This window comes from Harpegnathos saltator, unplaced genomic scaffold (assembly GCF_003227715.2).
Source record: "Harpegnathos saltator strain DR-91 unplaced genomic scaffold, Hsal_v8.6 scaffold780, whole genome shotgun sequence".
NCBI lineage: Eukaryota > Metazoa > Arthropoda > Insecta > Hymenoptera > Formicidae > Harpegnathos > Harpegnathos saltator.
In genome coordinates, this window is record NW_020230627.1 from 101869 (window position 1) to 173957 (window position 72089).

The window sequence follows — 72089 nt, forward strand, 5'->3', positions numbered from 1 at the left end:
GAGCCCCGTCGGGGGCTCGCCATCGCGTGCCGTATCGAGACTCGCGAGAGAGACCGAGTGAGAAGCAGGTGGATGGTCAGCGGCGTGGACGGCGGGCACAAGACCTTCCAGGTCTTCGTCGGGGAGGGGGGAGTTGTGACGTGGCAGCCGGAAAGGTGCCCGTCACAGGCCGACCTTTCGGCCCTTAGGCGAGACTCTCGGGGGGGGGGGTGTCGCCTTGCGCTCTCCCCCGTAATAATTAGCGTTAGTAGTCGGAGCGCGCAGGTGGAACGGTCCCGCGTCCCCGAGCTCTGTGCCCCTGGACCTCCTGCGCCGCACATCAGGAGAGGAAGGAAGAGGATGACACCCCCTCGGCAAGACCGCCACCCCAGGTGAATGCACTCCTTTAATAATGCTAGTATCGGTTTCGTATCGTCGTGAAAGGTTCTCGCTGTCGCTTCCGTTGTCCACAGGCCTGCAAGGATATCGTGCCGAACGGTCGGCGTTCCCGTGCTTGGCGCGTGAACGCCGGCTAAACAAAGCCAGCCTGAACACTGAGATCGGGCGAGTGTGAGCAAGAGAGAGAGAGAGTGAGCAAGAGACTGAGACCGAGCACCCGTCCCGCGGATCGAAAAACAAAGATCCGCGGAAGGATTCCCGTATCGGGAGATTTTACCGAGGAACGGGGAGAGGCGGGTAGCACGAGACAACACCGACGGACAAGGAAGTCTGTCCGGGGAGAAGGAGATAAAAAGAAGAGACTCCTGTTGTCGCTCTCGAATATCGCAGATCTGCTTCGATATAGTACCGGAGAACAATCAGTTACCGAAAAAGGGAGATATAAGCGAGGGGTTTAGTGGATGGAGTTGTTGGCGTCAGCAAGCGGAGGAGACGTCGGTGGCAGCGTGTGCCAGAGCGAGCGAGAGAGGGAGACGAGAGGAGGACCACGTCGCCGGGAGGTTCCCGATTGTGTAAGACCTTCCACCTGCATTATCGTTTCGGTGTCGTGAGAATAGAAAGTCTCGTTAAAGTTACCGGCGTAGCGGGCAATCTCGAATTCGCGAGAGCCCAAGCGGAGTGTATCGTACCGAGGGGGTCGGACCGTTCCGATTCCCGAAAGAATAAAGCTAACGATAGTCGAAACGCGCCTCGTTATTTTTGTGTTTTCCCGGTCGTTCCCGACTTCCGACGAACCCTTCCCGTCTACCGACTTAAATACCGCAGGGCTACCGGTCCCGTCGACTTCGCGTGTCTCGGCCCTTGGGTGAGGTGTCGCGTAGCCTTGGTGAACGGTGTAGCCCGCTGCACCTGGCGCCCAACCAATTTTGGTGAGAGCTAGGTTGGCCGAGGCGCGCGGACCGACGGCAGTTTGCCGACGGCGAGCGATAATCGCGTCGCAGTGTAGTAAAAAGAAATCATTATTTTTCCAATAGACGGCTTTAGTAATCTGTATCTCGCTTTGTATAAGTCCGATCGGGTTCCACTAGATGGCGTTAGAAAGATGAGATTTCGTACTAAAAAAACTTTTCTGACAGTTTTGTGATTAGTTGACTCAGTTTTGTTTGAGCGCGCGTCAAAGATGGACACTAGCAAAGAGAAAATACGCTATATTTTACAGTTTTTCTTTGATAAAGGCGAAAACGCAAGCCAGGCGGCTGAAAATGTGAATAGTGTTTATGGTCCTGATACTATAACAGCCAATCACGCGCAATTTTGGTTTCGTCGATTCCGTTCCGGTAATTTCGATGTCAAAGATACACCACGCACTGGAAGGCCAATTGTCGAAAATATCGATAAAATCATGGACATTGTCGAGTCCGACCATCATGTAAGCACTTTTTTTTTTTTTGGTCACGCAGGGGAAATCCATTATGGATACCCCCTCCCCTTGGGGGGGGGAAGGGGGTTATGTCGGACTCTTACCGACTAAAACCCCTGCGGGATGTCTACCTGTCGGACCGTGAGAAGGGGAGTCGGGGGAACTACTCCCGTATTCCCTCCCCAACCCCCCGGCCCCAGGGCTCCCTTCCTGGAGCCTCTCGCCATCTGTGTACCGCGCCCTGTTCCACGAAGGGAATCCAGGGCGCGGTCCCCGACGAGGGTTACCCCACGCCGGTTGACCATCTGGTGTCTCCTGTCAAGGAGGGAGAGGACATCCGCCCTCCCTCCTTACCCCCCCTCCCTGCTAGTCAGGGAGGGGGGTAAGGGAGCGGGCCCGGCCCCTACCGGGGCACCGCTCCCCCCTGTCCCTACTTGTCCGGCCGCTCGGGGGGGAAGGTAGGGAAGGCGTCTCGCCGCCCTACTCCCCCCCTTGCGACCGGTGGCGGGCCCGTGGCGGCCGAGGGGACTCCCTACCCTCGCGGGTCTGTGAGCCCCCCTCGGCCGGCGCTGCCCCGGGCCCGCTGTCGCTTCCCTCGTCCCCCTGGGAGCGTTGTCCGCCCGGGAGCTGCTCCCCGCAGCCTCCGTACTGTCTTCGCCCCCACTCGGCGGTCTCCTTCTGGGACATTACTGTCTCACAGAAGGAGACCGCCGCTGTCCACGCCTCCTCGCTCCCGCATATGGCTTCGACCATGTGCGGGAGCGAGAGCTCCCCCTCTCGGCATTCCACCGCCCCGCAGAGGACACGGCGCTCCCCGGCCCATGCTGGGCACGCGACCAGGGTGTGGTGCGCCGTGTCCTCCGCCGCGGGGCAGTGGTGGCATCGAGTGGTGAGCTCCTTCCTTATCCGGCACAGGTACCGACCGAAGCACCCGTGCCCGGTCAGCACCTGCGCCAGACGGAAGGATAGTCCACGTCCCCTCCTGCCTGTCAATTCGGACAGGCAGGGGCGGACAGCCGCTGCCGTCGCTGGCCCGGGACCCCGGGGGTCGGACAATAAGTCCTCTCACCTCTCCCGGGTCCGGGCCTCGGCTTGGAGCTTCAGACCCCTTAGGGCCCTGGCCGACATTCTTCCCTCCCTGTGAAGCTTCTTTACCCTCCAGTAAAGGAAATGCCGCTCCTCGGCTAGGAGCTCCACAGGGGGGACGCCGGCCAGGGTGGTCGCCGCCATGTACGACACGGTCCGGTACCCCCGAATCGTCCTGATGAGCACGGGCCTCAGGGCCTGCCGCAGTGCGCACTTGCCTCTGCGGCAGGCCCCCAGCTGTGGCGCCTAGATGGGCGCCCCGTACAGGGCGATCGAGAGCACCGCCGTGACGTACAGGCGGCGAGCTCTCCATCCTGGGCTCCCTTGGGTGCGCGTCAGGCTGGCCACCGCCAGTCCTGCCTTGTGCACCCTGGGGGCCAGTTCCCCAAAGTGGGGTCCGAAGCTCCACCGGCTGTCCAGCGTCAGGCCGAGATATCTCATCGTCGGCCCGACGCGGACGTGGACTCCATCTACGAGTACCTGGGTCCCTGGCGGCACCCTCCGACCTCGGCCGTGAAAGAACACGGCCTGGGTCTTTTGGGGCGCCATCTTGAGACCCAGGTCTCTGATGGTACTCACCACTGACACCAATGCCGTCTCCGCGCGGAGGCGGGCTTCCCCCCAGCTCTCCCCCCCGGCTACCACTAACGTGTCGTCTGCGTAGCAGACGACGTGGCAGCCGAGGGGAAGCGGAGTGCGCAGCACCCGGTCGAACGCGATGTTCCATAGCAGGGGGCCGAGAACCGACCCCTGCGGAACATCGCGCTCCATAGCGCGCCAGCCTTGAACCCCGCCCTCCACTGGGAAGGCGAGGTCCCTGCCCCCGAAGTAGGCCAATAGGATTCGCCGGAGATAGACGGGCACCCCGTGGTGTTCGAGGGCCCGTCCAATCTCCGGCCAGGGCAGGGTGTTGAAGGCGTTCGTTATATCTAACGACACTGCCAACAACACCCCGCCCTCCTCCTCCACGACCGCCCGGGTCAGGTCCCGGAAGCACTGGATAGCATCCAGCGTTGACCTTCCGGGCCTGAACCCGTACTGGCGGTCGTGGAGGTCCGGTCCCTCCGAGGACAGGTGCTGGACGAGGCGGTCGGCAACGATGCGCTCCAGCATCTTGCCCGCCTCGTCCAGCAGGCATATCGGCCTATAGGCCGACGCACTCCCGGGTGCTTTGCCCTCCTTGGGGAGGAGGACCAGTCTGGCCCTCCTCCACTCTGGGGGGAATACCCCCTCCCTTAGACACCTGCTGAAAACCCTGCGTGTGGCTTCGGACAGGTTTCCCTCGCCGAGGGCGAGGGCCCAGGCCCGGCCAGGAATTCCGTCGGGGCCAGGGGCTTTCCCCTTGGCCCCGAGCCTTTTCCTGGCCGCGGTGAGCTCCTCTGGACTCACCGCCAGACCCTCGTCCCAATCACCCTCCCCCAATGGGGGGTCGGGATCATGGGGGGGCCCCCTTCTGCCCTCGGAAAGAGGGCGTCCAGGAACCCTTCTAGGGTCTGGCGGTCTAACGTCTCCGTTGATGGGGGCGCCCATGGACGGATCTTTCCCATGACCCTTTTGTATGGGCGCCCCCACGGATCGTCGTCCAGGCAGCTCACCATCTGCTCCCAGGCCGCTCGCTTGGCCTCGACGATGGCGGCCTTGAGGGCTTTCCTGGCTTGCAGGTAGCCCTCTCTTGTCCTCGAGCATCCCCGCCTCGTCGCCGGGCCCGGTAATACAACCGTCTGGCTCGGACGGAGGAGTCCCGGAGTGTCTCCAGCTCCTCCATCCACCAGTACATGGCCCGGCGCCGGCGGGGGTGGGATTGGGGCATCGCGACGTCGCATGCCGACGCCACGATGCCCACTATTTCCCCAGCCCCGTCCGCGGGACTGGGGTCCCACTCACCTGGCCCCACATCTAGGTGCCAGGTAGCCGCAAGGACGGCCGCCCGAAACCTGTCCGAATCGAATCGATTAAGGGCCCATCTTTTGGGGAGGGGAAAGTTCCCCTCCCCTGGGCAGCGGGCCAGCACCTGTGTGGGTTTGGGGAGACGGAGGGCCCACGCTATATGTCTATGATCAGACAGCGATTCGCCATCCGCCTCCACCCTCCATTCGTGGAACATCCCAGCGGCCGAGGGGGTGGCCCAGGTCAAGTCTATGACTGAACTCCCCCTCGGCCGCACACAGGTGCTGGTTGAGCCCCTGTTCATTAACAGAAGGCCCAGCCCCGCTGCCCAGCCGATCACGGACTCGCCCCGAGGGTCCCTTTGCCGGGGACTGCAACCCCACCCTTCCGAGTGGGCGTTGAAGTCCCCGGCAATCACGACAGGTCGGGGATGGCACCTACGTACCAATTCCCCGATCCTGTCGAGGACCCTCTTCACTGGGGCGAGCTCCCCGAGACCGGCTTTATTCCTGCGGTAGGGGAGATACACCCCCACCACAGTGATGGGCCCCCAATTGACCGCCACGTACGAGGACCCGTTCTCCCTAAAAGTACAGGTAGGGGTCCCCGCCGCAGGGTTCGCCACCATGGCCACCGAGCCGTCCGGGCTGCCGAACCAGTTCGGACCTGGTACCGGCACCCAGTACGACTCAGCAATCACCCCCAGCCCGGCGCCCAGCTCAGCCATTCTCTGCAAGCAGAGATCCTGAACCCGGGCGCCGCGGCCGAGATTGGCCTGTAGGGCCCGGAGTAGCGTGAAAGCTAAGCCTTTCACGCCTCTTCCGGGCTGCCTACTTCCACCTCCTCCTGCGAGATCCCGGGCGGCAACGCCGTTCCGGTCTCACAGGAGGAGGCTTCGGCCTTGGTGGCCTCCGAAGCGGGTGTCTCCGCGGAGACACGGGGGGTCCCTACCTGTATGGCCTCCTCCTCTCGGGGGTACGAGGGGGGACCAACCTGAGAGGGAGTCGGGGGCAGCGCTCCCACCGACTCCCCTTTCTCTACTACCGTTGGGGGTGTGCCCGAGGGCTCCACCCTCCTCACCTTCGGGTCGTCTTCGTCCCTAATGGTTTCCTCTTCTTCCTCTCTCCTCTTCCTTTTGGGCTGAGGCTTCGGCTCCCCGGTGATTTCCGGCTCCCAGTCGAAGTCTATGAGGTTACCAATGGGAGCCTCACTCTCCTCCTGTGTTGCCGCCTGTGAGGGGGCTGGAACAGTTGCGGCTTTCTCCTCCTTCGGTGGGGGGGGAGGCCCTTCTCCTCCTCTCCTTAGGTCTGATGGGGTCCGGTTCTTCCCTGGCGGTGGTGGTTCGGGCTTCCCCCCCGCCAGTAGTTTCATCCCCTTTCTGCCTCTCTCCGTCTTTCTTTTTTCCCCCCTTTTCCTCCCGGGAGGGGGTTTGCAGGCAGGTCCTCCGATCTTATGACCGGAGGGCCTGCCTGCCTCAGCGCAAACCGGGCACCTTACCACCTCCTAGCATCCCTTGGCGCGGTGGCCGGGGTTACCGCAGCGGTAGCACATACCGCTGCGGTCGACGGCGCTTGTGCACCGCTCGCGCACGTGCCCCCGCTCTAAGCAGCGGAAGCACAATGTTGCGCGAGCGGGCAGCGCCGTCACCCCCCCTTGGGATTTCTTTTTACTGCACCTGATATGTTTGAAGAATATTTGTTAACTTAGAGGATATTGAAATAAAAGCAAGGAGGTTTCATTTCGTATTTCTTGATTCTGTTACAATATTCTTTTATATTTCATATTACATTCTTGTACAACTTAAAATTGTTCTTAAAATATCATTAAACAATTCAACAGTTAAAACTGTAAACCTACCCGCTTCCGCAAAATAATTAATAAAATATTTTTCATTTTCTTGGCGCCGAATATTATTATTACTATTAGAAATATTATAAATGATACAAATTTTATTTGTAAAAATTTGTGTTATTTGTAGCATTATTATACAATTACAAATAAAATTACAAATAATAAATATTACAAATAATAATATTAATAATAAAGTATTATGCATAATAATTTCGGCGCGAGTAGAGAAAACTTTTCAGTATTGTCATAGAGAGGAGAGGAGAGAGAGAGAGAGACAGTCGCGCCTGCGATTCAGATTATTGGCGAGAAAGAATTAGGCTCGCTCGCTGAGCGAGAACGAGAGCGAGAAGGAGGGAATGATATTCTCTCTCGCTCGGCGCGCCGACAATTGCCGATCGCGTGGCTCACACCGATAGACCGAGCCGGCTGTGTGTGCGTGCATAGCGAGGGAAATTCTCGTGCAAGCTCGTCACCAAATTCGCATCACTGTCCGACAGTTTTCTTAAAAAAAAATATATATGCAAAAGAACGGATATCTGGCGGCGGTATCAGGGGGGCAGGAACATATCCAGCCGGTGCGAGAACTTTTATTATCTGAGTCAATGCAGGACCATAATAACTTCTCCGCCGGTGCGAGGGAATGGTGGTCGTTCCCTTTAGAAAATTCGCAACTGCGACTTACGGAAATCGAGAACCCCAACCTGCCGGGTGATGGGTCCGTACACCGTCACCGCCGCCAGATATTCGTCTGCAAGCTCTAAAACTTATTATGTATTTAAAACTTATTATGCTAGAGAATTATGACATCAAAGATTTGAAAGTCTCTTTTGCGAAACTCCATCGCATTTCATTAATACGCAAATAGATTGAAATGACATAATTTTTAATTAAATTGATGTTTGTATTATATATTTACATTTGTATTATATATTTATTTATAAATTGTCCTATTTGTGTCGTGTTTGGTGTCCTTTTAATGGTAAAACATTTCATGAAGCCATTGCAATAATTTTCAAACGAATAAAACGCGAAACATAAAAGTTGTAATTTTCATGCTAGAAAGTATTTAAAGTCGTGAGTTCACTGCTACGGAGAGATTCCCGATATCGCGAAAGCGCGAGCGAGAACGAGTAAAGAGCAAGCGAGATGTCACTATGAAAAGCGATACGTAAACAGATCGCCGCGAGCTTCGGCATTTTTCGAGGAAGTGTCATCTCGCTTCCTCTTTACTCGTTCTCGCTCTCGCTTCCGCAACGTCGGGAATTTGTCCATAGTAAGGAACTCAGGCATTTAAATATTTTCTAACATGAAAATTACAACTTTTACGTTTCGCATTTTACCTGTTTTAAAATAATTGCAATTGCTTAATGAGATGTTTTATCATTAAAATAACATCAAACACGACAGAAATCGGGCAATTATTGAATAAATATATAATACTAATATTGAATATGTAGTCAGTTAAAAAGTATGCGATTTGTGTCGTGTTTAGTGTCATTTTAATGGTAAAGCATCTCTCTTAGCCATAGTTACAACTTTCCCACCGATAAGGTGTGAAATAAATGTTTATTGGCTGCTACAACTGTTAGATAAGAGTGTCAGTGACACTTACGAAACGAACTCATGACAGCGATTCTCCACTGTCTCTACACAAATGTATATTGTGCGAGTTGGTATATTCGGTGATATATATTACTGCTCCAGTGGTACAATGTGTCGCATAATGATGTCATTGACACAATGATACACAGGGTGATTCAAAACAACCTTCCATTATTAAAAGTATAAAATCCTGATTAAATTCTAAAACAACTTTTCCTCTTGCAAAATTTTGGCAAAATCTTAGATTCTAAATTATTAAAAAAAATAGTAGACCTATTACGGGTCGGGTACGGGAGGTAGACAGGTGCGGCGCAACTCACCGTCAGACGTGGGCGCTAACGCGGAGTACCCGCAGCAATCAGCTGATCACACTACACATGTTATACACTAGCTACGTTTCAATATTCATTGCCAGCATAAAAATCTGTATTTTCTGTGACGTTAGGTGATTGTTATAACTGGCAAAAATTTTGGAAAACAGCCAAGATTGTACGCGCACACTCATGCAAGCACGTTCTCGGTCTCTCCGAGTCTTTCTATCTCTTTCTCACTCATTCACTCGTATTCATTGCACGACCAATGCGAAGCGACGGTCGTGTGTGGTGGGGGATGGACCAATGGACATCCCGCGACGATCGTATAAATACATTGAAACAATCGATGCGTTAATCAATAATTCTGCGGTTATTGGAAGCGTTAACGTCAAGACGATATGGCAGCATACACGAACGAAGAATATTATGACATGCTATTGACACTCGGAGCCTGTCACGGCCAGGTTGCCGCTGCTGCTCGAAGATACGCCGAGCTGTACCCCAACCGAGCAAGACATCCGTCGCACCACGTTACAGATACAAAATACAGATTTTTATGCTGGCAATGAATATTGGAACGTAGCTAGTGTATAACATGTGTAGTGTGATCAGCTGATTGCTGCGGATACTCCGCGTTAGCGCCCACGTCTGACGGTAAGTTGCGCCGTACCTGTCTACCTCCCATACTCGACCCGCAATAGGTCTACTATTTTTTTTAATAATTTAAAATCTAAGCTTTTGCCAAAATTTTGCAAGAGGAAAAGTTGTTTTAGAATTTAATCAGGATTTTATACCTTTAATAATGGAAGGTTGTTTTGAATCACCCTGTATACGTATATGGATTTGGGAAACAGTGAAAAATCGGTGTTGTGCGCTGACTTCGTGCGTGCCGCAACATATTGGGAAAAAGTTCGTGGCGTTTTTCCCGATAGATTATATTTTTCCCGTGGCGTCAATTGTAAATAACTCAGGAAACACAGATCGCAGCGACACTATAAAACGCTCATTGGAAAGGCATCGACACTTCGAGCGTTACTTTGAGTGTATAAACATCGAAATTGGTGCGTGGCTGTAAAGTTGTTTGCGTTTGAAAATGGAGAAAAGTAATGAAAAATTGCGCTATATTTTGCAATATTATTACGACAAAGGGAAGAACGCTGCGCAGGCTTGTGAAAAAATTTGTGCTGTGTACGGTGAAGGTACTTTATTAAAATCTGCTGAGCGGAAATGGTTCGCTCGCTTTCGTTCTGGTAATTTTGATGTGAAAGATGAGTTATGCTCTGGTCGTCCAATCACTGAAAAAGCTGATGAAATTCTTGAAAAGCCCAGAAAGATAAGCATATCAGCAGTGTCGATATTGGTATGGAGCTAGGCATTGACCACAAAACTGTTTTGAACCATTTACACAAAGCTGGTTACAAAAAGAAGCTCGATGTATGGGTTCTTCATGAGTTGAGCGCGAAAAACATGATAGACCGAATTAACATCTGCGATGCGCTGCTGAAACGCAATGAAATCGAGCCGTTTCTGAAACGTGTTATAACCGGTGATGAAAAATGAATCATGTACGATAATCGGAAGCGTCAAAGATCGTGGACAAGGGTTGATGAGCCGTCACAAGCGTTCGCGAAGCCAGGATTGACGCCGAAAAAGGTGATGCTGTGTGTGTGGTGGAACTGGAAGGGAATTGTCCACCATGAACTACTTCCAGTTGATCAGACGATTGATTCTCAGCTCTACTGTGGACAACTAGAGAGATTACGCCAGGCAATTGAAAGAAAACGACCCGAATTGAATAATAGGAAAGGTGTTGTCTTCCATCATGACAACGCCCAACCACGCACTTCTTTTATGACCCGTCAAAAAAGAACTTGGTTGGGAAGTTTTGATGCATCCCCCGTATAGTCCAGACATAGCATCCTCTGGCTATCACTTGTTCCGATCTCTGCAGAACTCTCTCAATGGAATTAAGCAATGGTTTCAAAAGAAGCCTGTAAAAACCACATGATTCAGTTTTTCAACCAGAAACCACAGAAGTTCTTCACCGATGGCATCATGGCTCTATCCGAAAAATGGCGAAACATTGTCGATAATAATGGAGTATATTTGGTTTAAATAAATTCACTTTCACACTGTAAGAAAACCAGTTGAATTTTACTAAAAAAACGCCACGGACTTTTTCCCAGACTCAATATAAGCAGCTCGAAAAAAACGTTCGACGAAAGCGTTACGACGTTACGCATGATAACACGAATAATCAGCAAACAAATATAAATAATAATCCATATCGCGAGCAAAAGGTGATGGTAAAGGAAGTGGAATGCACAAATCACCTGCTTCGTAATCTGCGCAGGAAGCTGAGAATCGTATCACAAACGACTCAGCCGAAGATGCAAAGAAAACGTGGCTTTGTGCAAATACGAAATGTTGTAGAAAACAACATTGTAAATATGCGAAGAGAATTGAGAAAAGCAATCGCTGTACGAAATAAAAAAGGACGACCTCATTATTACAAGGTTATGGAATTACTAAAAGATATTTTAAATATTCCTAGCCGTATTTATGGTGAGCATAAACGATGTAAAGAACGCGGTCGTACATGCACAGATGACCGCGACGAAATGGAGAAAAATTATGTACCATTTTTAAAGTTGCACGATCTGTAAGCGAAAATAGAAGATGCTCTCAGATTTATAAGCGCTTATTCCGATAGCTTGTTGCGCAATGTAACAAATAATCGTGCAGACTCGTTCAATTCGATAATCTGCGAAGACATCGGTGGAAAGTGCATTCATTTTGGTGAACGAGGCTCTTACAATGCTAGAATTGCAGGGGCAGTATATACGCAACAAGTTCTAACGCAAGTGCATAAAGACATGTGCAAAAGTGTCCCTCCCGTTGTCAAGAAATTGGAAAAAGGACGACAGATAAAAGTTGTGAAAAACAGAGAATCTCGACTAGTAGATGGAAGATAAAAAAAGATAAAACGCGTGTCGGGAACAGATTGTTATTACGACCCGCAATCGCAAAAACCAGATCTTTCATTTGAAGTATACGAGCAATTTCGAAAAAAATCATTTGGAAAAGTTATTCGAAAACAGTAGAGGCAGAGAGAAAGTTGAATGCAATATGAGAGGTCAAAATGAATCCGAATTATGGCATTCATTGAGACGCGAAATGTTGACGGCATCCAATTTTAGAACCGTGTGCCGCATGAGACCAACAACGTCTTGCGCAGGGACTGTAAAAAATATTTTATTTCCTCCGTTTACCGACACCGTAGCCATGAAATATGGTCGTGAAAACGAAGAGAACGCGAAGAAAGAATTGAGCGCAAAGCTGAATAAAGAAATAAAAATTTGCGGATTATTCATTGATGATGAAAATCCATGTTTAGGTGCTTCTCCTGACGGACTCATTGAAAAAGATGGCCTCGTCGAAATCAAATGTCCTTTGTCAGCTGAGCATTTAACAGCAGACGAGGCTATAAAGACATTGCCTCAATTGAGAGGTATTTTTGACAGAAAAAATCCTGATGAAATGAATCGAAATCACCGATATTTTTATTAGGTTCTAGGGCATTGAATATAACGCAGCGAGATTACTGCATTTTTGTTATATGGACGCCAAAAGGTTGTAAAACGTTACGTATTAACAAAGACGTTACTTTTTGGAAAAATAAGATGCTGCCCTATTTGACACGCTTCTATAATGAATGCATGCTTCCGAAAATCTTGGACAGCCGCCATAATAGGCATATGCCAATTAGAGATCCAAGATATATAATCGAAGCTAAAGAACAAGCATGCAAAAAATTTATTAGTCGAAAAACTAACCGACGAGATATAGAAAGAGAAAGCATCCAAGAGAGCAAACGATTAAAATCAAATGTTTTGCAAACTACTGCTTCTCTAGATTTGGAGCAAGATGACGATTGTGTTATTGTTAGTTATTCAAATCACAAACGAGATCTAACAACAGATGATGTGGCGAGACAAAAAAATTCTGGATGACATGATTGCTCCTATTTCTTTTGTGAAAGAAAATGTCTTGCCTACATGCAGCAAGTTAAACGACGAATCGTTGGATCGATTTTTACGCGTCGTAAGAGAAACTTCTGCATTTGAAACACAAAGTGTACTATATTTAGAATTACCTCACATGATCGTAGCTAGTCAGAGCAATAGAAGCTTACAGATCATTGGAGGTAATTGCAGTGATCATTGGCGATGCATTTTCTTCGATGGCACCAAACTTCGCGTGTACGACAGTTTACCTAACTGTACGTACGATAAGTTGGTAGCTAAAGAAACAAATTATATTCATCGCTGTTATCCGCATATAAGCGAAAGTAACATCATTTTTGAAAATGTTAATACACAACCGGATTCCACGTCTTGCGGAATTTATGCTGCAGCTTTCGCTACAACTATAACATTAGGCGGAAATCCTTGCGATGAAAAATACTCCAAGGATGTATTATGCATGAGACAACACTTTTTCAAAATTATGGATGGCAATAGGCTGCTGCCTTTTCCAAGACGATAAGAAATTATTCTTAAAAGAAAACCTCGAAGAAATATCTTCGAGAGGAAAAATATCTTGATGCAATGTGTACAAAAATCGGGGAGACAACAAAAAATATATTGGTTACGTTCTCACGGGAATGGGCGATGGAGGAGACCATTCCATATTCTTTTTTATATAATACTGTCGTGGTATATTTTATAAATATTTGTAAATTTATATGTATCATTAAATTATACAAATATATAAATAATTGTGTAATATGGCTAAGAATTAGCCACTATACCATACTTTTTATTAGCCTTTTACTTATATCGATTCGAAAAACGAATCGTACCGAAGAACGAATACGTATAAATTATACGTATAATTTACATAAATCAAGTTTTGTAAATATATTATTTGCATGTTGGATACATGCAAATTCCTCTGAGAATGTACCGAAAAAAACAGCGAAAACAGCGTGAGCCATATTATGGAATTGTATTCTAAATATGTGTGTGACAAAAATAGATACCTATGTGCTGTAAAATCGTTTGTATACTTGTACAGGACGATAAAACAGTAAAACTTCAAGAGATCTTATGTCTCAACACATAGAATACAATGCAAAAGGCTTTCTATTTCTCACTACTATTTTTATGTGTGTTCTAAATGATTATTTTATATATAGACTATATTTCGATATGCATTGTGAATATTGAAGATCTATAATATATATTATGTATACTATATGTTTTCATAATGGGTGCGTTCAGTGGAGAAAACCGCTCAGTGAGCGGTTAGTGACTATTGGTCCTTACTGTTCCTTACACTCAGACCAATAACATTGACGAATTACTCAACAGTTGCGCAACTGTTGAGTGTTGTGAACGCACCCAATGTATATTTTCGCAATATACATCGGAACGTGTCTTTATGTGCATATCGATAAATGTCGATAACGGAACTGTAAGTGTCGGTATTATCGACATTATTAGTTCCGCTCAGATGAGGGCGCAATCGTGTTGGAGTTCGGTCGCCGCTCCACGATCCCCTTAATTGTGGAATTCGATTGCAGTAGCTCAATGTTATCAAGTTCAAACGGACCTAACTACCTCAGAAAAGTACCACGAAAACTGCGAAGATTTTGAAGTCGCCTCATTAGAACTCACATTACAAGATCGCCCGGACTACATTGTTCGCCATAACGAATCCGAAGTTTCAAGATTTGCACATTCTCATTTGTTGTTCCTTCCCGATTCTTCCCCCGGAACTCCTTTTATATCTTACTCCCCAACATCCCTGAGTCCCACCGAAGACCGATCTCCTATAGGTTCTCCTTTATTTTGGAGCCCATCCCCGACACCTTCCCCTCCAACCTCACCTCTACGAGGGGGTACGCGTGGCTTCCATGCGGCCTTACTCCGTGGCCTCATTCCTATTTATTCTCCCTCTCCCTCAGAGGCATCCTCGCGTCGATCTTCTCCCTCACCACGCGCTTCCCCGACACCTGATCTTCTCGTACCTGAATATCCCTCGGAATAATTAAAAGTAGCCTCTAGAACCGCGACCACATAAATATATATATATAATTACACAACGTATATATCTGAAAATCGATTTTCTTGCAACTTAAAATTAATACTTATATCAATAAATGCACAATTTGTAAGTAATACCCAACCACTCGTCACAAATAATTATTTAATGTAAAAATCCTCCCTTTCCTCAACCGTCGCTCACGGTCCTATCCCAGGTAAAAGTAAATTCAGTTCCCTGACCTAAATAAAGGACCACCGACGTACGTCCGCGCCAGGTAAAGGGATCATTCCGATCCTTGATCTATACCGCAGACTTGCAAGTACGTCGGAGCTTGCGAAAGCAAGCGTCAAGTTGCGTTCCTCTTCCAGGACGTAACATATATATATATAAATAATAAATTAAATTAATTATATATATATATATAGAGTTAATCTATATATATATATATATGTGTGTGTGTAGCTAATTTAATTTAAACTTTATTGAAGACACCACATGTGAGGTTGTGATTGGTACGTACGACATACGTGCGACATACGACAACGTCTTCCGACTGATTGTAAACGCGGCTTAATGAGTGTGCAATCGAGGGAACAAAGATACGAGAGGGTTTCAACCACTAATCTTTTTATTAGCTGCACTGATGGAAAAATCCTTTTGCATAATGAAAGTACTTATAATAACGAAGTCTGGAAAGTAGAGTTTTATGTAAAATTCGACAAAAAATTTAACAACTACAGTTTCATTGTCATAATATTACTCTACGCATGAAATAGACAAGGATAGTACGATTGTGTCTGCCTGCAGCTCCATCAATTACGATTATGCAGAACTAATTTACTGTTCTGTTTTATCCCAAAGTGTAGCAAAAATATTCCGCTTACACACACACATCCAAGCCATTTTCTCTCAAATACTATTCTTTTTACACTGATTTCTGAGCTCATTTCTGTTACTTTAGTATTATTCTTTCATATTATGGCTAGTATGGAAGCAAATGCTTTCGCACGGACAAACTACAGAACTGTTATAATTAATAAGTAAAGTTACGAGCTGATGCAGAACATGATAACGAAACTGTAATTTTTTAATTTTTCATTCAATTTTACATTATTTTACAAAACTCTGCTTTCCAGACTTCGTTGTTATAAGTACTTTCGTTGTACAAAAGGATTTTTCAATCTGTATAGCTAATAAAAGAATAGTGTTTGAGAAGATTGAATCAATATGTCGATAAAACAGACGACTCCAGGATCCCCTTAAGCGGTTTAAAAGCGGTAATTTCAGTCTAATCGACAAACAATGCCCTGGAGGCCCTCCGAAGTGCGATAATGATGATTTAGAACAACTGCTCGCTAAGAATTCAGCACAAACACAAAAAGAGCTTGCAGAACAGTTGGGAGTAACGCAGCAAACGATTCCCAAACGCCTACATGAGATGGGAAAGATCCAGAAAGAAGGAAAATGGGTTCCGCATGAACTCACTGAAACCAACAAAAATCAACGAGTGGCAGCGTATCTTTCTCTTCTCAATAAACAGCGTCGAAAGTCTTTCTTGTGGAAAATTGTTACGGGCGATGAGAAATGAATACTCTATGACAATCCGAAACGCAGAGAGTCATGGGTAAATTCCGACGAATCATCAAAATCGGTCGCAAAACCCAATCGCTTCGGAAAGAAGGTTCTTCTCTGCATTTGGTGGGATATCAAGGGCGTACTTTATTATGAGTTGTTGTAACCGGGTGAAATAGTTACTGCGGACTGCTACTAGCGTCAATTAATCGGCTTGAGTCAAGATTTGGAACGAAAACACCCATATACTGGCAAAGGAGAACGTCCAGTGAAATTGTTGCATGACAACGCTAGGCCACATATTGCTTCCAATACAAAATACGCCATAATGAGTCTTGGCAGGAACTAGACATTGCTCCATCCGATTATCACTTGTTCCGGTCGATGCAACACGCCTTGTCCGATATGCACTTCCAGCCAGTGGATGAGATTCGAAAATGGCTTGACGACTTTCTCGTGTCCAAAGACGTAATATTTTTCCAAGATGGAATTCATCAGCTGCCTGAAAGATGGCTTAAAGTTATAGAAAGCAACGGCGAATACTTTGATGGAACAATTTAATTTACTTTCTTTTAAAATAAACCTTGAATGTAGCTGAAAAAATTGGAACCTTGAATGTAGCTGAAAAAATTGGATTATTCATTTGTACACCTAATATTAAGAAACGCTAAAACACGTTTCCCATGATTTCGAAGGGGAAAGAGAATGGCATTATTATGTTACGTCCTGCGGACCCCGCGTACTTTGAATTTGTTGTCAAGTAGGGCGGATTGCATTTTGTATTATACGACCAAATGTTCATATTCCGCGACCCTCAGAGACCCGCGAGAACAGTGACGTCACACACACAGATTTCTCTTTTTTTCTCTCTGCTTTAATCACCGGAGTTTCCTCTATTCCGTCAGAAAAGATCCGCTGAGTTATTTTGGCCATATATCTCCTCTCCAAATAACCTTAAATAACTTCCTGTTCGGAGCAATAATTTTCTTTGAAGACGGACCGACCAGACAATCTTTCATGCTGTTATATGATATTACTAACCTTTGATCTTCGGAAGCTCATGCATTTCCCACGTTATTCATAAATTCTTATCGCGCACAACCTCTGACTAATCCTAGCGGAACCTTGAAGTCTTTTACTGCCATAGATACCCGATCCTTTATCATATTTATCTAAGAACCACACTAAAACCCCACCTCCGAAAAGTTTGCAACAAAATCCTATACCCATATTTGGACATAAACTTTGGAGCCTGACGCAACTTCCCAAACCTCACCTCTCGACCGAGGTGACGTTTTTGGTAAAATGAAAAGGCTATGCCATTTCTACTTCTCCTCTCGACCGACCCGCAGCCAGGACAGAGTCTTCTCTCCAATACCCCTTCAGGGTCTCTTAAGGGGTTATATACAGTCAGTAAAGTCAAAAATATCGATTTTTCAAAAATATTTTTTCTGAAAATATATTATTTCAAGAATATTCTGTAAAAATTTCAAGTTCATTCGAGTAAAATTCGCCGAAATATAGGCTGCTATTACACGCTCCTTCGAGTGCTTGAAGAGCCGTTGAAACATCCGCCTTTCTCCTCTATTATGATTATCCCCACTTATTTTATTTACCAAGGAGTCTTGTATTGTATAGCTCAACTGTTTATAAAATCATGAAGTAAATATGTTTGGACGAATGTCACGTAGCTCTGTAGCGTCTAATGTAACGGTAGAGACGGATATACGAAATATCGAAACGCTTGCCCGTAGCAGATTTTTGTACTTGATTTTTCGTTCTTGTTCTATTTGTGTTTTCCGTCTTTTTTGAGCAAATATGAAACCGCATAAAGTTTCCAGAGAAGCAAGAAGTTCGAAAAATTTCCAAAAATCAAGGCCGAAGAAAAGGAAGAACGTTTTTAACCCAAAAAAGACCGAGTCGGATGAAAAATCTTTTTGTACGTCAGCAAAAAAATTTAAGGCGCAAAAAGAACTGATTATGCCAGAAGATGCTACCGTCGAGTACAGAATTTTGAATTTTATATCAATATTTACTGCTATTTCCGCTCTAGTAAAGTACAAAAATTGTAGTGGGAATGTTAAATTTGAAACTGCAAGCACGCGCGATCTCGGTTTCAAAATTGCAGTGGTGTGTGATGAATGTGAAACCCAATATATTTCTTCGAGTCCTTTTATTGGGCATTCTTGCGAAATAAATCGTCGGTTTATTTTTGTTACGAGAGTGTTAGGGCTAGGACTCCAAGGATGTAAAAAATTTTGTGGATTAATGGATATGCCACCATTTCTTGCACAAGGAACATACGATATGATCGTAAAGAATATACACACGAGTGTGAAAATGGTTGCAGAAAAACTTTTCCAAAAAGCCGCTAAAGAAGAAATTGCTGAAACGTGCAAAGCAAGAAATATTCAAGAGATATCTGAATTGACTGTGTCAGGTGATGGTACATGGAAAAAAACGCGGGTTCTCTTCTTTATATGGTGTTTCCTCTTTAATTGGATATTATACTGGAAAAATTATATTGTTACAAAAAGCGCATATTGTAAAAAATGCGAGTACTGGGATAAAAAAAAGATACTCAGGAATATGAAGAATGGATTAGCACACACGCAAAACAATGTCTTGCTAATCATGAAGGTTCCTCCGGAAAAATGGAGGTAGATGCTATAGAAATGTTTCAAAGATCGCAGGAAAAATACGGCGTGAAATATATGAATTTCATCGGGGACGGCGACTCTAAAACGTATAAAGGAGTTCTTGATGCTGCTCCTTATGGAGATGTAAATATTAATAAAAAAGAGTGCGTAGGACACGTTCAAAAACGTATGGGAAGTCGCCTCCGTGAATGTAAAAAAAAATCTGTTGTGGAGAAAACAGACAAAACAAAGAGAACATCGCTCAGCGGGAAAGAAAAGCTTACCGGCAAAATGATCGATAAGCTTACTGTTTATTATGGACTAGCGATTAGACGAAATTGTGAATCGGTAAAAGAGATGCATAATACGATATGGGCTACCTACTATCGCTATAGTTCAACTGATGATAATCCGTGTCACGACAAGTGCCCGCCTGGACCTGATTCATGGTGTAGTTGGCAGCACGCTTCAGCAAAAGGAGAATTAAAATCATTTAAACATGATTATACTGCTTTACCTCAAGATGTTTTAATGGCAATTAAGCTAATTTATGAAGACCTAAGCAAGGACACTTTGTTAGAAAGATGTGTGGGTGGTTTTATGCAGAACAACAATGAGAGTTATAATCAGCTTATATGGAAAATAAGCCCTAAAATTATTCCTAGCGCGATTATTGTTGAATTAGCTGTAAATATAGCAGCTTGTATATTTAATGAGGGCACACAGTCTTTACTATAAATAATGAACTGCTTAGGCGTTAATATTGGACGAAATACACATCTATATGTTAATAATGGAGACGAAGCGTGCGTCGCAACAGCGGAGAGGCGAGCAGCAGAGAATACGCGGGAGGCTAGAGCTCCTCGCAGACAACAACAAATTGATGTTTTGGAGGCAGCAGATGAAGAAGAAGGCAAAGTATATGGGCCTGGAATAGACGATACTGTGTAAGTGTTAAAAAAAAATTAATACATGTTATTCGCTTTTAAAACTTTAAACGCGTTTTTCTCAAAATGACATTTTTGAAGTCGGTGAGCAAGATATCTTAAAAACTACAGTACCTATCACTCTGAAATTTTACGTATTTATTTTAGATATAAACATCTCGTGATTGATCGATGAATTTAATTTTCCGATAAATATTTTCTTTTTTATGATCAAAAAATAGGCAATTTTTTTGATAAAAATCAAAACATTAATTTTAAAAAGCCGCCATTTTATTATAAATAAATATTTTGCAAAACCGAACGATTAATCACTAGCTATTATTATATACTAATGAAGTCTGTTTGATTTTTTTATTCCAGATGATTAGGCTTTCAGTTATATTGCTCACCGCACATTATATTTCTTAAAAAGAACCTGCGGAGACTGGCTACTGCGCGTTTATAAATTAAAATTTTGATTTAAAAAAAATTTTAGACACTCTTAAAATGTTACTTTTTCAAATGCATATATTTGTAAAAAATAAAAACCTCTCAGTATTTTCTTAAAAATCATCAAAAATTCCACTTTTTTTAGTCTTCTGACTATATATAACCCCTTAATAACCAAGCCTACTAGTGAGGCAGATCAGAGTTCTTCAGTTGTTAATTATTCTGTGCAACGATCTCGTGCGTTCTTGGGGCATTGCGAGCGATCCTGCTGAAACCAGTTTCCTATTCTTGGCGCAAAACTTGGGTCTATCCTCACAGACAGGTAGCAATTACACTTTTCATTGTCGACTAACATCATAGAACCAGCAGTAAGTTATTTATACTTTCTTTTGCCTGAGTGACCCCTGTCTTTTCATTTTTTTCTTTTCTTCTCTCTCTTTTCTTTTCCTTTCTTTTGCTTCCCTTTTTCTAGTCCCTTGGCATTCCGCCTTAATTGTTAAATCAGGTGCCAGTGGCCAATCTTTTCGATCACAGTCAGACATAACGAACACGGAATTTTGCTTAGACCGCGATTGTTTATACATATATGTATACGTACACATTATAAAAGCTTATAAATTTTATTTCATTGTGAATATCCGTCTAATTACTAATAAAACTAATTGTTTGTAATTGTAAGCCAATCACGTTTTCCAAATAATTATTCTCAACCAAAAAATTCTCCCTTCCCTCAACCGTCGCTCACGGTCCTATCCCAGGTAAAAGGATTCAGTTCCTTGACCTAAATAAAGGACTACCAACGTACGTCCGCGCCAGATAAAGGAGTCATTCCGGTCCTTGATCTGCACCGCAGACTTGCGAGTACGTCGGAGCTTGCGAAAGCAAGCGTCAAGTTGCGTTCCTCCCCCAGGACGGGAGGGAGTAACAATCAGTTTTTTATTTGGAGGGCATTTTCAAGATCAGTTGAAGGTCAACTTAATTTTTTAAAATAGAAGGCCCAATTTTTCATTATATCTTCTTCTGTTATTAATTAATTTTAACAACTTTTGTCTGAAACATTTTTTTATTTATCTAATATTTTTTGAAATATTTAAGAAAAACTTGGTAACTTTTTCAACATTTAATTTACGATATCTCGTTAACTACTCGTCGAAAGAAAAAACAGTATTAAACTTGTTTACTTTATTTACTACCAAGAATATATTAGTGAATATAATAGTGCCCTAACTTTTGTTAACTTATCGATTTTGGAAATTTCAAAATTATTAAATTAACCAAAGTTAGGGCACTATTATAGTAATATATTTTTAATAGTAAATAAAGTAAAAATGTCTAATACTATTTTCCCTTTCGACGAATAGTTAACAAAATATTGTAAATTAAATGTTGGAAAAGTTATCAAGTTTTCCTTAAATATTTCAAAAAATATTACGCAAGTAAAAAAATGTTTCAGACAAAAGTTGTTAAAATTAATTGGTAGAAAAAGAAGATGTAATAAAAAATTGGGCTTTCTATTTTAAAAGATTAATTTAACCTTCAACTGACCTTGAAAACTGCCCTCCACATAAAAAACTGATAATGCCATTCTTTTTCCCCTTCGAAATCGTGAAAAACGTGCTTTAGCTTTTTGTAATATTATATCTTTCATAGTTTTCGAAATTTTTTAATGCGAAAGTTAAAATGAAACCCTGTATATACGAGGGCAGTTTGATAAGTCAGTGACTTTTTGAATTTTCCGCGCAATAACTTTAAATGCAGCACTGCTCCCGTCAACTGCCATCTATTATCTATATCTATATCTATATTAATAGACTACTGTACAAGTTTGGGCAAGCTGCGCCATTTAGTTAGTGTTTGACAGCCATTGAAAGCAGACAACCTCGTTAATTTTAACGAAAATGGAAAAAAGTGAATTTCGTGTGCTGATTAAGCATTATTTTTTGCGTAAAAAAACCATCACCGAAACCAAGGCAAAGCTTGATAAATACTATGGGGACTCTGCACCATCAATTTCAATGGTTAAGAAGTGGTTTACTGAGTTCCGTTGTGGTCGTACCAGCACAAGTGACGCCGAACGTTCAGGTCGCCCAAAAGAGGTCGTCACGCCAGAAATCGTCGATAAAATCCATGGAATGATATTGGACGATCGGAGAATGAAAGTGCGTGAAGTGGCTGAGGCTGTAGGCATCTCAACTGAGCGGGTACTTCACATTTTACATGAATATTTGGACATGAAAAAGCTATCCGCGCGATGGGTGCCGCGATTGCTCACACTCGACCATAAGCGCAACCGTGTGACCATTTCAAAGGAGTGTTTGGCGATGTTCAGCCGCAATCCGAACGAGTTTTTGCGCCGTTTCGTTACCGTAGACGAAACACGGATCCATCACACCACACCAGAGACCAAGGAACAATCAAGACAGTGGGTTTTTTCGGGTGAACGTGCACCAAAGAAGGCCAAGGTGGGTCTGTCGGCCAACAAGATCGTGGCCAGTTTTTTGGGATGCACGCGGTATCATTCACGTCGATTACCTTGAAAAGGGTAAAATGATCACCGGCGAATATTATTCAGAGCTTTCGGACAGATTCGATATTGATTTGAAGCAAAAACGACCGCATTTGGCGAAGAGAAAAGTGCTGTTCCATCAGGACAATGCACGGGTGCACACGTGTGTAGTCACCATGGCAAAAATCCATAAATTGGGCTACGAACTGCTACCCCATGCAGCATATTCACCAGATTTAGCCCCCTGCGACTATTTCCTGTTTCCAAACCTGAAGAAATGGCTGGGCGGTAAGAGATTTGGGTCGAATGAAGAGGTCATCACTGAAACAAATGCCTATTTTGAGGGCCTTGAGAAAACCTATTATTTGGAAGGAATAAAAAAATTGGAAAAACGGTGGACTAAATGTATCGAGCTAAAAGGAGACTACGTTAAGAAATAAAACGCTTATTTGCCGAAAAAAATATCTTTTATTAAAAAAGTCACTGACTTATCAAACTACCCTCGTAGCTAACCAGCGAAAACTCTTGTTAAACTAAATTTGAGATATTGATTGATGAGTTTGTGCTCGTTGCCGTCTGTAACGATCAACGCACAATCAATTGAGAAAATTTGGAGTTTTATTGCTACTGATTTTATATTACATTCATCTTAACCGTATAAGATACGATAAAATAATATTGTATAAAAGCAGATTAGATAGATATCATAAGAGATTATAAAGAAGAAACTATCTACAAAAAATATTATATATCCACATATATAATTTTATATAATTATTTCCATACTATAGTATTATATAATACTGTATATTAATATACTGTATATATACATGTAGGTTACTGGTTATGGAGGTCTAGGATGTAGAAGGTCCATGCAAGCAAATTGGATTTCTCACTGGTTAGGTGTCAAAGGGCCATCTTACACGGTCGATACGGCTTGCAGCTCGAGTATATACGCTATGGAGCAAGCATATAGAAATATAAAATTTAGACAATGTGATAACCTGATCGTTGCTGCCACAAATCTCTGCTTAAATCCTGTAATATATTTGCAGTTCATGCGACTAGGTACCTTATAATTACTCTTTAAGCCGCACTTCGAACGTCACAGATAAAATAATCAATCCCAAAATTTAATAAAGAAATATTTTTATAAACATATTTTTTTATATTTTTTTACAAAAGTAACCGTTATCATTTAGCACTTTGTAATTACAGGTATTTTATCGTCCGATGGGTTTTGCAAATCTTTCGATATTAATGCGAATGGTTACATGCGCAGTGAAGCGATCGGGGTAGTGTTCTTACAAAAAGCGAAGAATGCTAAAAGAATTTACACAACTGTAATTCATTGCAAGACGAATTGCGACGGATTCAAAGAAGAAGGCATTACCTTCCCATCGACAAAAATGCAAAGCTTTTTATTACAACAGATTTACGACGAATGCAATATATCATCGTCCGTTGTTGCCTACGTCGATGCTCATGGTACCGACACGAAAGTTGGCGACCCAATAGAAATTAATTCAATCGAAAAAGTTTTTTGCAAGGATAGACAAGGCCCTTTACTAATTAGTAGCAGCAAGTCAAACACTGGTCATGCTGAGCCTGCCAGCGGCCTGCTTCAAATTATTAAGGTAGTGTGATAGATATTAATAATTAAATAAATTTATCAAAGACACAGATATTATCAATATAAAAAATAGCTGTTCCATACGCTATAATAATAAAACATCAACTTATGCCATACAACTGGGGTGTTCTGTAATCTGCGCTCATTATTTAAATAGTGTTATTCTTGAAAATATTTGAAATATTTTTTGTGGAAATGCCGAAAGAGATCATTATTCATAAGAATATTTAATCTTCAACATAACGCATCTTTGAAGTTAGAAGTTTTCTCAAAATGGATATTTCCCTCTCTCTCTCTCTCTCTGACAAGGTGCTGATAACAATGGAAACTGGCATAATTCCACCAAACATAAATATCACAAAAGAACGAGATGATATTGAATGAGATATTGACGAGATGAGACTTTAAGTGAAGGACTATACGAGTCGTGACTACTCCATCATATGGGAACCTACTTTTGTGGCTATAAATTCTTTTGATTTTGGCAGATCCAATGCTCATATTTTATTAGTACCTAATATGAAGTAAAAAGTCAACGGTGGGGCACCAAAGGACGATTTGCCAAGACTCGTCATCCTGTCCGGTCCGAGCGACACTTCTTTCGAACCAAGCAGCAACTAACGTTAATGGTGCAAAAAAGTAAATCAATAGTGTTTGCTCAACAGGTATCTTTTTTCAAATTTTCGATATAATATATTTTATATATTTGTTTACGCAGGTACTGGGAAGTTTGAAATAACAGAAAATAGTAACGCAATTGTCACTGTCACGGTGCGTGTTCCACTAGGTCTTGACAAGGAAAATGTGCCCATCGATTATCTAGAAGAAGACGATAACGAGAAAGAAATAATGAAAACGAGAGATATATATAAGGAGCTTAAATTACGCGGATATCAATATACGGATCTATTTCGTTCTTTAAGAAGTGCATCCATTACAGCCAGCCGAGGACACATAGAATGGATGAACAAATGGGTAGTGTTCATGAATAACATGCTCCAAATAAGGATCCTTGGGACAGACACGAGAAGTCTTCGTTTTCCTACTGGGATAGAAAAATTGGTGATCAATCCGAGGCTTCATGCGCAACATCTAAAAGATGCTACGACTGAAAATATAGGTAGGTTGACTATGAGACATAGGCTACGTTTACACCCAGCATTTAGGCCGTGGCCTATACCTCAAATTCGACCTAAATTATTTAGGCCATCTGCTGTAAACAGTTGGTAGGTGACCTGACCTAGCTTTAGGCCAGGCTTCATATTTTTGTTCCCTGACTTAAAATAGGGCGTCTACTTTTTCGGTGTAAACCGACGCGACGCGACCTAAAAGCTTCTTTATTTGTCCGGTAAGAATCGCTGCTATCGCTGAGTTAAAATGACTAATAGGATGACATTTCTTATACATTTTGTAATAAAAGGAAGTTTTTGTTTTTTTAGTGCAATAAAGAAAGAAATAGTTTAGTAGCTTAGTGTTAACAGACTGTGTTATAAAACTTGTGCAATAAAAATAATATAAATGGATGCAGACAACATCGTGTAGCGGTGGTTCTCAACATGATTTAAATTTGTAAGTAAATACCGTTGTTAATCAAAATGATATAAATAGTATTTACTAAGATAAAAGTCATGTTAACCTCATTTTCAAAAATATGTCATTCAATAGGTCTAACAAGAAACATAAAGGTTCAAATTGGACCGACAATGAAACTAGAATTTTTCTCGATCTTTGTATTGAAAAAAGAATTATACAAATGATGGATGGGAAGCGCCATAAACATATAGACATCTACAATTCATTGGAACCTAAGATGAGAGAAATAGGTTTTATAAAAACTGGAGCCCAGATGAAAACAAAATTAAAACATTTAAAAGAAATATATTTTAAATGTAAAAGGAATAATCCAAGCTATAGCAAATATCGGTTTAGAATCAAGCGGCAGTAATGCTCAAGGTATTAATAATTTTATTTTATGTTAATTTATTTGCTTATATATATATATATATAATATATATATATATATAATATATACATTATATAATTTTAGAACTAACGCAAGAAGAAAAGCTTGATGAAAGGAGGGTTATATAGAATTTGATATGCAAAATGTAGAGAATGATATGAATATACCAAATAATACTGATAATATATTGAATATTATTGATGTACCAAATAATACACTACGTTCAAAAAAAGCAAAAACAGGAGGTCAGTATTATAACATATTTCAAATATATACTTGTGCAAAAGAATAATCATAAATGAATATGCAATTAGAAGTTATCATTAAAAATGATAAATAACTTAATACTTTAACATATGAAAACTTGTAAAAATATATTACATCTACTTATGTTATAACTTATATTTATAGATATGTTGTATATATTATATATGTTGTATATATTGTAATTGTTTTAATTTCCATGTAAATCCACAAAAAATTGTTTAATTGTATATTTTTAGGTCGCAACACCTATATGAAGCTGGCGGAAAACTTTGCAGAAGTTTTTGTGAAGAAACAAGCCGAAGAAATGCAAAAAGTAATGAAAGAAGAAATGTGTATGCTTGACAATAAAAATGCAAATGGCAAATCAACAACAATGGGAAAAGGGACATCAACATTAGATTTTGCTTTTGGAGAATTTTATGAAAGGGTTAGGAGCAATACAAACAACCAACTTGCAGTATCCTCAGTTTGCACCAACTTCAAGTCCAATGTATATGTTCCAGTCAAGTTCCTTTACTCAAAATTTAAACCCGTACCAATTGTCACCATCTCTTTCATTTTCTCGTTCACCAACACCATCTTCATCTTATCGTATAGGTTCTTCACCAACGCCATCAAATTCATATTCACATAATTCAGATGATGGTAAGACAAATAAACACTTATAAATGTTACCAAAGAAATGTATTAGGTTGTTCGGAAAGTTCGTTTCAAATTTCGCGCGCTCCACATTTCTATGTAATCAGTAAGAACGAGGGCGCTCTAAACGATTTTATGTTTGTCAACAAACATTCCCGGACCTATGAGCCCGCTAAGGAAACTTCGCAGATCTTCCTAAGTGCAACTATTTCGTCAGAAATCAGTTTGAAAAATGGGGAACCAAAAAGTCTATTTTCGTCATGTGATGCTATATTGCTTTAAACGTGGCTTCATGGCTTCGCAGACCCTGAATGAGATGTTCTCAGTATATGGAGATGCCTGCGTCACTCACCAGACAGTTCGAAAATGGTATCGCAGATTCGAAGCTGGCGATTTCAATATGGAAGATCAAGTTCGCTCAGGCCGGCCTCAGGAGGTTAATGAAACGCTTCTTATGGATCTCGTGTACGAAAATCCTCGAGTGACAGTTAGAGAACTCGCCGACACTCTGCACAAGTCTGTTTCCACCGTACATGACCATCTGAAGAAGCTAGGATTCTCAAGTCGACTGGATGTGTGGGTGCCACACGAAATGAATGAACGGCAGTTGCTGGAACGTGTGAACATCTGCGATATGCTGCTTCAACGGCACCAAAAAGAACCGTTCTTGAAGAGGATCATAACAGGCGATGAAAGTTGGATCCTATACAATTATGTTAGCCGCAAGAGATCGTGGGGAACCAGCGACGCGTCTACGCAAACAGTGGCCAAGCCGGTGCTTCACGCGAAAAAGGTTCTTCTGAGTATCTGGTGGAATTTTAAGGGCGTGGTATATTATGAGCTTCTTCAACCAAACGAAACCATCAACGCGGCGAAGTACAGCCTTCAACTGGACAAACTGAAGACTGCCATCGCACGGAAGCGCCTTGAATTGGCTAACAGGCGTGGAATTGTTTTCCATTATGATAACGCCAGACCTCACGTCGCAATGTCTATCCGTAGGAAGCTGTTAGACTTCGAATGGGACGTTCTTCCTCATCCTCCATATTCTCCCGACCTTGCCCCATCTGACTACTATCTATTTCTTTCTTTAAAAAATTTTCTTCGGGACAAGAAATTCGAGTCTTTGAAAGTCCTCAAAAGTCATCTTGATAAATTTTTCGCCAATAAGAAACCTTTATTTTGGAGCAAAGGCATCATGCAGCTTCCTAAAAGATGGGCCAAGGTCGTTGAACAAAACGGTATATATTTGCTTCAATAAAGTTCCTCTTTGTGTAAAATATTGCGCTCTTAATTTATTTCAAAACTTTGAAACGAACTTTCCGAACAACCTAATATTTGTTCAATTTTTTTAAATTTTATATAAATTTTATAAGTAATGAAATATATTAATATGAATACTGAACAGAGTATTATATTTTAAATATTGTACCTTATCTTAAAAAACTTGTGCGCAACGGATAATTATTACATAAATAATCTGTTAAATGTTGTCGGATAGTTGATCCAGAAATGTCATCACGTTGTCGATTAATGATATTTATAGGTTGTGGATAAATAAATTCTGCTTCAACTATATCATTCAGCCATTGTTGAAGAAACTGTTCCTTCTTAGATTCCAGAAAATTTTGTAAAATACAACAGGAACTTGTAATATTTGGCACGAATACGTGGTTTATATCAATTCTTTTTAAGAGAATTCTCCAACGTGATTTCAAACGGCCAAATGCCATTTCCACAGCAACTCTTGCAGAATTCAAGTGTACATTAAAAGATTCTTGTTCAGCTGTTACGGTACCAGGATAGCCTTTTAATAACCATGATAGTAAAGGATAAGCTGGGTCTCCAACAATTAAATAAGGTATTTCCAAACCATTGATATTTTTTGAAATCTGCAATAAAAATAATAACATAATACTATATTATGACAAAATATAAATATTATATTTGTTGTATAAAAATTAATTAAGTTATTAATCTTACTTGTGGAATAATATTTTCAACATGTCTATATAAATTTGAATCTTTAAATACAGCAGCATCATGTGTACTTCCAGGGTGGCGAATACAAATATTTCTAAACCTATAAGCAATATTAATGATTATACGTTATTAATGATTATCGCTCAATAATAATTTTATAATCAAACAATTAAGAATGGCTATATAAGAGCATATAGAAGCCATCGCTAATTATTGCCGAATAATAATTTTACTTATTATTAAATATAAATATGTACCTGCATTTATCGTCAACAACTGCCTGCAAAATATATGAAGGCCAACCCTTACTGTTAACAAAATCTCTGTAGCCTTCTGAAGGAGCCAATATAGGTATATGTGTACCATCGATGCATCCAATAATTTGTGGAATACATGATATTTTTTCAAAATTTATTGCTATTTCTGAAGCTTCGTATAGATCTGGCATATGGAGATAATTTCTCATCATTAAATCATTTATAGCATTTACAACTCTGAAGAGACATTTTTTTACTGTAGATTTATGAATTCCAAATACGTTGCCCACAACACGATATTCTGCACAACTTGCCATTTTATAGAGGGCTACAGCAACTTGTTTTTCAACCGATAAAGGTTCTCTAGATATTAATAGAAGAGGCTTAGGCTCCAAAGCAGGTTGTAACAAGTAGCACAAGTCATTGAAAATTTCCTTACACATTCGGAAACTCTCTATCCAATCCGAATCTGTGTATGTACATAGTACTATGTCATTCCAAAAATGATTGCTTCTCGTCTTCATCCATATTCTTTTTTCTATATTTATTGTATTAAAATACATTTCGAAAATGTTAACCATGGGAAACATTTTCATATATTCCATTAACATTACTTTTTGCATCCTGTGCAACTGATGAATTATGTCCCACATTTTTTTTCTTCGACGCCTAATGTTTAAAGACATAATATTTTTATTCTTTTCCATAATAATATGTAAAAACATATTAATATATTGCACAGGTATCATTTTATTTGATATTTAAACATACACTGTTACACAACTTACAACACACTATTATCTCTGCTATTGCTTGCGTTTTGTTTTACACATAATGCGCGCGTTTTTTAAAATATACGTGACATAAATTATAGAAAAATGCGTTCATATACGTGAAACGAAACGTGGCCTATATAACCTTATCATAAAGATTCGTATAAATACATTCCATTATAATAATTTGTACAAAGCACAATAGATGGCCCTAATAATTCGGACCAACGTGGACTAAATATGACCTCATAAATTCTTAGGTCTCTTTCGATGTAAACGGCTAGTTACTAGACCTACTTCGGGTCACGGTATAGATCAGACCTCTATTAGGTCGCTGGGTGTAAACATAGCCATTAATGTAGATAGATTTCTAAATAAATATAAATAAATATAGATAGAATGAAAGAAATATAGATTTCTTTCGATGTTCCCTTGTCTGGAATCTCCGTAATATCCTCTTTCAACTATTCCTTCATAATTAATATTCTAATTAGAATGTCACTTATAAGATACATATATATATTATATAATTGAATTAAACAAATGATATAAGCTAAGAAAAAACGTTCAAATATTCCCCGAACTCGCTGTGCGTATACAAAAATTTAAACACAGTAATATCTGGTGGTGTGGAGATTCGTGGCATTACCGCCACTACTATACCTCGACGGAAGGTAACGGGGAGTCCTGTCCTTGAAAAATACAAATTTGTAGCTCATCGAGACGGAGCAAAAGTTTCTCTTGAGGTTGGAATAACTCTGTCGACACATCTTGTTCTGGAGTACCATCAAACAACCAAAGTGGGCATTATCGAACTACTCGGAGATGATGATGAGATTTCAATAGAAAAATTAGCCTCTCCGCTATTTGCTCAAGTTTTGGGGAACTTGCCGCTTGTTCAGCCTAATATTACTTTGATAAATAGAACTAATCGTTTCGATGACACTAAATTTCCTTCAGAAATCCTAATTACAAAATCGAAGAAGCTATCGACAAAAAACAATATAATGTTAGTCATAGGCTGTAATTTGTTAACGAACAGCAAAAAGGAAAGCCTAAAAGACATCTTACCAATATTAAGAGATAAAGGCTTTTGGTTGACACGTGGGCAATTCCTTACAAAAGCGGATTTTGCTTACGCGGACGCGAAAAACCTAGCGATAATACTCGAGAAACAGACAGGCAATGAGTCTATAATGCTCTTGAAGAAGAGAGGTCAGCCGACGAATAAAACGCAAGTTATATACGTGAACAATTACGAATTCTCTTGGCTGAAACAAATCAAATCAATTCTAAGCGCGGGGGACGAATTGACTAATAGTATGAGAATAATTATTATTGGAGAGAAGGATACAGAATGTGGCTTACTGGGTCTCGTTAATTGCCTGAGGAAAGAACCGGGCGGTGAATTAATTAGAGGAGTGTTCATTCAGGACAAAAACGCACCGAAATTCTCATTGCATGATCCATTCTACGCGGAACAACTTCGAATGGATCTCGTTATAAATGTTTTACGCCCCGAAAAAGTATGAGGATCGTACAGATATCTTCCGTTGGAGTCCCTAAAACACAAGCATGTACATCATGCCTTGATGAATCAATTGGTACATATCGCTGACGGACAAAACAAAATATATCTTATATTACCATTTCCATATAGTTAAAAAATTATTACACTAGATATGTTACTTATCATAGATAATTAAACAAAGTATCATTTTTATTGTATTAAACATTGTATCACTTTTAGGTGCATGGAGATTTAACTTCATTACATTGGATTGAAGGCGATATCACTCCGGATTACCAGCATGAAAATCTCGTTAATATAATTTACGCTTCTCTTAACTTCAGGGATGTAATGGTAGCAAGCGGTAAAATTAACTTGGATGATTATATGTCTATGGTAGCAAGCGGTAAAATTAACTTGGATGATTATATGTCTCGCGGACGACTGGAAGACTGCGTATTAGGTTTTGAATACGTCGGTATCGACGATATTGGACGCAAAATAAGTGTGACTGATAAATCGTGTAACATTGACAAGAGGATGTCATAAAGCAATAACGATATAATTCTTTATTCAGGTGCATATCAAATATGCAGGTGTTCGATCAATATCTATCCTGGGAAATTCCGGACGGATGGACTCTCGAGGACGCCGCGACGGTTCCCTGCGCTTATACCACATGTTACTATGCATTGTACCTTCGTAGAAAATTAAAGAAAAACGACAAAATACTGATCCACTCAGGTACCGGCGCTGTAGGACAAGCTGCTATTAATATTGCACTTCATGATGGTTGCGAAGTTTTTACCACTGTTGGTACCTTGAAAAAGCGAAAGTTCATACGAGATACTTTCCCGTCTATGCCGGAGGATCATATTGGGAATTTGCGCGACATCAGCTTCGAACAGATGATATACCAACAGACCAATGGTCGTGGTGTGGATGTTGTATTAAATTCATTAGCCGAAGATAAACTTCAAGCGTCTGTACGTTGCCTCGCCAGAAATGGGCGATTTTTGGAAATCGGAAAATTCGATATGATGTCTAACAATACATTGAACATGTCGGTGTTTTCGAAAGGGATTACATTTTACGGTGTAGTGTTAAACGCTGTTATTAACAGCAGCAACGAACAGAAAGATAATTTAAAAGCGATAGTAGCAGCAGGTCTTAAAAAGGGAGCCATAAAGCCAATTACTAGAAAAGTTTTTCAAAAGGACGAGATAGAAGCGGCTTTTAGGTACATGGCAGCTGGAAAACACATTGGAAAGGCAAGATGATTGATAAATGTTCCTAATGGCATTAGTTATAATAAACGAGCATGTACAGAGTTACAAAAGGTATAGTGTTAATACAATATGAAAAGTTTTATATATTTTCAGATAATTATTAGGTGCGCAACTAAGTTCCCGCTGTTTTTCAAGAGATGGCTCCAGTAGTAAGTGCTGGTCGATTGTGACATAACCAAAACGTCATGAACCAAGCTTAGACATATGGTAAACAAACCGCTTTGACACATTAGTGATTTTGTTTTTGCGTCATATACTTTTGGTTGTGTGAAAATGTCTTATTTTGTGCCAAATAATCGTCATTTGCGGGAAGTGTTGCTTTTCTTCTTTCATTCGAAGAAAACGGCGGCTAAAGCGCATCGAGAACTCCAAAAAGTTTACGGAGATGCTGCTCTAAGTAAAACAACGTGCCGTGATTGGTTCCGTCGCTTCAAAGACGGTGATTTCGATGTTGACGACCGTTCGCGTGAAGGAAGGCCAAAAACCTTCGAAGACGCTGAATTGGAGGCATTGCTCGATGAGGATCCGTGCCAAACGTAAAAAGAGCTTGCTTCAGCATTAGGAGTTACCCGCCAAGCCATTTCCAAGCGATTGCATGCGTTGGGAATGATTCAAAAACAAGGAACTTGGGTTCCTTATGATTTGAAGCCAAGAGACGTTGAGCGTCGTTTTTTCGCCTGCGAACAACTGCTCCAGCGGCAAAAAAGGAAGGGTTTTCTTCATCGCATCGTTACGGGTGATGAAAAATGGATTCATTACAGCAACCCAAAGAGAACAAAATCATGGGGACTGCCCGGTCATGCTTCTACATCGTCGGCTCGGCCGAATATTCACGCTGCGAAGGTTTTGCTGTGTATTTGGTGGGACCAGGGCGGTGTTATTTATTATGAGCTGTTGAAACCGAACGAAACCATCACTGAGGAACGGTATCGAACTCAATTGATGCGATTGAGCCGAGCACTGCGCGAAAAGCCACAATACGAGCAGAGGCACGAAAAAGTGATTCTACAGCATGACAACGCTCGGCTTCACGTTGCCAAACCCGTTAAAACCTACTTAGAAACGCTCAAATGGGAAGTCCTACCCCACCCGCCATATTCCCCAGATATTGCGCCGTCCGATTATTACTTGTTCCGTTCGATGGCATATGGTCTGGCTAATCAGCAGTTCCGCTCATATGAAGACATCTCAAAATGGCTTGATTCGTGGATAGCCTCAAAAGAAGAACACTTGTGCCGTGACGGTATTCGAGCTCTGCCAGAAAGATGGGAAAAAGTTGTCGCTAGCGATGGGCAATATTTTGAATGATTCATTTGTAACCATTTTTTCACAATAAAGTTGCATTTTCATAAAAAAAAACAGCGAGAACTTAGTTGTGCACCTAATATAAAGATACAAGAGGAGGAAAAATTCATGGACACGCCTTTGCTTGCCCTACCGCGTTATTATTGTCTACCGAATAGGTCATACATTATCTTGGGAGGATTGGGTGGTTTCGGCTTGGAATTAGCCGACTGGTTACTCATTCGTGGTGCCAGGAACCTCGTGCTTATCTCACGAATTGGACTAAAGAACGGTTATCAGCGTATGAAGGTTGGGCTGTGGAAATCTTACGGAATGAAAGTATTAATTGTATCGAACGTCGATGCATCAGACATCAAAGATTGCGAGTACATATTGAGAACAGCGGAGGAATTGGCGCCAACAGACGCCATATTCAATCTTGCTGTTGTACTAAACGACAAGATTTGTCAGAATCACACGATAGAGACATTCCAGGAACCATTCAAAGCGAAAGCGTGGACCACGAAGAACTTGGACCAGTTGTCCAGATGCATATGTCCTGAGCTACGTCACTTCGTCGTCTTCTCCTCTGTGTCGTGCGGTAGAGGCAATGCCGGGCAATTATGGGGATAGCACTAGAGATGTCGCTTCCGAACGACATCTCTCAACGTTATCTGGGGAGGGGAGAGTGTCGTGAGCGTGGAGCGTCAGATAGCTCAGTGGTCTAGAGCAGTCGCCCGGCAAGCGAAAGACCCGGGTTCGATTCCCGATCTAGCGACTACCGCGCTCTCGATATTTTTCTCTCCTCGGAACGAAAAATGAGATGCAGGTCCCGAGCGCACGGCGTCCCGTCGCCACCTAGTACGCCCTCCTTCTTTCATGGTAGAATGGCAAATTCTATCATGGAAAGAATCTGTGAGAGAAGAACACAGGAGGGCTTATATGGATTTGGCGATTCAATGGGGCGCCATCGGCGATGTCGGTATTGTAGCCGACATGCAAGAGGACGACAAAGAAATGGTCATTGGCGGTACATTGCAGCAAAAAATAAGTTCCTGCATCGAGAAGCTGGAAGAATTTCTCTTACAAAAGCAACCAGTGGCGGCGAGCATAGTTGTGGCAGAGAAGCGTTCGGGTGCTGTTTTAGCTCCATCAGTGTTATTGACACTGTAGCCAACATTATGAGTAAGTGAAAAGTATTAATTAAAATGAGATGGAAAAGGTTAACTGTTAACTATTATTTGAGGAGGAGAAATGCATATAATGTACAAATGTTTGTGAGTTGATTTTTGCATCTGCTTGTGCTCCTCGCAGTTCGGACGTTGCTACATTATATTTATTAATTACGAATTACTATTAACACAGGTGTGAAGGATTTGACTACTGTGTCTGCTCAGGCACACCTGTTTGAACTTGGAATGGACTCGATGATGGTCGTAGAAATCAAACAAACCTTAGAACGGGAGCATGGGATATTTTTCACTGCCCAGAATATTCGAAATCTCACTTTTGCCAAACTTGCTGAAATGTTTGACCAAGAAGCGAAGAATGAGAATTTACGCTCTGGTGATGTTGCGGATGGAAATAAATCGACTGGTCTAAAATTATTTATCCATACGATGGGTGAAGACAATTTAATAAACGACATCTGTATGAATCTTCAAACGAAAGGCGATACGAAGGACGAAATATTCCTATTGCCAGGAATCGAAGGTTGTGGAAATATTTTCTGTTCTTTGGCGCCGAAAATTGAAGCACCAGCAACATGCTTACAATATGGAACTTACAATATCGGCAAAAATTGTAACCGATATCGTTGATAGTATCTTTAAAGTATGAATCTTTCACTTCAATATAGTTATATAGCATAAAGTACAAGTAAAATTATGTTGTAACACAATATAACCTGATACAATATTAATTCCTTTTTTTAACTACTATTATATTTCATCGTCTTCTCTGCGCTTTCAGCATATGATACAAAGAATCAAATCTAAGCAAGATTTCCTTATAATCGCCTATTCGTATGGAACATTAATTGCGATCGAGTTAGCAAGAAGGTTGGAACAAATGCACTTCCAAGGCCGATTGGTGTTCATCGACGGCGCACCTGAACAGTTAAGAGCATTGTTAGATCAAACTATATCTGGCGCTACAACTGAGGAACTTGAGAATAATATCCTTCTAAGTATAATGGATGTTTTAGAGCCAACGATTAGCGGAAAGGTATTTATTATTATAAATATTATTTGTAAACGTAAGTTTCTCCGGAAAAAGTCAAATAATCTATTTATCTTGCAGCTTTTCTTGGAACTGAATAAACTTACCAACTGGGACGATAAGCTAAATATGTTTGTAAAATTTCTTCCTCCGTTATATATGAAATTCTCTGCCGAATCTATGAAATCTCTATGTTTAACAATTTACAAACACGTGCAAGCATTATATAAGTATAACATAACGGAATTACCGAAAATTACGTCACCCGTAATACTTCTTAAGTCAACCACAATGTCGCTGAATTTTCCTCATGAGGATTATGGCCTCCATAAGGTATATATCATATAAAATTTACTACAATCAAAATTGTTTAATTCACACGGAGGAATTTTATTCAACGAAATAATTTTCAGATTACCACTGGAAATGTACAAGTGCATTATATCGAAGGAAATCACTCTTCGATATTGTACAACGACAAAGTTGTAGCTACTATCAATGGGCAATATATTGATGCAATATATTGATATATTAATAATGGAAAACAATGATTTATAATATACAATATTATAATAATATATGTTAAATATAAGAATTAAAGGGTTAATATAAAAATTAAAGAATTAAAACGTAGATTACCTGTTGTAGAAGGGTGGAATTTGAAAAAGAATACAGCGTTTTAGCCGTACAAGATGAAAGGAAATATTTTATATTAACGTCAGAAATTCTGACACCCTCCTACAACAGGTAATCTACGTTTTAATCCTTTAATTCTTATATTAACCCTTTAATTCTTTATTAAACTATATTAATTCTCTAATTAACACTTGTTCGTAAAATGACAAAGGACTCTTTTAAAATGTAGATTACGTTTTCGAAGAGTCCTTTGTCATTTTACGAACAAGTGTTGTCCTTAATCGTCAGGCACATTGCACATAGAATTATAATATGTGCGTGTATGTATACTATATACTATATACTCTATATTCTAATTTAATATATTAATAAAGAAATACTTTCGACAGATACAGAGAGGAAAGATCATGGTATGCTATTTACTGATTCTTTTTTACTTTCGCGAATCTTTTAATTTTTATAATTAATTTGTAGATGAGATTAAATATTAAGAGGCCGATTTTAAGACTGTTTAATAATGCTTAAGAAACCTTGCTTTCTTGCCTTTTCAGAAAGTAAACTGTACGATAAAACATTATTATCATTATTTGGACAGTAAACCAATTTGACATATCGTAATTTAAGAAACGATATACGTAATTCAAGAGATAATATTAGGTGTACAAATGAATAATCTAAATTATTTTAAGCAGTTATGAAATCAATTTTAAATTGAATAGATTTTCCCGCTCTTTTGTGATTATGCAATGTAGACATATAGCTATTAAAAAGAACATATAGTTTGGCGAAAGGTCCAACATAACCATCAAAAGTATTCAGTTCAGTACAGTTGAAAATGGCAACAGATAAGGTGCATATCCGACACTGCATTCTTTATGAATTCCAACAAGGAAAAAATGCTGCAAGAGTGTGCGAATCGATTTGTTCCTTTCTCGGCAAAGGTGTTGTATCGTACGATATGTGCGCATTTTGGTTTAAGGGGATCATTCTGTACATGCCTACCGACAGTTGTCGGTGTCGTTAACAGCGTCGGTCGACAAATATGAATAAATGCGATTCTGTACCACTATTAACGACAAATGTTTAACGATACTTATCGTTAATGTACGACAAATGTCGTTAAATTTAACGTGACTTCCCTTACGTGACGGAAACGTTCTACCGACAAATTTCGAAGGAAAATATATGTTCTTTTTAACTACAGTTGTGTTCGGAAATTCGCTGTCGGTAGGCTTATAGTGCGTGAGCGCCTAAAACGAACGCAAGCTTAGAATGAAGAACAAAACCTAAAAAGGAATAAAGATTGTAGCTTGTAAAAGTGAGTATTTCTCAGATATTGTTTTATATATATATACCTGATATAATAAAAATATATTGCAAATATCGCATACGCATATATATATACATATTTAAAATGCAATGTTTTCTTTATTTTTTAAGTCATTTGGAAAAGATATGCAAATGCTATTACTTAGGATAAAGTATGTGAAATATTAATTTTTATACAGATAAAATAGATATTGAATAAAGGTTAAGTAAGAGTCGACATAGATCTTGTTATTAATAACCCAGTAAACCATTTGATGCCAAATCGGCACCAAATTGGCACCAAATGTACCCAAAACTTGACGTCAAATCAGGTGCCATCTGTGTCCGCAAAAAGCTCGGGTTCTGGTACTAATGATTGCGTACATAACCTGATGCCAAATTGACGCCAAATCCACAGCAAACTTTGGTGTCAGAATCCGACAGCAAATTGGCGCTAAATACAGCGCAAACCTTGATGTCAGAATCCGACAGCAAATTGGCACCAAATACGTAGCAAACCTTGGTGTCAACGCGACACCAAATTGACGCCAAACCCACAGCAAATCTTGGCGCCAGCACGCGACACCGAATTGACGCCAAATCCACAGCAAACTTTGGCGTCATACGCGGTATCAAATTGACGCCAAATCCATAGCAAATCTTGATGGCAGCCGCGATACCAAATTGACATCAAATCCACAGCAAACTTTGCTGTCAAAGTTTGACACAAATTTGACGCCAAGAATTAAAATGAAAAATACCGATTGTTTATTGCAACACAGATGTATCAACGTCAACGTCTTAAAAATGTGGCACTGAAAAGTGCCGATTTGCTCCACCCTCTTCAGGTAGAGTATGTGTAGTGTATGTGTGTGTGTGAGGCGTAGGAGCAGCACGCTACTTACAAGTAACCCTGCGAAATACGTGTGATGTGTGTGTGCGTGTGTGAGCGTGTATGTTGAATCCCTCTCTCCTGCAGCAATCCCTCTCTCCTGCAGCAATCCCTCTCTCCTGTGACAATCCCTCTCTCCTGTGATCGTGGATTGTCGCATCTGTAAATACCTTGTAAATACAAAAGTTTTTACCTTTTCAAAAAATTAACATAAAAATAAGTATTATCATAACTGTCGTAATCAACATATTATCGTTTATTTCCTTCTTGTTTCTTTATGTATTTTCGGGCTCTTCCTCTTGTTCTTCCTCACGATCGTCGCCCCATAAGTCCCTCTGGATCCTTGGTCCTCCTGCCGTTGTCCCTCGTCTTCTGTGCCTGTGCCGCTCCTTAGCTGTTCATAAGGCCGCTTGCATTTGAGTTTGGAACTCGGAACGCAGAGGCCTTTCGAAATGCCGATTACGACATATACCATCTGGAAAATTATAAGTTATCATTATATATCATGATATGTATCATATAGATGCCGAAAAAAATATTATATTAATATCATGTGGCAAACATCGAACGTAGTGATATCATAACGACGTACTTGCTACGTCTGTTAAGATAGAGTTAAGTGACATGAATATATAAAAGCCTTATCATTTCTTACATCAAAACTTAGACGATATTCAGCCCTACACATAAATTTGCAGATTGAGTAAGTTACTATCATTTTCATAAGATCATAATAAATAACTTATGTGTTAGGTTTAAAATCGTTAAAGTTGTGATGCAAGGAATGGTAAGGCATTTATAGATTGCCGGTAATTATTCAGTTCAGTCCCCTCACCTCCGATTTGGCTGAAACTTACATATATTGTGTATTTTGACGCGTAGAAATTGAATCTATAAGTCAAAATCGTCGCTCTGCACTGTGAATTGAGATATAGGATCAGTTCTTTATAGCTGCACTCTGCTGAACTAATGCAATAAGTTAAAATCTGACAACTATATTTTGTCTCACTCTAAGTTATTGCATTAGTTCAGTATTGCAGCTACAAAGAACAGATCCAATAATGGTTAAAGTTGACTGGGATGACAGGTTAGAAAACCTGTCATACTAACGAGTTAATAGCAACACTAGTATACTCTGTGGCCACCCAAACAGCAATAATTTTATAGTTTCTAGATATACTTTAGAAGAAATGTTAGATTAAAAAACAATTAAATCAGAATATTTATCAAAGTACCCAGCAAACACAATGTTACATGTAACGTACATGTTAGTTGTAATTTCTTATTAAATCTTTGTCTTCTTAAATGAGTATATATATTAGATTATAAATAATAAAAACATTTATTAAAAGATATATAAAAACGCAGGTGAGCACGCGCAGAGTATACTAGTGTCGCTACGATTAGTTGCTGTGACAGATTTCCTAACCTGTCATATCGGTCAACTTTGACGTTTCGTATCTCGCTTCACGGTATGGAGCGACGACTTTAGCTTACAGATTCGGTTTCTACGTGTTAAAATACATAATTTATGTCAATTTCAGCGAAATCAGAATTGAGGGGTCTAAATTGGATGATAATTACCTTATATTCATACGTGCTTATCCCTATCTAAATAGATATAGCAAGCACATCGCTACGTATGCGTGTCTTATTATTACTATATTCATTATATATAAAAGTTACATGATCTTCAACGTCACACATACAGAATGACAATGAAAATCGTAACTTTCACACATAATAAATACAGAAATAATAAAACACATATACAACAAGTTATGAACAAGAGGTGTACTTACCGTAGATGGTTTTTCACGAAGCGAGTGTTGTACAATGCCTCTTGATTTTCCTTGCCCCCGAACCAAGTCAAAAATGGCGTCAAGGAGTCCTGGATGCTGTCCTTGAAACACAGATTTACTTTACAGTTGAAGCCACCGATGTAATGGAAATAGTTGACCTGAAACAGAAAAGACAGGTATAATAACCAAACAAATAATACATCAAAAGGCGTCAAAATGTTTCTTTCTACTTACAGCATTGTTGTAAAGTTCTATATGAATATCCTGGAAAGCACGTAATTGTGCGATCGATGCTATGGGGAACATCTCTGGTCTACATGACACTGAAGTACAATGGTTGGTGTTTTGCACGCACTTGTAGATATTCTCCAAGAGTGTATTCATTTTCCTGACAACACAAGGTAAGGAAATATCAGTTTCAATTAATTTTTCTAAGATTAAAAAGTATATACTCACTTCATCTGTGTCTCCATATGATCTAAACGATCGTTCACCTCCCTGTATAAAAAAATAGCATTTTTAAACATTATTTTTGACAAATATACATATACAGGGTGTTTGATAGCTGATCATGCATAGCTGATCATGCAGACGAAAGTTGGAGATAGATTGGGTGTAGCCGAGAAGAAAAGTCATGTACCATAATGTCAAATTGGCAATAGTTATCGAGTTATTAATTAAAACGTGGTGCTTGCTATATCTATTTAGATAGGGATAAGCACGTATGAATATAAGGTAATTATCATCCAATTTAGACCCCTCAATTCTGATTTCGCTGAAATTGACATAAATTATGTATTTTAACGCGTAGAAACCGAATCTGTAAGCTAAAGTCGTCGCTCCATACCGTGAAGCGAGATACGAAACGTCAAAGTTGACCGATATGACAGGTTAGGAAATCTGTCACAGCAACTAATCGTAGCGACACTAGTATACTCTGCGCGTGCTCACCTGCGTTTTTATATATCTTTTAATAAATGTTTTTATTATTTATAATCTAATATATATACTCATTTAAGAAGACAAAGATTTAATAAGAAATTACAACTAACATGTACGTTACATGTAACATTGTGTTTGCTGGGTACTTTGATAAATATTCTGATTTAATTGTTTTTTAATCTAACATTTCTTCTAAAGTATATCTAGAAACTATAAAATTATTGCTGTTTGGGTGGCCACAGAGTATACTAGTGTTGCTATTAACTCGTTAGTATGACAGGTTTTCTAACCTGTCATCCCAGTCAACTTTAACCATTATTGGATCTGTTCTTTGTAGCTGCAATACTGAACTAATGCAATAACTTAGAGTGAGACAAAATATAGTTGTCAGATTTTAACTTATTGCATTAGTTCAGCAGAGTGCAGCTATAAAGAACTGATCCTATATCTCAATTCACAGTGCAGAGCGACGATTTTGACTTATAGATTCAATTTCTACGCGTCAAAATACACAATATATGTAAGTTTCAGCCAAATCGGAGGTGAGGGGACTGAACTGAATAATTACCGGCAATCTATAAATGCCTTACCATTCCTTGCATCACAACTTTAACGATTTTAAACCTAACACATAAGTTATTTATTATGATCTTATGAAAATGATAGTAACTTACTCAATCTGCAAATTTATGTGTAGGGCTGAATATCGTCTAAGTTTTGATGTAAGAAATGATAAGGCTTTTATATATTCATGTCACTTAACTCTATCTTAACAGACGTAGCAAGTACGTCGTTATGATATCACTACGTTCGATGTTTGCCACATGATATTAATATAATATTTTTTTCGGCATCTATATGATACATATCATGATATATAATGATAACTTATAATTTTCCAGATGGTATATGTCGTAATCGGCATTTCGAAAGGCCTCTGCGTTCCGAGTTCCAAACTCAAATGCAAGCGGCCTTATGAACAGCTAAGGAGCGGCACAGGCACAGAAGACGAGGGACAACGGCAGGAGGACCAAGGATCCAGAGGGACTTATGGGGCGACGATCGTGAGGAAGAACAAGAGGAAGAGCCCGAAAATACATAAAGAAACAAGAAGGAAATAAACGATAATATGTTGATTACGACAGTTATGATAATACTTATTTTTATGTTAATTTTTTGAAAAGGTAAAAACTTTTGTATTTACAAGGTATTTACAGATGCGACAATCCACGATCACAGGAGAGAGGGATTGCCACAGGAGAGAGGGATTGCTGCAGGAGAGAAGGATTGCTGCAGGAGAGAGGGATTCCACATACACGCTCACACACGCACACACATACACGCACACACACATCACACGTATTTCACAGGGCTACTTGTGAGTAGCGTGCTGCTCCTACGCCTCACAACACACACATACACTACACATACTCTACCCGAAGAGGATGGAGCAAATCGGCACTTTTCAGTGCCACATTTTTAAGGCGTTGACGTTGATACATCTGTGTTGCAATAAACAATCGGTACTTTTCAGTTTCACTTAATAAAAGTTTATATTACATCATATATTAGGTTGTTCGGAAAGTTCGTTTCAAATTTTGCGCGCTCCACATTTCTGTGTAATCAGTAAGAACGAGGGCGCTCTAAACGATTTTATGTTTGTCAACAAACATTCCCGGATCTATGAGCCCGCTAAGGAAACTTCGCAGATCTTCCTAAGTGCAACTATTTCGTCAGAAATCAGTTTGAAAGATGGAGAACCAAAAAGTCTATTTTCGTCATGTGATGCTATATTGCTTTAAACATGGCTTCACAGCTTCGCAGACCCTGAATGAGATGTTCTCAGTATATGGAGATGCCTGCGTCACTCACCAGACAGTTCGAAAATGGTATCGAAGATTCGAAGCTGGCGATTTCAACATGGAAGGTCAAGCTCGCTCAGGTCGGCCTCAGGAGGTTGATGAAACGTTTCTTATGGATCTCGTGCACGAAAATCCTCGAGTGACAGTTAGAGAACTCGCCGACACTCTGCACAAGTCTGTTCCACCGTACATGACCATCTGAAGAAGCTAGGATTCTCAAGTCGACTGGATGTGTGGGTGCCACACGAAATGAATGAACGGCAGTTGCTGGAACGTGTGAACGTCTGTGATGTGCTGCTTCAACGGCATCAAAAAGAACCGTTCTTGAAGAGAATCATAACAGGCGATGAAAGTTGGATCCTATACAATTATGTTAGCCGCAAGACGTCGTGGGGAACCAGCGACGCGTCTACGCAAACAGTGGCCAAGCCGGGGCTTCACGTGAAAAAGGTTCTTCTGAGTATCTGGTGGGATTTTAAGGGCGTGGTATATTATGAGCTTCTTCAACCAAACGAAACCATCAACGCGACGAAGTACAGCCTTCAATTGGACGAACTGAAGACTGCCATCGCACGGAAGCGCCCTGAATTTGCCAACAGGCGTGGAATTGTTTTCCATCATGATAACGCCAGACCTCACGTCGCAATGTCTATCCGTAGGAAGCCGTTAGACTTCGAATGGGACGTTCTTCCTCATCCTCCATATTCTCCCGACCTTGCCCCATCTGACTACTATCTATTTCTTTCTTTAAAAAATTTTCTTCGGAACAAGAAATTCGAGTCTTTGAAAGTCCTCAAAAGTCATCTTGATAAATTTTTCGCCAATAAGAAACCTTTATTTTGGAGCAAAGGCATCATGCAGCTTCCTAAAAGATGGGCCAAGGTCGTTGAACAAAACGGTATATATTTGCTTCAATAAAGTTCCTCTTTGTGTAAAATATTGCGCTCTTAATTTATTTCAAAAATTTGAAACGAACTTTCCGAACAACGTAATATATGTATATATATATGTATATATATATATATATATGATATAATGTGAACTTTTATTGAGTGGAACTGAATATATATACATATTGGGGGTTACCTATTTATTTATTTAAATTTAAATAGCGTTAATTTGTAATATATATGGTTTTAATAAAAACATTTATATTTTTATTTGTGACTCATTTAATTCCTGAAATAAAAAAATTATGGCATTAAAGCGACAAATTTTATTTAATTCTTGGCGTCAAATTTGTGTCAAACTTTGACAGCAAAGTTTGCTGTGGATTTGGTGTCAATTTGGTATCGCGGCTGCCACCAAGATTTGCTATGGATTTGGCGTCAATTTGATATCGCGTATGACGCCAAAGTTTGCTGTGGATTTGGCGTCAATTTGGTGTTGCGTGCTGGCGCCAAGATTTGCTGTGGGTTTGGCGTCAATTTGATGTCGCGTTGACACCAAGGTTTGCTACGTATTTGGTGCCAATTTGCTGTCGGATTCTGACATCAAGGTTTGCGCTGTATTTAGCGCCAATTTGCTGTCGGATTCTGACACCAAAGTTTGCTGTGGATTTGGCGCCAAGATTTATCATGTATTTGGCGTGAATTTGTTGTCGGGTTCTGCCACTAAGGTTTGCTTTTTATTTGACGCCAATTTCTTGTCGGATTTTTGTCAAGCCTTGCTCTGTATTTGACGTTAATTTGGCATCAAGTTGTGTACGCAGAGTTTGTTGCATATTTGTTAACAATTTGTCGACATCATTTGGAATACCAAGTTTTGTTTCAAATTTGTGCTGTTTTTGCTGACAAAACTTGTAGCATGTGTTTGGAATTATTTGGCATTACAAATTTGGCTATTTGGGAATATATATATGAGTATTCAAATATTATACGATTAACATATCTATGAAGGTTAAATACAAATGTATATGATAATACAATAATGCAAAGTTATTGCTTTATTTAACAAAACTTAGAAAATTGTATCTGGCATACAATAGGCAATTATTAGTATAAAATTAAAATTAAAAACATTTTCATGACACGAATAACTACTTATGATTTTAAAGACATAAGTGCTTATCAAACTTGAAGAAAACTTCTGTGACAGCACATAATATTTAAAATATTTAATGTAACTTTTAAATATTTATTAATATTATGTCTATCTTTTTACCATTGTCTTGTCGAGTATTAACTACTTCATGAGTGAATAGTTAAAGTGAATAGAAATCACCTAACACAAGGGTCAGATTATATTTGTTCAGATATTACTTACTTTACGATATATTTTCTGCACTTTGACTACGCGTGTTTTCTTTAATATAATCTAAATGAAATCTTAAAGATAAAGATAAATCTTAAAAGAAATCTTAAAAGAAATCTTAAAAGAAATCTTAAAAGATCATTGTTATTTTAGCTGAATTTCTTGTTTTAAGAAATATATATATTTTGTTATAGCATTGCAAAATGGCAGAAGAATTCCTAGCATGGGATATTTTATATTTGGAGCATCGCATGAGGCGTTTAGAACGTCGTATGGAGAGAAAGAATTGGAGAGAATTGCATGATCCTTTTGATCTCCACAATGTCGAATTTCTCAAGTTACATAGACTACGAGGGCGGTCCGATAAGTACTTAGCCTCACCGCTCGATGGCGCCACTATCGCAAGAGAAATTTACTATCGTGTAGTACACTCTCGTAGACGGCTACTGTCGAAATTTCAGCCGAATCGGACTCGTAGTTTTGTTTTGACCGCGTGTGGAAGCGGGCGTATCCGCGGATTTTAGAAAAATGGAAAAAGAGCAATATCGGTCGGTGATTCGATTCTTGTTTTTGGAAGGGAAATCGCGCAGCGAAATCAAAGAGCGCTTGGATGCTGTGTACGGTGACTCTTCTCCTTCGATGGCGACCGTCAAAAATTGGTTTAACGAGTTTCAACGTGGTCGCACGTCAGTTTTTGATGAGCCACGCCCAGGTGCCCCGAAAACGGCTACCACGGAGGATAACATGACAAAAATCCACGATCTCGTATTGACAGACCGCCGATTGAAGGTGCGCGAGATAGCTGAGACAGTAGGCATCTCAAAAGACCTCGTGGGTCATATCCTGCATGAAATTTTGGGCATGAGAAAGCTATCGGCGCGATGGGTGCCGCGTTTGCTCACTCCGGACAACAAGCGCAACCATGAGACCACTTCAGAGCAGTGTTTGACGCTGTTTAAGCGCAATCCGAAGGAGTTTCTGCGTCGTTTCGTGACCGTCGACGAAACATGGATCCACTGGTACACACCAGAGACCAAGGAACAATCGAAGCAGTGAACTTCACCCGGCGAACGTGCTCCGAAGAAGGCGAAGACTGTCCTATCGGGCGGAAAGGTGATAGCCACCGTTTTCTGGGATTCACAAGGTGTGATCTACATCGACTACCTGGAGAGGGGTAAAACGGTCACAGGGCTGTACTATGCCGAATTATTGGGCCGATTCGACACCGAATTGAAGAAAAAACGGCCCCATTTGGCGAAGAAAAAAGTGCTCTTCCACCATGACAACGCACCGGCTCACACCTCCGCCCTCGCCATGGTCAAATTGGTCGAATTGGGCTACGAACTGCTGCCCCATCCACCGTATTCTCCAGATTTGGCCCCGTGCGACTTCTTTTTGTTTCCAAACTTGAAAAAGTCACTCGCCGGGCAGAAATTTGAGTCGAATGAGGAGGTCACCGCCGCCACGGAGGCCTACTTTGCAGATCTCGAGAAAACGTATTTTTCAGACGGGTTAAAGAAGTTGGAGCATCGCTGGGTCAAATGTATCGAGCTAAAAAGAGACTTGAGAAATAAATCGCCACTTTTCCAAAATTTTCGTGTTTCTTTTGTAGGCTAAGTACTTATCGGACCACCCTCGTAAGTCCAGAGATCGTAATAGATTTAATTGAAACATTAAGACCAAGATTGGAACATGAGCGACCAAGTGGTCTTAGTCCTGAACGTCAGATATATAGAATACTTTATGTTACATCTTTACACAAATTAATTTTTTTTAAATGTGGTCTATTTTGCCAAAAATAGTGATTTTGAAAGCTTTGTATATAAAACACAAGTGATAAAATAAAAATAATTTTTTAAAAGCATGATATTTTTTAATTTGTTACAAATTTATAAATATTTTTTATAGGTTTTAGCCACTTTAAGGTTTTATGCTGTTGGATGTTTTCAAAGTGCTATAGGAGAACAATGGGATATTGCAATAAGCCAGCCTTCTGTTAGTCGCTGTATACGAAAAGTAACTGACGCAATAAATGATCTTCTTCTACGACAATGAGTTTGATTCCCCATGACAGATGGCGAACGTCAAGTCGCCCGGGAAAAGTTTAGGATTGCTCCACAACCGTTTATAGGTGCAATTGGAACCATCGATTGCTCTTATATAAACATTAAAGGGCTAAAAGAGCACGAAGAAGCATACGTGAATCATTGGGGTGACCATACTCTCAACGTTCAAGTGGTATGTACTACATCAAATAAATATTTTAATTAGTAAGTAATTTCATCTTATGTGAAAATTTAATTATTAAAAGTTTTAATTGTTATATCTTTAATTTTTGTAAAAGGTTTTAAAATTTTAATATTTTTAATTTAGTTCTAAGATTATAAAACTTTTGATTTTAATTTATTTTATATTTTGCTCATAATTTTAAGTTATTTTATATAAATGTATTCATAAAAATTTTAATTAATAATATTTTCCTTACGAGTAATGTATATGTAATTTAAGTACCATGTAGTGACATAATTATTTAATATTATTATTTCACGGACATTTTAGTTCGGTTTTATTGGTAATTTATATTTTAAATGTACATCATATATATATGTAATATAATATTTAATTATACTCAATGACATTTTAATTACGCTTAATGACATTTATAAAATACCTTTTTATACCTTTTTAAAATATAAATATGATATATACATGTAAGAAATAAATATTTTCATGTTATTCAGATCTGTGATCCTGATTTAAAAATATTGAATGTAAATGCGCGATATCCAAGTGCACGACACGATGCTTATATTTGGTCAAATTCTCCTATACGACGTATAATGGAACGAAGATATAATAATGGAGAATGCAATACTTGGTTAATTGGTAAGCTAAACGTAATCACGAAATAGTAATAATTAAAGCTTTTGGTATTTCATGTCGAATTAAAGAATGATTTGGGATAAAAGGGTGTGTTTGATGATGAGACTTTCATTCGCCGCGTAAATTAAAATCGAAAAATACATTCGATACGTATGTTAACATTGTTAGACAATATTATCTTCCCAAAAAGTTTTAAATATTCCTATCATTGCCATAACTGGCTGTCATTAGCCTTATTTGATTGTATATCATTAGAACCTTTGCATTTTATTATTTTAAAGCTTTTTAATTTTATTATTTTTTATTATTTCATTACATTTCATTCTTATTTTATTATATATTATCATCTTATTATTTTATTATTATTAACAGGTGATGATGGATATAGCTTAGAGCCATGGTTAATGACACCTCTAAAACATGAAATACCAAATACACCTAGGTTTCAATATAACGAGGATCTGTGCAGCGCTAGATCGTGCGTGGAACGTTTATTTGGCGTCTGGAAATCCGTGTTCAGATGTTTATCTGCCCAGAGGCGCTTAATGTATGAGCCAGGTATGGCTGGTAAAATTATTAACGCATGTGCCGTGTTACACAGTGAGGATTGCTCATCGTATACAAGACGAAAAATTAAATGAAATGCATGAAAACTTGCATCACGTCAACAGACCAAATAGAGCTGTGGAGTATGACGACAGAGGTTATGCGTATCAAGGCCGGGCACTTGCCATACGTATTCAGGAGTTTTATTGCTCAGCATTATGAGAGAATATAAAAAAATTATTTCTCTAAACACGTACATAGTTATTATTTAAATTCTTTTGTATTACATTTGTATTGTATTTGTATTATATATTATATATTATATTATATATGTTATAATTTTGAAATAAACAATATATCTATAATATAAAGTGTGTAACATTTTTAACCATAACGTATTGTTCGGAACTAGACCGAACATACAATAGCTCCGGAGACCTGGCTGATAAGAAGGGATCGCAGAGCGACGTCAGCCTGCGCCCAGGCTGCTCGACGACCGACCGGTCGTCCTGATTGAGGGCTGGGGCCCCGTAAGGCGACCACAGACCCTGCTGAACACGCAACACCGCGCGCCGACGCACCGCGCTCAGGGACGGCGGCGAAGCGATAGAGAGAGAGAGACGACACGCACGCAATGATGCAGAGACGCCGATGTAAAACGTAATGAATGCAGTAGACTCAATAGAATGTCGCAGAAGTAACGCAGTAAAACGCAAGTGGAACAACGCAGGAGAACTATGTACAAAGCGAACAACATTCGCTAACGCAAAGTCCCGCAGGACACACGTCCGTGACGTCCACGGCGCGCGGCACCCGGAGCACGTCAAGGACGTGTAACGAAACGACCTCCGTCGTTTCGGACGGCCTGCCCTTCCGGACGTAACGGCCAATAGCCAGCCACGGTCCTGAGGACGCGTGGGAATTGAGCTCCGAAGCTCCGGCTCGCAGGACGACCGAGTCGCTTCTGCAAGAAAGCCAAGTTCCTAACGGACACTTGAAAAAAGGAGCACGAACGCTCTAGGACGGCGACCGAGCCGCTTCTAAATCGCCAAGGCCCCCTACGGACGCTTGGGCAACAAGGGAGCTCGAAGCTCCGAGGAGACGGTCGAGTCGCTCCTAAGATCACGGCAACACTGTGAGCCCGAGATCACAAAACGAGATTCGAACCATTAGCCTCGACCTAGCAGAGTGTATTGGCGCCACCTTCAACTCAGCAGAGTATATAGAGCAGTGGTTCGAATCTAAGACGGAAGACCGATCGCCTTAGAAAGCCTAGACAGCGCGTCGGTAATCACCAGTACAACGATGCACGAACACGTAGCACAACTTGCTACCAAAAACTGTTCAGTCAGAAGATAAGGCAAGGCAAAGACCGGGCACGGCGCGTCCGGTTATATAGCCGGGCGGCCGAATCTTGCCTGCGGGCAGCGGAATCGCGAGCCGCGCCGTGTAGCGGCCGCGGTTGGACCTACCGGGAGTCCCGCGCGCTCGCTCGCGAGAACCCGCGTTCCCCGCCGCTAGCGAGAACCCCCCAGGAACCAGGCCGCCCGCCCTGCAGCGTCGATTCGCACCGACTTTCCGTACGACATTACGTGCCGTACGGAACACGTATAATAAGTTATAAAGATATAAAAACATTCTTATATTATGTGATTGTGACGTATTAATTGAATAGTATTTTTTCCATTAATTTATGCATATTATCTAAAGTTGTAATCAGTTTTTCGTCTACTTCTAATCTTCTTTCCTCCATTAAAAATCTTTTTTCTTCCAAGGCGTTCTGTACACGTACATTTTCTGCTTGCATCATTGCAGCATCAGCTTGCTTCATTGAAGCCTCCGCAAACAATTGTAACAAAAAATATCAGTTATTATGAAATTTACAATTATTTCTTTTCACTTTAATGTTTTAGATTACTATTAATTATTACTTGAAATTTGTCTTAGTTCAGATTAATCAGATTTCAAATTTAAATATTTTATTTAAATATTATAATACATGCAACATTAAAACTACGACGAGTTAAAGAACTCTAAATTTAAATCAAAGTATCTCAGTATCCTAAGTTTAAATAACAATTATTATATTGATTTAATTTAACAAACATTAAGCAACACTTATATAACTGTTACTTATAATTCCCCTTGTTAAACAATGTTATTGCTACATAACATGCACGTTATATTGCATTCACGTTGTTAAGTGTAAAATTGTAATTAAATTATGTTACTGTTACTTGATGTTTGTTGCAATGGAATTAGAAGGGAGAAAATGCATGCTCCAAATTTCTGTACACGACATTGAGATAAAGAAATATATTCACAACTTGTAATAAACTAAGCACACTTACTAAATACTACGAACAATTTCCTTTCGTTCTAACAATAAATTGCCATAAAATTATCGTGATATACAATACTTTTTAACCTATTTTTCTCATTCTGTAACGTTAATTTAATAGTAACTTATTGATTATTGGAGCAAGAAGAAAACATTTGTAATATTTTATAGTGTACTTAATCAATAGTATTTGTTATTTTTGCGATATATTTCTTTATTTTAACGTACTTTGGAATTTAGAGCATCTTATCGCTTCTAATGTCACAATTATAATTACATCACAAAAAAAGATTAGTTTTAATATACTTTATGCAATAATAAAAATGCTACCTGTAGAGCTCTAGCGTGATTTTCAGCAATTTCTGTAAATTTTTCTCGAGCTTGTTGCAGCTCGACGCTTATACGTTTACTACTTCTCTCTACAAAAATAAGTAAATAAGTAAATAAAAAATAAAAAATATCTTTTTGAAATACATAACAAAATATTACAACCATTTTAGAAGCAAACATGTGTCACATTGGAATATAGTTCCTGTGGAATATACAAATATAAATATATATTGCACATTATAATAAATTTACACTTACTATTATATATTTCCTTCTTTTTTTGTTGCAGTCTCTTTGATGTTGCTTTTTTTAAGCTTGTCGGCCTTTTCGTTGTAGTGTCTTCATTATTTAAACATTGCATAACATCATTATATGTCAAATCGTTTTCGTTACTTGTATTAGTCTCCATTATTTCAAAAACGTTATCTAAACACGTATGTATAAAGAAGAAATATAGTTTGCAATATATAGAATATAATAATAAACTTGAATTTATATGTCATTAGATTATTATATAACAGTATGCAGCAAACATCAAATAATAGTACCATAAATATTAGTTATAATTTCCTATTCAACAATGTAAATGCGATATAACACGTGTGTTGTATAACAGTTTCATTGTTGAGTGGAATAAACTGTTATATAAATATTATTTCATATTTGCTAAGTATAAATGTATATGTAATCTCTTATTGTATGTATGTGCGTATATGTATATGTGTGAATGCGCGTGCATGCGTGTAAGTACGAAAAAAGAGTATTCATGTGTAATAGAATGAATGAGTGAACCATCACTGATATCTGCGTTTTTTTCCAAATTCAAAATTTCACTTATAGACGTCGTCTCTGGTGGAATATTTAGAACATCATAGTTCTCATGTTCTAGTTGAAGTTGATGTTTCTAAAAATATATATAAAATATATTCCTATAAGGAAATACATTAAATAGCATTAAAAATACTTATATATTACTATATATATTACATTGTATTGTACTATACATTTGTTCTTTAATACTGCATTGGAACTTTGTACTTTTTCTTTCCAGTATTCAAATATATACTTACTTCAATCCAAATGCAGAAAGTGCAATATAATGTAGTGAAAATTAACTTCATATCTACAAAAAAAAACGTAATACAAAAGTATTTACTTATATAAGTAAAGAAATATGAATGTACCTCTTGTTCCGGAGTACTGTCCAGACAATCATGTGCACCTTCAACATATTGTAGCCCAATACAGGCAACAATACGTTGTTGCAAATTATCGAGACTTTCTGAATTCAATGGAAAATTTCCCGTCCGATTCCTTTCATAGCGTAATTTTGCTGCTTTCTTTGAAGCGTTACTTTTTAAACCACGCCAAACCTAAAAATTACATGAATATAGATAATAATATTATATTCTTCAAATATCATGTCTATAACTTACTATAACTTACTATAACATTACTATAACTTAATCAACAATAACATTATATTAATATTATTATTAATTCCCACTCCAGCAATGTAAATGCAATATAATGTATTAAATTGCTCAGAGAATCTGTAGATAAAATTAAAGTACTAATAGTAGCATTTACTTAGTACTAAAATATTAAATAAGTAAAATTAAAGACATATTATTAACTAATGTATTAAGAATTTTCATGAAATACATGTCATGATCAAATACTTACTGTCTGCCACTGCTTCGATGTTTTCTTATTGCCTGCAGACAATGCATTAAGCATTTCTGCCAATTGCTCCCATTGTTAAGCGGGATTTTATCATCTTTAGTTAAATACTTATTTGTGGCAAATTCTGAATGTGACTCCATATATTTTACCAATTCTTCATATTGAGCTGTCGTCTTTACTGAACGGCTTTTCTTCAAACTAAATAAAAAAACATTGACATTTAATTTTATACAAAAATACATATCATACGTAAGTATCATAAAATTATAACACATATAACACATATACAATAAGATAAAAATACAAATATTATCCCAACACAATAAATTGAAACAATCTTTTATTAATATATACTAATTTTTACCCACATACCACTAAAAATACTGCAAGATCTGCAGGCAATATAAACAGAATAAAATTTATTGTTTTGTAACCAAGTAAACACCAATCGACAGTAATAATATCAATGTTAATATTTCCTATTTAATAATGTAAATGCAATATAACATATATATTATTTTGCATTTACATTGTTAAATGGAAAATAATAATATTGATGTAATGTTATTGTTGATTAGTATTTATTGAAATTACTAACATGCATTTTAAATATATATACAGCAGATTTTTACTCTATTCTTACCATCAATTTTCTGTTGAATGATTTGATAAGAAGTTAATGAAGTAGATGTCTTTAATATTCATTTTGTTCCTTAACAAGTAGCTGCCATCCTTTTCTTCAACAGAACAATATTAAAAATATCAACACATATATATCAACACAGAAAAGTTATAATATAGAATCATTATTAGTAGGAAACGTTTAATTGATCCTATATTATTTCTTTTCCGTTTCTTATTATATTTTTTATACACTTACATTTCTTTTGAATTCATTTTGTTCTATTCTTTCACTCTATTCTTTCACTCATTATATTATTATCAATACCAACTTCTGATTCGACTTCGAATTCTGATTCAATAAATGACTCTGAGCAGAGCTATTACACTCTATCTCCTACGCCAGTCAACGATTATGAAAGTAAAAGGAAAACAGGGACAACACGTACGCAGTCCCATGTCCCACGATCAAAAATGTGCGTAGTTACGGGAACCACATTCAACCGCCACGGAAGCGTACAAAAAACTAATACTATCATATAGTATGTAGTGACATAGATGAATTCCTTGCTGCTAATAATTTCATGCTAATAATTTTAGAGCTTTAATTCTATTGGCTGAAAACAATTTTTCTTCATCTTTTGATCTTGTTTGTACATTATCGATAAAGTCATACCGATGACTGTCGCTTGCAACGACCAGTGTTGGTATGAGCTATGTTCAGAATAAGCTTCATCTACCTTTGTCGGTCACACAAGCGACAACTATCGTTACCATACTGAACCGACAGTTGTCGGTAGGCATGTACAGAATAGCACCCCTGGATATATAAGACTGGAGCCGAAAAAGAAGAGCAGATAGAAGATCGAACCGAGAACTGAGCGTCTCGTTAGTTACGTATAAATCCGGGTCCGTCAGTCCACGCTGGCACGTAAGCGCAAGTGTAAGGAAGAACAAATAAACACCACCTTCTTTTGTACGACCGACTACTTCTATCTCGTCTGGACCAGCGAAGCTCGGGATCCCAATCCCTAAGACCACGAACGAACCCGAAACCTAACCGGCCTTAGTGCATCAGACGCGAAGGCCACGACAAATTTGATGGCAGCGGTGGGATCGCTCAACAACCTGCATATTGGTCAGCATCGCGAAGACACAGGTACTATCCAGGTCATACCAATACCGTAAGGATTGGCAAAAGAAGAGGCACCTCAGGAGCCCGATAAGCTGCAGCCGAGGCTCCCACACCACGTCAGGCAGTACACGAGGAATCACCGGCATTCTCCGAGACAATCACGGAACCAGCAAAGTCTGAAAAGGAGCGTACACCTCGAGTTGCTTCACCTCAACGGGTTGACGGATACGGACCGCACCGCTAGGGGAAGACAGCACCAAGCAGACATGTATATAACAGTAATATTGTAAGTCAGCTAAGGACTCCTATTGCGAATTTGAATGTCTGAGGGACGACTACCAAATATTAGACTAGCATCGTTCCGGTCTTTCAGCGATCGCTCATTAAATACTCGCTTGAATTCGTTGCGTGTAATCGAGACCGCGACCCGCGACATTGCTGATAATGTTCGTAGAACTTTAGAATCACGGTGCGATGATAGCAATTCTTCCGAAACTCACGAGCATGTGGTAACGCAGCATGAATTTACCTTTAACGAATTAGACGATAGTTTATTCCCTGTCCGGCTAGATACGCGGATAGAGGCGCGCATCCAGAGAAGATAGTCAAGCCTTAGTAGCTTATCCTCCTAATATCTCGGAACCATACAATATGGCACCTCCTCCGATTAATGTAACTAACTGAGTCAGCTATCCATGATGAAATAAACCAACTCCGGTCGCAAGTAAACAATGCAGATGAGCAAATTCTTGCAGCAACCGTGGATAGAGATTACGACACCCAACGCGAACAAATACTCTTGGATATTATAACTCAGATACGGCAACAAATGTGTCACATGAATAAACAAATCCATGCACTCGCGGAAAGTCACTATAATCACCGGATAAGTCACGGCCCTATGAACGTGACGTACGGACGAACAACCAACGATGTACGAAACCGCCACTCGCGTGCTTCTAATTATATGCAATTAAAGGAAGCACGAAATATAATACCCGAATTTGACGGTACTTCACAGAGTCAACTACAAGAATTTCTAAATGCAAGTTCTTACGTAATGAATAATATTAATCCCGAGGAAGAACCCGTTACTCGAAGCAATATTATGTATTAAATTGAAAGGCAAGGCTATGATAGATTTCGACACTAGGGATATTCAAAATTTCGAGCAATTGAAACAAGAATTAGAGACATGCTATTCTACCAGGAAAAGTACGACACATTTACAAATTGAATTTAATTCCTTGAAGCAACGAGTAGGCGAAAGTGTGCAAGGGTACGGATTACGTACCGACAAACTTGCAATGCAGATTTACGAATTGTCCATGATAAATGGACAAAGACACACTACGGAACAAAAACGTGTCATCTTAGAAACTATACAAAAACAGGCGCTACAGAACTATCAGATTGGTCTGAATAACGACATTAAGTTACTCGTTCGCTCACAAAACTATCGTACGTTGCACGAAGCCATAGCCAGAGCCAGTTCGGAAGAACGATTAATAGGATCGAGCCGACCATTCATAAAACATAAGCTGAATCAAGACATACGCAGCAACCGAACTCCGTATTGTTCGAAATGTGGCAAACTCGGTTATTATGAGCATGATTGCAGGGTAAGCAGAAATCCGACCCGATATTCCTTACCTAAGCCAAGCAGCATACCTCGCATAAATATAATGCAAAAATATTGCAAACGTTGCAGAAAGTCGGGACATAACGACGAAGAATGTTGGTTCCAAAATAATGAACGCACTTATAAAAAGCATACAGCTGCTAATATCGCACCACGAGCGTGGAAACTAAGTAACACAAGAAATAATAATAACAACAAAGAAGACTTATTAGAAGTATCCATGACTAAACCTCCTCGCCCAGCGGATGAGTACCGAGTGTCCTATATCGATGGGACCAGGAAAATATGTACCGGTTTAAATTTAGTTACTATACCAATAAAGGAAACTAAACGATCCTTGACAGATTTATTAGTGGATACCGGATCTGCTATTACGTTACTTAAATTATGAAATTTAAAAGGGGAAACCTTAATTTACGGATAATAAAATCACTGTTTCGGGAGTAACCGGGCATAAGACGGATACTTTAGGCGTAATTATAGCTACTATATTGTTACCCGACCAGGAAATAAAACATTCAATCCACATAGTCCCTGACGATTTTCCTATCAGTTATGATGGCATCCTAGGCGCAGACTTATTGCAGAAATACGGAGCCACCTACGATTATAATATAAGGCAGTTACACATCCGTAATGCCATTTTTACACTATATCCGTGTAATAAGATTATTTTACCACCACGGAGTGAAACAATTATACAAGCTGACACTAGCCATAATATCACAGGAATAGTACAGGCTCGAGAAGCATTACCAGGCGTATTTATTGGAAACTGCTTAGTAAAACCACATGAAAACACCTGTCCTATCAGTGTCATCAACTTAACCGAAAAAGCAATGGAGATTCCGACACCGTGCGTAACCATAGAAAAAATAGAAGCATCCGATGTTATTACGAATTCTGAAAGTCGGCAACATAAGTCACGTGGGATATTGCAACCGCGCGCGGAAAGAATAAAGAAACTACTACGTTTAACACATCTGAACCTCGAAGAACAAAGGACTATAGAATATATCTGTGAAGAATTTCGCGATATTCTCCACTTAGAAGGAGAATCTCTGACCTGCATGGACCGAGTGGAACATGAAATAACTACTCGTATTGATAGTGCACCTGTTAACGTATGACCTTACAGATTACCTGAAAAACACAAATTAGAGGCAAATCGACAACTTATACGCGTACCTCGACGACCTTACTATTGGAGATTCCTTTCCTCTACCTAATATAACGGATATATTGGATCAACTAGGCAACTCCAAATATTTTACGACATTGGACCTCGCATCGAGATATCATCAAATCCCCATGGCTGAGCAAGACAAGGGTAAGACAGCTTTCTCCACACCTTACGGGCATTATGAATTTACTCGAATGCCCTTCGGCTTGAAAAACGCACCCGCTACATTTCAGCGGCTAATGAATTCCGTCTTACATGGAATTCAAGGACTTCGGTGCTTAGTATATTTAGACGATATAGTTATACGGAGCCAGCTTACAAGAGCACAATTAGAGGCTCAAGGAAGTAATGTAAACCTTAAGAGATTGCAACCTCAAACTACAACCCGAAACATGCGAATTTCTCCGGAAGGAAGTAACATATCTAGGGCACATCATTATCAATGAAGGGATTAGGCCAGATCCTTCGAAATTGGAAGCCGTGCGTAATTTTTCTACTCCTATGAGAATAAAAGATGTTCAATCATTCATCGGGTTAGCAGGATATTACCGTAAATTCATTGAAAACTTCTCGAATATAGCAAAACTTCTCACGAAACTAGTGAGAAAAGGTGAAAAGTTTATATGGACCACAGCGCAACAAAACGCTTTCGATACTCTGAAAGAAAAGCTTACAACAGCGCCCGTCCTTAAATATCCTGATTTTTTTCCAGGAATTTATTGTCATCACTGATGCTTCCGATCATGCTATAGGAGCGATATTGTCACAAGGACCAATAGGACGAGATCGTCCTATCTCATACGCCAGTCGAGTACTATCTCGGACAGAACAGAACTATAATACTACCGAAAAGGAACTTTTAGCAATCGTGTGGGCTGTTAAACATTTCCGACCTTACTTATATGGGACCAAGTTTAAGATAGTTACCGACCACAAACCCTTGACATGGTTATTCAATGTTATCGATCTTGGATCAAGACTAATACGATGGGGACTAAAACTGGAAGAATACAATTACGAAATCATCCATAAGCCAGGTAAAGCAAATTTGAATGCTGATACTCTAAGCAGAAATGTCGCCCCACCTATCCTCAAAGTAAGTACCGAAAGTAAAGAAGACACTATCCAAAACGAAGAAAAGGAAAAGCCTGGTGCTGCACGAACCTATAGTAAAGAAGAAAAAAGGCAATTATTATATGAATACCACGATGCCCCTTTAGGAGGACATCAAGGCGTACAACGCACATTGAATAGGCCTCGACTAAATCATGACTGGGAAAACATAACGGATATAAAAAATTACATTAACCAATGCACCTATTGCGAGAAGAATAAATTAGCGCCTCGCATCAAGTCACCTTTAGCTCACCGATACTCCTGATAAGCCATTTGAGAAATGCGCTCTAGACATTGTAGGACCGTTAACGGTAACTAATAATGGAAATAAATATTTACTAATTTTCCAAGACAATCTAACAAAATTCAGTAAAGCAATCCCAATTCCGAATCAAGAAGCATCTACTATTGCTAAGGAATTCACGACCAAAATTATACTCGAGTACGGAATACCCGACAAAGTATTAACCGACCAAGGAACAAATTTTTTAAGCAATATATTCAAGAATGTTTGCAAGTTATTAAAAATCGAAAAGATTCAAACAAGTGCATACCGTCCCCAGAGTAATGGCTCGCTAGAACGATCTCATAGAACACTAGCTGAATACTTGCGACATTATATTAACGCGGATCAAACTGACTGGGACGAATGGATACCTTATGCTATGTTCACCTATAACACTACACCACATACAAGTACGAATTTTACTCCATTTGAATTAATATATGGACATCAGGCCCTCCTACCATCCGCTATATTACAACTTCCCAAACCCTCTTACACCCTTGACGACTACGCTCAGGAAGTCAAAGAAAGATTGCGAGCTGCAAACCAAACAGCCAAGGAACACCTTAAACTGGAAAAACAGAAAAGCAAGGCATACTACGACAAAAAAACTAAAGAAGTCACGTTTAAAATTGGTGATAAAGTATTATTATACGATGAAACCGTCCGGAGAGGACGATCGAAAAAACTAGATACGTTATGGATAAGACCGTATGAGATAATTGAGAAAAATTCTGATGTAAATTATACGATAAAAAAGGGACGAAAAACAATACGCACTCATGTGAATAGATTAAAACTTTTCATTGATCACTAACATAAAACATGAGAGCAAAGGGAAATTCCGAAACACCTCTTTCTGTCCAACAATAGGGCATTAATCCTTGGGACGACAAAGCTAACTGCTACAGAACCCAGCTTCGACCTAGCATACGAGATACAGGAATTTCAACATAATCCCGGAATCTACTTCGAAAAAATTGGGCTTTTGTACAAAACCACATCAATATGGAAATTAGTGATCAAGTTGGAGATACACTCTCTCTGAACACTAGAGTGAGCAGACTTCAAGAATACGCCAACCAGATAAGAAAAATATGCAGCAAGCCGAATATGGGAAATACTGTGAGAAACCTTTGCCACAATCTGTACATCGTTATAGAAAAAGACATCGAATGGGTAACGAACTTACTAAAAAACATCGATCTAATATATAAACCACAGGTTAATCTGCGACGTGGAATGATAGACGGAATAGGAAAAATACTATTTGGAACAATGGATGCGAATGACGAAAAAATCATTACCGAACAGATACATTTACTGAGTAATAACCAACAGATTCTACAACATTCTCAAAAACACCAAATCGAAATCTTGAACGCCACTATAGCTCACCTAAGAAATCTAAAGACTACCTTAAGTCATAATGAAGAAATTTTAGCAAACCACATCCACAAAATTCAATTAGAACAGCATCAAGAACTAGTACGAGACGAAATAGACGTACATTTCGCCGTCATAAATATGATTATTGCTAATTTAATGCGAGACGTAGAAAACGTGATAGAATATTTACTGCATTTAAGACATGGAGTATTGCACCCACACTTAACACCTGTTGCCGATGTAATAGCTAAACTTAAGGAAACCTCGCTCAAACTACCACAAGGGACATATTTTCCATTTGCAATAGATATAGGAAATTGGTTAGAAATGGAAAAACTGATAACTGTAAGTGGTTATTATAAGAACGGATACCTTTTCACTATTTTACGGATTCCACTAGTCACCTACTCCGCTTATGACATATTACATGTAAGCCCTATACCTATACTCGACCATAACAATATTTTCGCTTTAGCCGATATTAATTACTTCACGATAGCAATCGACAAGGACGAACATACGTATGTGATATTAACTGAACAAGATCTAGATAAATGTGCACAATCCCAAACCACATATGTAAGTGAACAAAATAATCCGGTATATCAAATAAATTCCGAATCACTGTACGAAATACAAATATACGCGCGATCACGACCATTCGTACAGAATCATAGCATAAAATATATTAGTACTAATTGTACGATCATTATTCCTTTGAAATATTCACATTTATGGATATATTCGATACCCTGCGAAAAAACACTTTCTATATCTTGCCCAAAAGTCAAAAAATTAGCCAAACTTATAAGATCAGGATTGATAAAAGCACACCAGGAATGTAAGTTCACAATTGACGACATAATTCTAACTGCCCCTGGTACGATAAAGGAAAACACAGTTCCAGCATATTTACCTGATTACAATCTAACCTTTCTAGGAACCAAATCACTAGTAGAGGAATACAAGAACAAAATATCACAATTAAATCTAAAGAAAATTCCACATCCTGATGAATTATTAAAATTAAGTACCAAATTAGAAGATATAAGTCTAAATTAGAAAACAGACAAAACCCATTATTTACGCATAGCTACATCATTTTCCCTACGATGAGCTGCATAATTATTTTAATAATAACAATCTCCACCATATGGGTCATTAACCAACTAAGAAAACGCAAACGCAGTAACCCATCGACATGAAAAAAAAGTAAAAAAAAGGGGGACCTATCATTAACATGACACGATTGTAAGAAAAAAAAAACTGTCACCGGGAACCCATATAATTGTATCTATCTATATAATTATTGTAGTTATTTAATACGAAAACGTCGTGCCTCCGTTTTCTTTTCCCAATAGGGGGAGGGTGTTGTAACCGCGTCCTAGTTATTCCACCTTACGCTGCAGTTACTTAGTAAGCACGCCTCATACAATTCTGTTAGAGTGCTAACACCATAAAGTTGTAATACATAAACTTGCAACTCTGCTGACTGAGATCACGAAAGTAGGTTATTGTGTCAGTCATACCAAAGGCACCAGGATATATAAGACTGGAGCCAAAAAAGAAGAGCAGATAGAAGATCGAACCGAGAACTGAGCGTCTCGTTAGTTACGTATAAATCCGGGTCCGTCAGTCCACGCTAGCACGTAAGCGCAAGTGTAAGGAAGAACAAATAAACACCACCTTCTTTTGTACGACCGACTACTTCTATCTCGTCTGGACCAGCGAAGCTCGGGATCCCAATCCCTAAGACCACGAACGAACCCGAAACCTAACCGGCCTTAGTGCATCAGGCGCGAAGGCCACGACAAGCGGGATTGATGATACATCAAAATTCAATGTATCATCAACCCACTTAAATTCGGCGTATGGTAACAGTTGACACATTGCCCAACCATACAAATTATTTATATCAAAGTATATGAGGTATGAGGATGGCTTCGATGATCGTAGGATTGCATTTATTGGTCATTGGCTTTTGCGTATCTACCGGAACATTGACTTAGACCACCACGTATACCGCGTTCGATAAACATTATCATATCAATATCATACAAAAATCAATTCAAAATTAATTTTTGTATGTTTCAACATCGCGTCCCACGTGAAACCTGGCAATGTGTAATAATACGCGGAGTCTAGACCGTAACTTTTGATACAACTATCGCGGAAATTTTCGCAAATTTCAGCCAATAATAAAACATCAGTCTTAAGATACAAATCGCTATATTCGCCTAAAGTTTGAATAGAAAACCGTTTCCATACGTTCACGGCGTGCATGTAATCGCTCTCAGATACTGTATCACCTGTCAACGAACTGTAGAATGACTCGCGCGGTGGTAAACATTAATCCTGCAGCTTGGTAATGCAATTCACATATTCGTACAGAAAGACACCTTTTGCGTTAATAAATCAAAATCTTTGTCGGATAAGTTTTTAAATTCGGATTGAACAATTTTTAATTTGTCTTTAGTGAGAAACGATGCTAATTTATCAAGACTGGTACTGAGAAATTTGAACGAATCGATGAACCGCAATTTAATATGATTTCGCCAGTCTGATGTTTTACTTGTTGTATCTTTAATATGTTTGGTAAATGAAACATATTTTTCTTTCGTTATTGGTAGTAGATCGATAGAGCCCTCGAACGCGGTGGCTACTTCCTTGATAATAAAATCAGCGTCATAATCTGATAAATTATGAAAAACTATCGGAATACCAGGTGCGCAACTAAGTTTCCGAGTTTCACACATGAATGTGCTAACGACACATGTAGTTGACATACATGTCTGAAGTTGTGTATTTTTATAGCTTGGTCATCTGTTAACAATAACCAGTCGTAATACCAACACATATCACAACGCAAAAATATTTTTTCTTACAACGAAGATGTCGAGTTTTGTGGCAAATAAACAGCATTTGCGGGAAGCTTTGCCTTTCTGCTTTAACTTGAAAAAAAAGTACAGCTGAAGCACGTCGTTTGCTTGAGGAGGCCTACGGCAAACATGCACCATCGAAAACTACCTGTGAATATTGGTTTAAACGCTTCAGAAGTGGCGATTTCGATACTGAGGACAAGGAGCGCTCCGGAAGACCAAAAACAATTGAGGACGCCGATTTGCAAGCGTTATTGGATGAAGATGATACGCAAACACAAAATCAACTTGCGGAGGCATTAGAAATGACTCGCCAATGTATTTCCAAACGTTTACATGCCATGGGAAAAATTCAAAAGGTAGGAAAATGGGTGACGCATGAGTTGACTGAGAGACAGATGGAAAATCGAAGAGCCACTTCCGAAATTTTGCTTTTACGGCATGAAAGAAAGAGTTTCCTGCATCAAATTGTTACTGGCGATGAGAAGTGGATATATTTTGAGAATCCCAAACGCAAAAAATCGTGGTTTTCACCTGGCGAAGCATCAACATCGACGGCACAGCCAAATCGCTTCGGAAAGAAGACAATGCTCTGCATTTGGTGGGACCAAAAAGGAATCGTGTACTATGAACTGCTGAAACCGGGCGAAACTGTCAATGGGCATCGCTACCGACAACAACTGATCAATTTGAACCATGCGTTGCTCGAAGAACGGCCAGAATGGGACACGAGAAACGAACGAGTGATATTGCAGCACGACAACGCTCCATGCCATCGCACTTCCATCGTCCAGGACACCATCAAAACGCTGAAATGGAATCTGCTACCGCACCCGCCAGACCGTATTCGCCAGACCTGGCCCCTTGCGATTATCACTTGTTCCGGTCGATGGCGCATGACTTGGCTGGGCAACACTTTGATTCATCATTGGTCAATTTCGAAGAAGTGCAGAATTGATTGGATGAATGGTTTCGGTCCAAAGACGCGTCGTTTTATCGTCGGGGTATTCATGTATTGCCAGAGAGATGGCAAAAATGTATAGCTAGCGAGGGACGATACTTTGAATAAACCATTTTTTGTATTTCTCTTGAAATTTTCCATTCTTCATTAATCAAAAAAACTCGGAAACTTAGTTGCGCACCTAGTAAAGGACAAAGTGTATTCACGACTATTTATTTCTGTAAAAGATATAACGGAGAAAATTTGAAAAACAAAACTTCATGTATAGTGATTATTCTGATTCTTTAATGAGAAACATAAAGAAACAATTTGCTAAATGTTTATTGTGTAGTGGTGGTACGTTCGAACATCTTTTCTAAAAGAAAACTATAATATGTCATAATGTACTTCTTTTTGCTATTATATCCTATTATTTTATTACACAAAATATCCCGAGGAATCAAATTATGGAAAAAGATAAGGGTTTCATTTAAAATAAAAACGTAATTATATTTTTCTGGTGCATCGTTGCATTAGCGAAAACATTTATTTCATAAGAAAATGAATTGCATTAAGGGGTTATATACAATCAGTAAGGTCGAAAATATCGGTTTTTCAAAAATATATATATTTTTTAAATATATTATTTCAAGAATATTCTGTAAAAATTTCAAGTTCATTCCAATAAAATTCGTCGAGATATAAGTTGCTATGTACACGCTCCTCTGAGCGCTCGGGGAGCCGTTGAAACATCTGCTCTGCCTTCCCCCTCTATTATGATTACCTGGAAATCCCCATTTATTTTACTTTTTATTTTAAATCTTTCGATACTACGGGTGATTATAGTTAGCCATCGTCGAAATAATATTATTAAACAATTTTTTTAATCTAAATAATTTCAAATATGTTATCAGGTGTATGGATTAATTCGGTCCGTTCTTTTCTTCCAAAAAAAGACTTTAGTATGAAAAAACATGAAAAAAATACACTAATCAAAGTATTTGCCATCGCTTGCTATTATTTTTTGCCATCTGTCTGGCAGTTGTTGCATTCCGTGACGGAAAAGCGATTCGTCCTTCGAAGCGATCCATTCATTGAGCCATGGCTTTATTTCTTCATAATTGTTGAAGTGCTGGTCCAAAAGCCCATGTGCCATCGATTTGAACAAGTCATAATCGGATGGAGCTATGTCTGGTGAATACGGCGGGTGATGTAAAACGTCCCAGCCAAGAGCTTCCAAGGTGGCCTTCACGATCTTTTCAACATGTGGCCGAGCGTTATCGTTCTGGAAAATCACTTTGTCGTGTCTCTTTGCATATTCCGGCCGCTTATTCTTCAATGCGTTGTTTAAACGGATCAATAGTTGTTGGTAAAGTTCGGCAGTGATGATTTGGCTCTGTTTTAATAGTTCATGATACACTACACTCTTCTAGTCCCACCATATACAGAGCATTACTTTCTTGCCGCGAATATTCCGCTTTGGTATCGATGTGGATGGTGTTCCTGCGTCGCTAATGGATTTCCTTCGTTTGGGAATATCGAAATATATCTACTTTTCATCTTCACAATACAAAGCAAAAGACCTTTGCTTTTTTGCCTGGCAAGCAAGATTTCACATGGCTTTTCGCCTCTCGATGTCTCTTTCTTTCAGTTCTTTCGTATGGCACCCATCTTCCTTCTTTGTAAATCTTTCCCATGACTGCCAAACGCAAAAATTGTTAATCGATCAACATTCAACAATTGCGCGAGTTCATGTTGCGATTGACGCGGATCTTCATCGATTAGCTCCTGCAATTCCTCGTCCTCGAACTTCTTCGGCTGACCTGGACGAGGTTTGTCATCGACACTGACATCATCACTTTTGAAACATCGAAACCATTCTCTGCATGATTCATCGGTGGAAGCACTTTCACCATAAGCTTCTACGAGCATTCGATGAGCTTCAGCGGCTGTTTTCTTCAAATGAAAACATAAAATGAGAACTTCCCGGAAATGATGCCTTTTTGGCTTGAAATTCGACATTTTCGAATCACATAAACATGATGTTATTGTTACAAACCCAAACGTTTATCAACTTGATATTATTGCCAAATATCAAAATTAAAAAATAAAGCCTTTTGCAGACATTACTGGTTAGAAAATTACATAGTACAGCAATTGACCTCTAGATGGACCGAATTAAGTCACATACCTAATATATTGTAAGATCTCATCCTTTATGAACAATTTCTATAATTTACATTATTTTATTTTATTGAATATCAAATGTTATACTCGCTCTACTGTAAAATGTACGTTGTAACTGGCCCGTACAATAGAATCTTATTCGCAACCCGAGTATCCGTATAGTCGAAGCATACTCGCGAACGACATAGCCGTATCGAAAGCGTTAAAGCATATGGGTCTGGAATAGACGACACTGTGTTAGATAAGAAAAAATAAAATTAATACATGTTATTCACTTTCAAAATTTTAAACGCGTTTTCTTCAAAATGACATTTTTAAAGTTGGTGTGCAAGATATCTTAAAAATTACAGCAGCGATCATTCTGAAATTTTATGTAGTTATTTTAGATATAAACATCTCGTGATTGATTAATGGATTTATATTTCCCATAAATATTTTCTATTTTACGACCAAAAGTAGGCAATTTTTTTGATAAAAATCAAAATATTAATTTTAAAGAGCCGCCATTTTGTTATAAATCAATATTTTGTAAAACCGAACAATTAATTACTAGCTATTACCATATACTAATGGAATCTGTTTGATTTTTTTATTTCGGAAGATTAGACTTTCAGTTTTGTTACTCACCGCAAATTACATTTTTTAAAAGGCACCCGCGGAGACTACGCGTTTATAAATTAAAATTTTGATTCAAAAACATTTTAGACCTTTTTAAAATGTTACTTTTTCAAATGTACATATTTGTAAAAAAAATAGAAACTTCTCAATTAAAAAAAAAATCAAATATCCCACTTTTTATTCTCTCCTGACTGTATATCAGGTCCGTAAATATGAAATCGGAATTTGCTCATAGATGGCCCTAGCTGTCAATATAGTTACCGCCAAACCGTGCCATTGGCGCCATTTCCATTTGCTGACATCTGACAACGATTTTCAACTCACAACAATACAAGTTTCATACAACAGCATAGTTTGTAATAGCGTTGAACATGTCGAATTTTGTGCCTGAAAGCTACGATTTGCGGACAGCATTGATTTTCTGTTACCATTTGAAGAAAACTGCTGCAGAATCGCATCGAATGCTTGTCGAAGCTTACGGTGAGCATGCTCTTGGTAAATCACAGTGCTTCGAGTGGTTTGAAAAATTCAAACGTGGCGATTTTGACGTGAGAAGCGAAGAACGTGGAAGATCACCGATAAAGTTTAAAGACAGCAAATTGCAAGCATTATTGGATGAGGATGACGTTCAAACGCAACAACAACTCGCGGATCAATTAAATGTGACACGAGAAGCCGTCTCCATACGTTTGAAAGCCATGGGAAAGACCCAGAAGATGGGAAAATGGTTTTCACATGAACTGAATGAAAGACAGCAGGAAAACCGAAAAACCACTTGCGAAATGCTGCTCGCCAGGTACAAAAGAAAGTCATTTCTCCATCGAATTGTGACTGGCGATGAAAAGTGGATATATTTTGAGAATCCTAAACGTAAAAGATCATGGGTAACTCCAGACGAACCATCGACATCGACTGCAAGGCCGAATCACTATGGACGAAAGACAATGCTCTGTGTTTGGTAGGATCAGAAGGAGGTGATCTATTATGAGCTGCACAAACCTGGCGAAACCGTTCATACTGACAACAAATGATCGATTTGAATCAAGCTTTGCGTGAAAAACGATCAGAATATCAAAAAAGGCAACACAAAGTAATTTTGCTTCATGATAGTGCACCATCACACACAGCAAAACTGGTCAAGGAAACGATTGAGGCGTTTAGTTGGAAAATACTTTCGCATGCGGCTTACTCACCAGACTTGGCTCCGTCCGATTACTATTAGGAGTACAAATAAGTTTCCGCCGTTTGACAAAAGATGACCAGAAGGTTATGTTGAAATTGTCAGATGTAAAACGTAATATCGTGAGTTTGGACATCTGGTAACAACATAACCTTGAAGTATTAGTGACTCCGTATCAGCATCACATAATTTTTTCCGTGCAAAAATGTCAAGTTTTGTGCCGAATAAGCGTCATTTGCGGGAACTTTTGATTTACTTCCTTAATTTGAAGAAATCTGCAGCTGAGGCGCATCGATTGCTTGTAGAAGCATATGGTAAGACTGCTTTAAGTGAGAGAAGTTGTCGTGAGTGGTTTCAAAAGTTTAAAAACAGTGAGTTTGACGTGGAAGACAAAGAACGTACTGGAAGGCCGAAAGTGTACGAAGACACGGAATTGAAAGCATTATTGATGGAGGAAGATTCGTGCCAAACGCAAGAAAAACTTGCACTTACATTAGAAGTGACTCAACAAGCAATTTCACATCGTTTAAGATCGTTGGGAATGATTCAAAAACAAGGAAATTGGGTTCCATATGAACTGAAGTCGAGAAACGTTGAACGCTGATTTTACACGTGTGAAATGCTACTTGCCAGGTATAAAAGAAAGGGTTTTCTGCATCATATAGTCACTGGTGATGGAAAATGGATCCACTGCGACCCAAACAAGAGAAAGTCATGGGGACCACCTGGCCATGCTTCAACATCAACAGTCAAACCGAAAATTCATGGGAAAAATTCATGCTGTGTATTTGGTGTGTTCAGCTTGGTGTCGTGTATTATGAGTTGCTCACACCGAGCGAAACCATTACTGGAGCTCTCTACCGAACACAATTAATGAGATTGAGCCGAGCACTCAAGAAAAAACGCGCCCATTACTACTCCAGACACGACAAAATTATTTTCCTACATGACGACGCTCGGCCACATGCTGCAAAACCGGTCAAAACCTATTTGGAAACACTTAATTGGGAAGTCCTACCCCACCTGCCGTATTCACCAGACATTGCTCCTTCCGATTATCACTTATTCCGGTAGATGGCACATGGCTTGTCTAAGCAGTGCTTTACATCATATGAAGATACTGAAAATTGGGTCGATTCGTGGATAGCCTCAAAAGATGAAGAGTTCTTCCGACGTGGTATCCGAATGCTGCCAGAAAGATGGGAAAAAGTAGTGGCTAGTGATGAACAATACTTTGAATAAAACGTAATGTACCGTTCTTTCACAATAAATTCCTAATTTTTTACAGAAAACGGCGGAAACTTGTTTATACTCCTAATACTTATTTGCATCGATGGGACACGCACTTGCTGAGCAGCGCTGCATTTTCTTACGAAAATGGGTCGATAACTGGTTTGCATCAAAAGAGCAATAGTTTTTTTGGCGTGGCATCCACAAATTGTCAGACAGGTGGGAAAAATGCTAAACAGCTAGCGATGAGCAATACTTCGAATAAAATATTTTTTATCATTTTCATACAATAAACGTGTATTTTCAAAAATTCCGGTTTGATATTTACGTACCTGGTATATTATCGTTTCTGTCTACATCAATACGTTTATCACTGAGCATCGCTTCATCGTCACTGAGACGTACACCGTAAACATAATATATGGTGTTATCTTTTTCACTACTTAGCACTGCTCCTATATATTTTGGTGATGATGAACCAAAATGGTCACATAAAGTTTGTTGTCCTTTGAACGTTTGCAGCTGACGTCTAATGGATGTCGCTACCGGTTCATCTGGGGTTTCGAAAACATTCTTACTATCATCATCAATGGATAGATTGTCGATCGGTGAAGATTCATGCGACATTCCACGTAGTTACTCATATTGTAGAGCTTCCGTCGATGTAGGAACTACCGGAGGCTCGTTTAATAGTTTCCGTTTCGGTGGAGTCAATGCGATGGATGAAAGTTTTGCCTTACGCTTTATCTTTTCTTCGGGTTTTAATATTACACTCTGTTTCGATGCTTGTATTCGTTGATGGTGTCTCAGTTTTAACATCAACGTTACTTTCCACATTAGCGCTTCTTGCCGCGATTTGCTTGAGAGGTTCAATAATAGGTTTAAAGTGTCTCTCCAATGCGACATTTTTCTTCATCCTATTGGTTTTCAAAGCGCGATACTTCTTGCGGATCAATTTACTCGTTTTCGCAATCTCCTTCGCTAGCTTCTCACGATCCTTGATCTCCATGCTACTATTCATCATTGATATGTTTGCCTCGTGGACGTTGAAGTTACAGCGACGCTGGAACAACGTTAGAATAGCTTTGATGTTAGAACGACGTTAGAAAAAGGACCACGTTGGAACCACGTTGATGTTAAAACGACGTTTGAACCACGTTGAGGTTGTAACGACGTTTGAACCACATTAGAACGATGTTAGAACCACGTTGATGTTAGGACAACGTTTGAACCACGTTGAAGTTTAAACCACGTTGATGTTGCAACGACGTCAGAACGATGTTACCACATTGAGGTTACAACGACGATTGTACATCTTGCAGCATGGCAAAATCGTTAAACCCTTTCCTTTATCGTCCATTGGTAATTGAGTTGTTCTAATCAATCACTGTGAAACTATATTTATGCTGCCAACATTTGCAACACAATGTACTGAAATCTTCATATGGCATATCAGTGTTTACATGAGCATTGTACACAAGTTTCAAGTTCCCTTTAAAGGAAGACGGGAGTAACTTCATAATTTTAAATGGAACCCCCTATAAAATGCTGCATATTTGGATTCTATAGGAAAAACAAGTAAATTTTATCTGAAACATTTGGAAAATGCTTCTATCAAATTATTACAGTTATAAGCTTAAGTTATATATTTAAACCTTTAGCGATTTCATTCATGATCGAACTCCATTGACACAAAGTTGCG

General features: G+C 39.4%; 3 protein-coding genes, 1 long non-coding RNA gene and 1 pseudogene across 4 annotated transcripts; 2 read left to right on the forward strand and 3 right to left on the reverse strand.

The window, feature by feature from the left end:
* The first annotated feature begins 25098 nt into the window (after window positions 1–25098).
* On the forward strand, window positions 25099–36601 carry LOC112590324 (fatty acid synthase-like; annotated as a pseudogene).
* Window positions 36602–39606: 3005 nt separating this feature from the next.
* Window positions 39607–40402, reverse strand: LOC112590329 (uncharacterized). Its single transcript, XR_003114122.1, has 2 exons — window positions 40194–40402; window positions 39607–39811 (listed from the first exon to the last, which is right to left on the reverse strand). It is a non-coding gene; the product is annotated as an uncharacterized LOC112590329 (long non-coding RNA).
* Window positions 40403–41134: 732 nt separating this feature from the next.
* On the reverse strand, window positions 41135–43200 carry LOC112590325 (uncharacterized). Its single transcript, XM_025306444.1, has 4 exons — window positions 42973–43200; window positions 41595–41638; window positions 41373–41526; window positions 41135–41296 (listed from the first exon to the last, which is right to left on the reverse strand). The coding sequence occupies exons 1-4, from the start codon at window positions 43003–43005 to the stop codon at window positions 41135–41137; spliced, it is 393 nt and encodes a 130-aa protein (XP_025162229.1). The 5' UTR covers window positions 43006–43200.
* Window positions 43201–48262: 5062 nt separating this feature from the next.
* Window positions 48263–49856, forward strand: LOC112590326 (putative nuclease HARBI1). The gene is made up of 4 exons (XM_025306445.1): window positions 48263–48433; window positions 48937–49081; window positions 49451–49636; window positions 49750–49856. Exons 1-4 carry the CDS (start codon window positions 48263–48265, stop codon window positions 49854–49856), a joined length of 609 nt encoding a protein of 202 aa, XP_025162230.1.
* Window positions 49857–51286: 1430 nt separating this feature from the next.
* On the reverse strand, window positions 51287–55073 carry LOC112590328 (uncharacterized). The gene is made up of 8 exons (XM_025306449.1): window positions 54862–55073; window positions 54625–54718; window positions 53982–54179; window positions 53480–53668; window positions 53094–53199; window positions 52554–52721; window positions 52296–52384; window positions 51287–51473 (listed from the first exon to the last, which is right to left on the reverse strand). Exons 3-8 carry the CDS (start codon window positions 54033–54035, stop codon window positions 51288–51290), a joined length of 792 nt encoding a protein of 263 aa, XP_025162234.1. The 5' UTR covers window positions 54036–54179; window positions 54625–54718; window positions 54862–55073; the 3' UTR covers window position 51287.
* Between the last annotated feature and the right edge of the window lie 17016 nt (window positions 55074–72089).

Excerpts from the sequence above, each read along its gene's own strand:
- LOC112590325 (XM_025306444.1), bottom strand. The coding sequence starts at position 43,005 with ATGCCGATTACGACATATACCATCTGGAAAATT. Across the intron at positions 41,639-42,972 it reads CATATACCATCTGGAAAATT|AGGGAGGTGAACGATCGTTT; the intron begins ATAAGTTATCAT and ends ATTTTTTTATAC. Across the intron at positions 41,527-41,594 it reads CATATGGAGACACAGATGAA|GAAAATGAATACACTCTTGG; the intron begins GTGAGTATATAC and ends TTGTGTTGTCAG.
- LOC112590326 (XM_025306445.1), top strand. The coding sequence starts at position 48,263 with ATGACAGATGGCGAACGTCAAGTCGCCCGGGAAAAGTTTAGGATTGCT. Across the intron at positions 49,082-49,450 it reads ATGCAATACTTGGTTAATTG|GTGATGATGGATATAGCTTA; the intron begins GTAAGCTAAACG and ends TATTATTAACAG. Across the intron at positions 49,637-49,749 it reads GCGCTTAATGTATGAGCCAG|ACCAAATAGAGCTGTGGAGT; the intron begins GTATGGCTGGTA and ends TCACGTCAACAG.
- LOC112590328 (XM_025306449.1), bottom strand. The coding sequence starts at position 54,035 with ATGCTTAATGCATTGTCTGCAGGCAATAAGAAAACATCGAAGCAGTGG. Across the intron at positions 53,669-53,981 it reads CATCGAAGCAGTGGCAGACA|GTTTGGCGTGGTTTAAAAAG; the intron begins GTAAGTATTTGA and ends TGTAATTTTTAG. Across the intron at positions 51,474-52,295 it reads ATCACGCTAGAGCTCTACAG|TTGTTTGCGGAGGCTTCAAT; the intron begins GTAGCATTTTTA and ends TTTTTGTTACAA.